Consider the following 54,983-nt stretch of genomic DNA (forward strand, 5'->3'; position numbering starts at 1 on the left):
TTCAACACTGCATTATGTCTGTAGTGTGCGTGGGTGACTACAGGCCTCTTTTTCTCCAGCTCCCACACCCCTCCTTCTTTCTTTTCCTCCCTTCCTCCCTCCTCTCTCCCCAGTTTTTTAATATCCCTCTCCTTGCCCTCTTCCTGCTGATCTGTGCCAACCACCATGAAACCACCGCCACATTAGAGCCTTTAACAGGCACTGCCTGGCATCTTACTTTGTCCAAACACATTATAGCCTAGCCTTCATGCACACACACACACACACACACGCACACCCACACACACACACACACACACACACGCACGCACACGCGCACACACACACACACACACACACACACCCCCCGACACGCTCACAGCTAAGAGTGTGTCCATGTCTTAAATCAAGGTTCTCAATTCATAACTACATAGTTATAATATAGTGGAGAATAAGAAGCGGGATGGTGGAGAGGGGTGAAGGGGGGGAGATCGTTTATCCTTCCAAAACTACCACATGTCATTATGGCTCCAAATAAACTCCTTTAAGCTTGATTTAAAAAGATTGGGGATGGAAAAGCGAGGGGAATTAATGGTTCAAATGTGCCGAAAGAAAACTGCCACTTAAGTTCAATTTTTTTTTTTTCCAAGAAATATAGTTTGGACTGAAGTTTATAGACTAGAATAATGTTGTAACATTTATACTGTGTTCAACGCTGGATCCTGCCTGAATGGCGTACGGGGCAAGTCCCTCTTTTTGTACTCTTTAAATCAGCATTTCCACTGATACACCGGTTTAGTAAAGCGAAAAAAGTTTGTTTTTGTCACCTGTGTCACCCCTCTGTTGCAGCCCTGGGCAAGAGCTTATTAAGAGGAACAACAAGAATCAGATCTTAGGAGCCTCTGCTGCATTTTAATCCAACTACAACCTTCTGTACAGATATTTCTGAAACAGAATTTAATAAAACAACAATTGGTTGAGTTATGAGTTGTAATTAGCAGTTTGAGCTCAATTTGCACGTTTTAAAGAGGGAAAAATGAACAGAAAGCTCCGCGAGGTTGGACATTTCTCACCAGCTCAAAATCCGCTAACATGGCCCTGAATATAAATTGAAAACAAAATGTAACTTGTTTCACAAGACTTGCGACAAAAACAAACTGCTTTACTGCCGCTATGCTACAGGAAGCCGTGCCCACTACTAACCCGATAACTAACTAACTTTAGCTAACTTGTTACCGTGTCTCCTGCTAGCTTGTGTTGCTAGCCGGAGCTAGCTAAACTGCTGAGCACTAGCTGGCAAATCCTGGTGGTTTTCATTAAAACAGGAAGAAAACGTTGAAATTCAGAGTTAAATAAATGAAGCACAAGCATTTGTAGTCAACAACAAGAGTTATTGCTTTCAAAATGTATTGTGTGGTCCATTAAATGCTACAGTATAGAGAGTCTGAGCTACTCCAGCTGCAGACTTAGTTCATCTCTACATTCATGACATTAGCTGCTTTTCATCCACACAAACCAGCAGATGTAGTTCAATTTCTCCCCCTAATTACGTTAAGCTGTATGTAATATATTTGTATATTCATAATTGTACTCACAAGCAATTCCAATTTTATGATTTCGGGCAACTTGTTCAGCCTTTTATCTTCCCAACCAACCAACAACATCTCTCTCACACACACACCCACACACACCAATACATAACAAACACATTACACAAGCCAAACCGGCCCATGTGAAGATTTTATGATTTTCTAATGAGGCAGGAAAGATGTTGCTCACAGCCCCCCTGAGCAAGACGCAGCTGGACGGCGCTGACCCCACCTGCTGATATCACGCCAAGGTGATGATTGTTTGTTTGGATGTTGTTGTGGAGATCTTGGATTATAAGGGGATTATTGTGTTGATAAGAGCTGCTGTTATCCTTTCATAGCTGAACTACGAAAACAAAAACAAAAGAATCAACCAATGGTATGATGCAATCTTATAACGCGCCATAAAATGCCAACACACATAAACAGGATGAACAGACATCCTGTTTATGAACAAATAGGACACACTAAATGTGTGCCACAGATTTGCAATGGAATAAAATTGTGCTATTAAGTAGTCCAGCCAGAAGTTTCAAAATTTGTAATAAAATCTTCATTACAAATTCTGGAAATTTCTTAAATATTTAGTGCCTTGCTATGTGTCAAAAGGTGGCCTGGTCAGGTAAAAATGTTGGAAGTCGGGTTTTGAAGACAAAACACAACAAAGACACTAAATGTTAAAGATGCATTTTCCATTAATCATCTACTGTACACCAACTTTGCTTCTAGGAAATCACCTTACTGATAGAAAACTACAACTTTGTGGCAAAATTGGATTCAACTAAAATGCGACCCAATTGTTCTAAAACGGTGTTTTTGTTAACCTATGCATTATTATAGAGACAACAAGGATTCGCTCCTTGAGTTTAGGAGTATCAACAACTAGAAAAAGGTCAGGTGAGGGACAGTGAGCGAAAAAGCAGACAAACTCTAAAGAAAAACATTTCATTCATAAAGCCTGGAAAAGTGCTTCTTAAGCTCACAAGAAAGTTTGACTGCTTGGAAGAAAAATGGGAAGCAATGAGGGATGACAAAGACTAAGTGCTGGCTGAACAAAGATATTAACACTGGGCTTCCTGCACACAAAAAAAAAGAAAAAGAACGATTAACCACATCATTGCTTGCCCATGTCTTTCCAGACTCTCTGGAAGCCCAGTTTCACAAAGTTCCTACAGCCAAAAGGAAAAGAAAAAGTCTCTTGGTTGCGACAAAGACGGACTACCAGTAGTCATTACTGTCACAGACCATCACTGCCCATTCTCCGACTCTCCGGCTATATAAACAACATTTACGTGTTTATTAAATCCACGCCTGCTCTTCTAGAGGCTGGTGGTGTCTGTGACGCTTTGTTTCCCTTTCATAATGGCCTCTGTGCAGGGAAGGTAATTATAACAGGCAGTCCTGTGGGCTGCAGGGGGATGAAAGCCTGGAAACTAAAATACAATATGAATGTTGGAGCCTTTAAATAAATTGTTACGGAGGAGAAGAAAAAAAAGAAAATCTTCTGCACTGTATTTGTGACGGTTGCTTTTATTGCTGTTCTGTCCCAGAAAGCCAGCGTTAGGCATTTATCTGCACAATTAATCAAGCTTACCAAAGATTACAGTCGTTGCCACAACTTTAGTTGCAACTAAAAAAAAAAGGTACAAACTTAAAATCTCCATTGCTCAAAGTTAATTTTCGAGGTAATGCGTTTTATTATTCAGCGCAGTTATATATATATATATATATATATATATATATATATATATATATTTTTTTTTTTTTTTTTATTTAAATTTTATTATTATTTTTTTTCTTCGTTTCCAGGCTTGCAAGTCGGGGTTGCGGTTTTTGTAACTTTACAGCCTCGAATGGTTCAGTTCGTTTCTGCTGAGTTTTTATTGTGCTTTCATCAGCGTTGGCCGGCAAACAAAAAAACATTTTTATTGGAGGCCTTGATTAAAATGTTGTTTTATAAAGCTCTTACCGAAACAAAATGGTAATAGTCTGGTGATTTCCCCCTGTGGGCCGCAAAGCGCAACGGCTGAACTGGAGCGCTGCTCGTGTGTCTCTACCGTTTGTACGATAGTTGGAGAGTTCACGCAACTGATAGTGAAAACCGCTAAACAAACTAGTGATTGTTGCTCGCAAAGTCCAGAAAAGTTGCCTTCCTGCGTCTGCTTGCATGGACATCCTCTCGTTCTCTATATTCCTTGAGCTTTTCCACATGTTGCTATGTTGCGACCACAAACTTTATTGCATGTAATTTGGGTTTGTATGCGATAGAACAACACAAAATAGAGCATAATTGGATGATATGTGTTTCTTTATAAACGTCAACATTTTTGCTCCAGTTACAAACCTTTGGAGTACTAAAGGAACTACTGCCTGTGTAGGTCAAGAACGTCTCTATAGAAACATTTTTCGCATATTCTGTATGCAAAACGCCTCGAACGCCGTCAGATAAGGCGGAAGCTGTGAACACTAATGTTCACATTTTTCATTGGATTTGTTTCTGGACTTTGACTGAGCCGTTTCAGCACACGAACATACAAACTAAACCCTCCAATTGAGGCTTTGTGCTGCTGAAAGGTTGACAACTTTTTTTTTTTTTTTATGTTTCTTTTTTTTTTAAAGTTGTTTTTAAACCAACCATCTTTCTTAATGGCTCACGAAGTTTAAATTTTTTTTAAATGAAAAAAAAAACAAACATATTATGAAACGTTATAATTATGAATAGAAATTCATATCCATGCAAAATGAAGGCAAACGCTTCGCTCTGTTAAAAAGTCCATGCAGTGCTGATAAAATAACCTAAAACGTTGTATTTCTACTGTCTCTGTGACGTAGAAATTGCATGTCTTCTTTGAGTGCACGATAACACACACATTGGATTTACAAATTGGTTTGGTTCCTACTTACTTATGCATTTCAGAGAACTGAAAGCCGCCATGCCTTTAGGATCAAGCTACATTTTGTGTCTCGACGTTCCTCGAGTGAAAACGGAACCAGGAAGGCAATCTTTCAGTTTCTCTTGAAACGCCCTCTAAGCTGAAGCTGTGAGAACGTCTTGTCACTGGAATCTTTCTGCTCTGTCTTAAGAAACCTTTAAATGGTGTCTGTGTTGTAAATAATTGTTGCTGTTTTTAACATTTAAATTGCACAGCATCTCCAGCATTTCATTTGTCAAGCTGTTTTTTCTAATGTTTGTGTGCTGCTATCTTTCTTGGCCGGCTCGCGCTTGTGACAAAGGTCTTGATCTCAGCTTGTCTTCTATCTATAGGTCAATAAAGTGTTAATAACAATTTGAAGAACAATAAACATGATTTGTGGACTTGGAGAAGGCATTTTGTGTCCTTCAGGAGTTTTGTGGCGGTACCAGGACCCTTGAAATGGTTGAAAAGGTCAAAGCTTGCCATTTGTCACCATTTCTGTCCATAGGTTTTATGGACAGAAATGTGGTGACCTCGGAAATACTGTAGGTCTCTGCCTTTTGTAGATGATGTGATTCTTGTGTTTTCATCATCCAGGTTTCACTGGAGCAGTGGGACGAGAATCTGCATCTGCAGAACTGAGACCGTCGTCTTCCGAAGTCCCAACCCAAGGGAAGGAGTTTGAGTATCTTGGGAACGACGGAAAAATGATAGACGGAAAGGATTTCACCAACTTCCTACTCCCTCTCTCAATTTTCCTGCACCTTAATATTTAGCAGCGGTTCACTCCTCACACCGCTTTTTTGTTCCCCCCCCCCCCCACCTTTGTCACCTCTAAGTGGCAGCTTCAAGCGCTAACTGGGAAAGCACAGGAATTTAATAAGCCTTTTTAATAGTCCTCTTTATTTGCTTTAATCCTCACCCATGCATCGTTTTCCCCCCCTTCAGCCGAACGCCCCGGCCGAACGCGTTCATGCATGACAGTCTGAACTTCATAGACATACAAAGGCCATCAACGAGCGAGCGTTATATGCGCGGATACATACGCGGGTGATGAATGTGTGGTCTCCTGATTGGTGTGTTTTTTTTTTTTTTTTACCTCCCCCGTCTCCCGTCTTTTACATATTACGTTTCCACACACATGCGGCGGCGTTCAGATGTTGCCCCCGCTTTCATCTCTCGCTGCTCGTTTTATTCCCATCTACAGCGAAGAATGTGTTAGTTTTATGGGAAGTCAGCGCAAATGCCAACAGACTTGTGATGTGCCTGCCAAACGATGACGACTCTATTGACGCTGTATAGCTGTCAGGCATCGGCTCAGAATTGATTAGACCAGGCATTTGTGAGGAGGTGAGGAGCTGCGGGGAGAGGGATGGGGAGCCGGGGTGTCTGGGCTGTCACAGCTTAATGAAAGTCCTGGTTATCCCTGCAAGGGTGGGGGCGAAAAGACGAATGTAAAGTGTGTAATTTAGGTGGAGGCATTTTTAATGAGGGGGGGATCTCGGCAGGTAACTTCCTCCAATCCCCAAACCCTAAGCCACCCCCTTAACCCCCGTTCCCCTCTGGTCCCCCCCAGGTTTCCTCGGTATATGGGGGAAGAATCCCCATCTGGTTGGACTAAACAGCAGATTAGCACATTAGCACTGGAAGAGGCAGGCAGGCTCTGCAGGAAAAGACTCGGGCTTACACATGGGGCTGGCGCACATGCCGAACGACTCATTAGAAGCAAACATAAAAGTTGCACTAAATTAAAGGCAAACTCCGTGCACCTTCATTAACAGATGGTAAAAGTTTGACTCATGATTGGAGTATTTATATGCTGTGCACAGCCATCCCTGGAGCTGCACACATCTGATACTTTGTCTTTTGTTTTTTTCGTGTGTGTGCTTTCTTTCCCAGCAAAATTATATCAACTTATTGCTTTTTCTTCTTCTTTTTTCAAAGAGGCCCTACAGTGTTTGGGTTCTCTTATCCTTTTATGCCCCGGTTAACACTTTCTTTGAAAACTGTAGAATGATATCTTTCTGACAGTCGTGGCATGCAATGCACAATTCTGGTTCGATTTTGCATTTGTAGAAATATTAATCTAAAGCTTCTTGCAAAAGTACTGAACTTTTTCACCGTTTGTCTCGTTACGACCACAAGCGTTAGTGTTTTTTTCTCTGAGACACTAATGCAAAAACATGCGGACATGATACATTGTTTTCCAAATTCTGTTCCTTTCGTAAAGGAAAATGTGCAAAAAGTGACATATTCTTACTCTGATAAGCCAAAATATCGTCCATTTGTCTTCTGAAGTATTGCCAACAGGGTTCACATCTGTGTAGCCTTACCTCCAGTTGTTCTGAAGTTTGTTAGAGAACATTAGTGGACAAACAGCTTCATGAACACCACAGCGGGCAGGTCATGGAGAAAGTTGTGGAGAGGTTTATAGCTGGGTTGGGTTATAAAAGCTATTCTGAGCCTCGAACAGTTCCCAAAGATCTGTTGGAATGGAAAAAAAAAAAAAACAAGATAGTGCCAAACTGTAAACCTACCAATAAACTTGAGAGGCTTGAGAGGAAAACTTTGATCAGAAAAACAGCAGAGAGCTCCACCGGTAACGCTGGAGGAGCAGCAGAGCTTCACAGCTTAAGTGGGAGAAAACATTGTCAACATTGGAACTATTATTTGTCCAGTCCACAAATTTGCTCTTTATGTAGCACAAAGAAAGCCACGAGACGCCCCCGCCTGCCACAAACCATGTTGGGGACACAGCAAGCATGTGGTCGAATGTGCTCTGGTAAAAACCAACCAAGATGTACATCACCCTGAACACACCATCTACATTTACTGAGGGAAAGCTGCTGAAACCCTTTCCTTCGATAGTGGAATGGTTTACCAGGAAGAAAATTCATGTGTTGGAATGGCCCAGTTCAAGGTCACTCCCCAATAAGACTGAGGATCTATTGGCAAGAGTTGAGAATGAATGTTCAAAGACACTTTTAATATCAAGACACTTGGAGAATTAGCTTGACCGAGGGCCAGATAATTTGACCTCAGGCTAATTTGAACATCAACACCCTTTCAAAGACACTTGCAAATTAGCTTGCAAGCAGACTTGCTTGAATACAACTGCATACCAGATATTTAAGATTTAATGCAAAATGCACTACTTCGTCTTGGTCTGCCATGTAAAATCTCAGCAAAAATACATTCAAGTTTGTGGTTTTCATTTGGCAAAAGAGGTCAAAGTCCAAGGGTCCAAGAGTTTCTCAAAACAGTGCATGTGATCCAGTTTGAATCGTGGTAGCACACATTCAAAAATGTTCATTAATGTTTTGTACCTCCAAAAGTAAGGTATAGTACAGTAAATGGGGTAAAAATGACACTTTTTCTCCTCCATCTACACAAAAACCCTACGACCTCTACAGCGCGGAGGCCGGCGGAAAAATTCAGCAAAACCCGGGAGCATTGTTGAACCTTTTCATTGTGTAAAATCTATGCATAGCATCTACGCTCTTGAGGTTAAGAAAATCCGAGGTTCAGCGAAAGCAGAACAAAACAAAATAATAAAAAGAAAGTAAGAAAGCAAACATACAGCACTGGAGCGCGACGACTTGGTAACTCCGGTCCGGTGGAGCCGGCCAGATGTGTTTGCTTTGGAAGTAGGTCGTTGGATGCGGCATCGTCCAACGTGGGTGTTATTTTAGGAGATACCGAAGGTGCTTTTCGCAATGTGCCCTTTAACTTTTCCACATTTTGTCACATTAAAGCCACAAACAGCAAAGTATTTTTTTTTTATTGGGGTTTTATGCGATTGGCCAATAGACTGCGACACATTATTCTGAAGGAATAGGGAAACGATACGTGGTTTCCAGATTGCTTTTTCCCCGAACGACAGAAAATCTGAAAAGTGAAAGGTTCTATTTCGATTTATGCCGCTCAAACTCCCAGCCAGTGTTGGTCTCATTTAAACCTCCGTCTCCTACATGGATTGTGTGACAAACTGCAAATTGGACGTTTTATAGTCTCCTCTGTCACAACAGTGTGTGCCTAGCTAATATTTGATGCTAGCACCTCCTGGCTGTTTTTCTGATGGATGTTTTAATAGATCGTTTTGCGTGTTTAGGTGAAAGGCCACGTTTTGGCAGGTTTGCAGTCGTGGCGCGATCTTCTTTTTCAGATGATGAACTTTACGAGACGTTCAAAGATAATAGTATTTTATGTCCTAACCCAGCTTTATCCCAGACTGTCTGAGAAAGCTCATGCTGTATGAATACTTTAGGGAGGCAAAATGAAATCTTTTCCTCAGTTATCTTCCACCTGACCTTTTAAGAATGGCTTTTTAGTCATCCTCGCTCCCTATCCATTTAAAAGACAGATTGGTTGAAGCTGGTCACAGGTTCCCAGGTTTTTTGTTTATTTTCTAACCTCCCCTTTTAATGATTCCAGAATCAAGCTGTGAGAAACCACAAAAGTTGCCAGTCATGGCAGGAAGGGGGTGCTGGGTGCGCACATGCCTATGCGCTGGCGGTAATAAAGTGTATCCCATTGTGAAGTGCCGAGTTAGAAGTTGCTAAAATTTCCACTTCTGAGAACACAGCTGGGGGAAACACGAGATTATGTGTGGAGAAACTCCTCCTGACGCCCCGGTTCCCTGTAGACCAGGACGACACACGGTCCGATTTGGGTTCGTCTCATGAATTGACACCAAAGTAGAGGATTATCTAGAATAAAAAGTGGACATGTCACCCATCTCTCCTTTACTACCTTTGATTAAATTTCATTTTCCTTTGGAATTTATAAAGTTTTTATTTTAATTCCTTTTAAATTGAATCTGAATTGAATTCATTCACTAACAAAGGCCCGTCTGTCTACACAAACGCAGTTTAACAACCTCGTTTTGCCGAGCCAGCAAGGTGTGTTGTTAACAGCATAACACATGCCTAATGGATACACACACACACACACACACACACACACACACACACACACACACACCCACTGGCGGCCAAGTTCATGCTACCTCCACACACCTAATTAACAAACACAGTTGTTATTGCCTGCACCTAAACACACACACTAACTCTAAATAGTTTGGCCAAACACTAATGAATGGGGAACAGACTTTAACAACTCTCTTTACCAAACAATAACCCACCTAATCATGTTCCCACATATTTTCTAACACGTATGACTCTTAAGACTGACTAAATATACAAACCAGATATTTACATCCATTGTACAAAAAGATGCTTAGCGTTTTTCTCTCTTTCTGTGTGACCTAAAACTTATCCAAGCCACTCTTTAAAATCGGAAATGAGGACATTTAGTTTTAATAAGGAATGAATGATCGACTCTCCCACTAGTTTTTCTGAGTTTCTTCTTGTTTCCTGCTCCCACCCTCCATGCCCCCCACACCTACAGGCATTTGTTAATAACCCACCTGTTCCTCATCCAGTAATCACCCCCCTCCTTCCTCGTACCAGGATGTATACCTCCATGTTCAGTCGCTCCTTTGTCGGATCCATCTGTTGGAGGTCTTTGCAGGGTGGCAATGCTGGACCCCCTTGGTGAAGTATGTGAAAATCCCCCCCGTTTCTAAATAAACTATGTATCAAAAAAACCCATTTACTAACTCAACTTGACTCAGTCTGGTTTCTTGGTTGCCTTGGCTCAGTTAGGTTGTATTTAACTGTCAAGTTGCTACAGCTTCAATTAAATCGACTTAACTCTCTTTAGCATTTTTAGTATTAAACTAAAAATGATTAGTTAAGAGAAATTTAAAAAAATGTTTCCCCCATTTATTTAAATTTTTTACATTATATTAAGTTGACTTACAACAAAAAGTTCATAAAACACTAAAGAAAACTGAATTGTCTCATCCAAAGCAAGACAAGTTTTAAGTAAAAAAGTTGTTTGTAATCGAGTTGAATTATACTTGTTACTTGAGTGTATTATTTTTAAATATTTGTCTTTAAAATACCAGAATTTGCTCTTAACTTTCTACCTTTTTGGTGTGATTGAACAGGCACTCGTTACCTGTGCAGTTTCTTTCTAACATTTGCTCTTTTTTTTTTTTTCTTTTTTTTTTTACACTTGAGTAAAAAAATTATGGATACATTTTTACTTTTACTTGAGTAAAAATATGTTGAAGTTGTGCTACTTCTACCTGAGAGCAATTCCTGGTTAATTCTCATTTATTTTGAAGGCTATAAAAGACTTCTGGACAAAAAAAAAAAAAAGAGCTTCATTTTTATAAGTGTAATTTGAGGGACATAAAATCAGAGGGGGCAGCTTGCCCCCCGCTTACCCCTCCGTAGATCCGCCCCTTCTCTGTATCCTTTAGATGAACACTATAACAGATGTGCAAAAACATTTATGTCACAACACTTTAACAAGCAGCTCAAAAGATTTTTGGTTCACATTTCAAACATAAACACTCCTCACTCATCAGGCAACCATGCGATGATGATTTGGGGGGAAAAGAACATTCTGACCAGCGGCTTTTAAGGAGACAGAGCGTAAAACGCGGAGAATGTAGCTCTGGGTGTTTGGGCATAAACGTTAACATGAAGTGGTCACGAAATCAAGGCGGGTGGAGCCCCCCGGGGCTTTAATTGTCCTAATTAAAACAGCAGAAATCACCACAACAATTGAGAACAGATTTTCACCAAGGTGTCTTAATGACACTCTCACCATACACAATAAACACAAACGGCAGTAATGGTCCATCTTTAAGGTTTAGCGCTCTTCCGTCGGTTTAAAGATTATTACTCATAACCGTTTCAATCGCCTTTGCCCTGGGTAAATGTGTGTTTATGCCTGCGTGGCGCAGCGTTTTGCTAGTGCGGTGCATGTTGCAGGCATCCAAACACACACCCCTGCTGTTCCAGTCTGTTTCCTCCCCATAAAAAGCAACAGTTAGCACTTCATTCTCAAGCAGTTCTGACAACATTACACAGGTTGGTTTAGGAGAAGAGGGTTTGTGGAACAAAGTCGTAGGAATTAAAAAAAATAAAATAAAATAAAAAAAGAGGAGGAAGAACGGAGGAGAGGAGGGGAAACGGAAGCCTGGTCACATAGCTGGGAATATTCACTGAATTGGTTTTAACGAGTTTAATAAATTTCACCACAAATGAGGTGAGGGAAGCGGAGCGGGGCGTGGGGGGAAAACGGAGAGAGGTAGATTAGTTTGGGAGAAGGAGGTGAAACTGAAGCTTGGCTTAGTGTTAGGAATATTTTACAAGCTGCATTAATGGCTGTTCTTAAAACACGGCTATTACCAAACAGCCGTGGCGTTGTATATCACAGGCGATTATGTTTGCTTGCACAGCTAAAACACTTTTGTCTCGCAAAGAAACGCAGTGCAGCTCTGACACCTTTTGAGTAAACAGCGGCCTGCAGCTCCCGCCGGAAACAAACTGCACTTCACCTGAAGAAGAATGCACAGTCCGGCTATTTCAAACCCGTTAAGACGGATTTGTGGGTCTGAAAATATTAAAATAATAAAACGTTGATTATTTGAGACACGGGAAGCCATTGGGAAGCTTTGACGAACTCAGAATCACGAAGACTTGCTTAATTTAGGACCATGACCTTACTACGTTAACTTCAATTCATGTATAACAGAAAACGTTTTGCTTATTTCTTGGACACCAGCAACACTGACACACACACACACACACGCACACCCACACACACACACACACACACCCACACACACACACACACACACACACACACACACACACACACACACACACACACGGGCACACACTCCTGCCCATAAGGGGCAGCGATGTGCCTGAAGTTAACTCGCCAGCCTCGAGTTTAGCATCCCATGTAGCTACGTACAAACATTAAGAGAGACTTGAGAATATAAAATATTTTTTCCAGAACTTCTGATGGTTTATATCACATTAAGTTGTTAGTCATACTATTTGTTACCATAGCACTCTAATGTTTGAGTAGATGAAACATATATATAGGCTTACATTGCTACTAGCAATTAGCATCAAAGACTCTGATGTGATTATTTGAATGGCCAAACAAAATTAATTTGAACTGAAAAACCTTCCTTAGGTGTTACAATTTGATTTAAGAAAGGTATTTATAAAAATAACCACAAAAACTCCAACTAATTAGGTTATCTCATTTAAAGTCTCACATCTAGTGTATTTACAGTGCTAACTTTAAGCTTAGCAACAATTAGCTAATTGTTAGCTTCTGGACCTAAGCAATAAACATTGGTGTTACTTATTGAAGATTTTATAATATTGATAGGTCATTACTGGATAATGACCTAATTATGATTCTATACAAAAAAAAAACGACAGAAATGATGGATATTAGCTGACTATGTTTGCTGTCTGGCTGCTTCCTGTTAGCATGGATTTCCCTTGCATATCTGTTTAAGAACCGCTAAAAATGACTCCGCTGCATAGCTTATAGGTGGGAGAAAATGAGGCAGGAGCCAAAAGAAAGACTGGCACTGATTGACCCAATTTTCTTTTTAAATAAATATTAATTTGTGTCAGTAACTCAAACTCATTCAAATTGGTATTAGAAGATTAATATGTAATACCTTTACATCAAATGGGTAGTATGCTTTTGTATTTTGTATCAGGTTCTTTAATATCACCGTTAAATCTGATGCTTTTTATTTTTTGATAAGCCATGACTTGCCTGAGATAATCATGTCATTTTGCTAACCAAGTCTCAGAAGTGATGCTATTCATCTCTAAAATGCCCGACTCCATGACACTCCATAATCTAAAAGAATAGTTTATAAACACATCCCTCATTTGCTTGAATCGAGACTCTGTGAAGCAAATCTTCGGTGCCCCAGTATGATCCTTTGGTGCTTTATTGCGGCTTTATTGCCTTTTTATAAGGTTAATAGGTAAAACACAAAATACAAAATAACATCTGCCTTGAAATAGCCCTTTGCAAACCGGAAGTTGGGATTCAGGTACCAAAACCAGACAAAGGATCATCATGTAACCAGGCCACTCTTGAAATTAAAAGCCATGAGCATTTATACATGAGGCAGAAAGGACGGATTAGCAAAGACACCACAGGGGATGAGCCCAAACCAAAGCCTGCCACTGCTCAACGTATCTTACCAATTTTCTACTACCTTGTTTCCACTGAGCTGTATGGCATGGGTCAGTGCTTTTGGGCAAGCTATTTTATGGCTGAAAATATTCAAGAGAGTGTGTTCAATGCCAGTTGGACTCTCAGTGGACAGGCGGCGCTAAATCAAAACGTCTAACACGGCGCCCTACGTGACTCACTAATACGTCTCCTGCTTGTCGCGAGCAGTAATGTTTTCCTGTCCCCTAATCAATGGATTGTGTTGTATGAAGCCAGCAGGTCCACTCTGACCGTACCATTATCCTTTGGCCCTACAACTGAAGAAGGCCTAGGAATGGTGTGGTACGATTCGGGTGTATGGGTCACTTTTATGATGGAAGCAGAAAATAATAGTGTAGTGTAGCGAACCGTGCGTACCGATCAGTCGATGCGAGGCATTGGACAATTGGACAAAGGTTTGGTGAGGCAAACAACCGTAGTGGTAACTGTATTTCAAAAGGTCTCTGAGGCTCCAATCTGTGCATTTACCATCTTTCCACTGAAAACACAAAGAGTGGGAACAAACAATGACTGCATTACATTATTTCCTCGTTCAGAAAACGTCCTCGAATTGGCAAAAACAATACGAAGCAAGATCAAAATGTATCTTTCAGTCATGATTCATGAGTCATGCATGTGTGTATATGTGAACGGAGGGGCCTGGAAATATTAGACAACATAAAGCTGAATATTTCTCTTTGTTATTCCAGGCGCCAGGCCTGGCTCCGAGAGGAAGTGGCAGACATTGTGGTCAGAGGGTGAATACAGTATGAAATAAATCTAGTGTGTGTTTCTGTGTGGCGATTAGAGGTGTGGCATCAATCTGTCTGGCTTTTTCCTCGTGTCTCCTTTGCGTCTTTCTGGTCCAATTAGATCGAGCCTCGGCGGCGGAGGCGCGCGAGAAGGCAAACAACACACGCAATTTGTGTGCGGACAGGTAAGCACGCGCTCTGAAAAACAGCTCCCTCACTTCCTGCCCGCCATCTTCCCTCCTCCGCCCGGCTGAATAACCTGGTTATTAGGCAGCAATGTGCCGCGGATTTTCTGAGGCTCTGTGTGCGACACATCTGGCCCGGGCCTTCAGGAAATGACTGGTTCACTTCACTCTTGTCATCACCTTCCAGCACGTTTCTTTCACATTTCAATTTGGGAGCGGCACAGCAGGCCACTACAGCACATAAACACACATCTGCGGATTGCAGACACACACACACGCAGCCACACAAGGATGCACATCTGGGCATGGACGCACACCAGGTCCAAATTAGGAGCGGCGGGGCCGTCGGAGAGCTCCGTTTTCAGCCTCTCGACTCAGAAAGGTGGGCTTATTCTTATTTCTGAGGCGTTTCACTGCAGGATTTCGATGGATGGAGACATGTTTTTTTTTTTTTGGCTTTGGGTTCGAGCCACAGCACAAGGTTAAAAGGCAGCGCAACTGAACTCTACAGGCAGCGCAAAATGAAACCTGTACTTTAAAAAGGTTTCACACCTTCTGACATTAAAATCATTATTATTGGGTCTTTATATCTGTAGTGGAAGTTAACCGATGCAACATTTTAGTAGGAATCTGAAAAGTGTGCCATGAGAATGTATTCAACCTCTTTTATTCTGATGCCCGTTAATAAAATCAGACGTTACCTGATCGGTGAACGGAGCCCACCGGTGTGGAATTTGACTCCAGCTGCTCTGGAGGAACTGCGGAGATCCAGAGTTGAAGTGGAAAAATCAGCTGAAAGGACAGCCACTTCGTTGTTCCCGCCACTGATTCTGAACACACCATGCCCACTGTTAAACATGGTGGTGGCAGCATCATGATGCGGGGTTACGCTTCTTCAGCTGCTCAAAATTCCTGGAAGGACGGAGAGAACTTTAGCTCAAACCATGTTCATGTTAGGATGGTCTAGTCAAAGTCCAGGCCTAAACCTAATTAAGAATCTGTAACAAGGCTTTTAATTTGATTTGATTCGATTAGGACGGTGCATATTAGTCAACATTGCCACAATTCATGGCGGCGTAAATATGCAGGAGTTAGCACGTTAGCTAAATTTCATCATTTGTTCTAAGGCGAGTAACAAAACGCCTCACCGCACAATTCAGTTCACTTTGAAAATCGACCTTCACATGTGCTTTTTCTGTTCAGTCTAATTGGACGTGAACAGTTTTGCAAAGAAGAATGGGCAACATGTTCTTTAGTAAGATGCAAGAAACTGATGGAGAACTTCCCCCCCAAAAACGTGACATCATGGCAGTGAAAAGTGCTTTTGAAATAGAAATGGCTTATTGGAGTTTAATTCAAATTTGCTTTTGAAATTGGATGAACTATTTAGATATTGCACTGAGTACAATTTAAAATGTGTTGGCTTGTTGAAACAGTGTTTCGATGCCCCCAAAGAAACACAAAGTGGGCAGAAAATACGAAAGCATACTTCTTTTGTTTCAAATTAATTATTTAATGATTAAATGTGATCAGTGTTGAGCAGAACAGCTTCTCTCTTACATTTTTAAAATATTCCCTCCTCCGGTCCCCTAACAAAAGGCGTGTTTTAAAAATCCAATTAGTGTCGCTGAATTGTTTGTGTGAGTTTATGTCGGAGGTTTTCACCAGACCCACATCCTCCTGCTGTTTCCAGACTGACGCGGCTCCGTTTCTGGCGGATCTCAGCGCTGACGCAGCCTGACGTTAGCGCAAGGTTTCCGCGGGCAGCAGCGATCCTGTTGCCACGGCGTCCAAACACTGGAGACGGACCCCGAGAGCGGCTCGCTGTTTGTCTGCCTAAAACAAATAAATAAAAATAAAATAACCAACCGAACCATTTCTAATCAGCAATACAGCAGCCGAGGCCACAAAACACAAAGATCTCAACCGCAGGAACATGCAGGCAAACGACTCTGACGACTGCTGCTCGGCCCGGCCCGGTTCTGACTGGTGATGACACGGTTAAGTCCTCGGCGGTGAGTGCGGCTGACTGATTGGGGACTTGCGAAGGAGGCCGCAGCCTCCGATAAGGTCTCCGGGGAGCGAGGGGTCGACCACATCCAGGCACAACGACAAAACTAGACCCGGACATGATTGACGGAGGGACAGTGAGATCATCAAAGACGGGCAGAGTTTAATCCAGGAAAAGGGAAATGTCTTTGTTGAGGCAGTAATTGAACACATACGAAGGAGCGAGCGCTTGTTTCCACTGTATCCCTGTGTCGTCTGTTCAGTCACGTCGAGCAGGAGGTTTTACTAAAGTTCCTTCACGTTATCAAGTCGCTTCTGAATCTGAACGACGACAACTCCAAGTACTCCATACGCCTCGTTTTGGCTGTGGGATGGTGACGAACCTGGCTGCTATTGTTTTCGTTTTACTGGTCTGGTCCTTAACATTTTGCAAGGACATTGTGGGAACAACGAGAACCTTTGGAAGGTCTGTGCAAAGCTTTCCCCCCCGGAAAGGTCAGACAAAGACGCAAACACAAAGGCCTTTTATTTTCACCTTCAACCTGCTGCCTTTTTGATTCGATTTTCTCAGAATTGAGCTTGCAGTGTTGTATTTTATCCACCAGAGGGCAGGCAGTGACAGCTGCCGTGGAGAAAACATCAGAGAGATTACAATGTTTTTACCACAACGTTTTATGTTTGGACTGAAATTCCGCTTTCCCTCTTCGTGAATCTCTCAGGAAATTTCTAAGTCAAGAGAACTGAGCATAAATCTGTTTCCTATCTGCAAATCTGGAACATTTCTGCCAGTGTTTGTTCCGAATCTAATATGGAGACACAGTACAACCGCAAGCTATGTTGGGTATTTTTTCTTGTTAAACTGCCGGCTTATTAAACCATAATAAACAACAACAAAAAAATCCTGCAATTAAAGCTGAAAGTCTTGCGTGGTATTGTCTCTACTTCTAGAAACTGACATTTGTGCCCGTTATTCTTTCGCTAAGTAGCTCAAGTTTGTCACAAATTCTCAATTGCCTTTCTATCTGGACTTTGACTGGACCAAAATACTTGATCTTATCTATTCTATTGTAACTCTGGTTGTTTGATTGTGTTTTGTTTCCCACTGGAAAGTCAAACTTCTGGGCTGCACAGTGGCACAGTTGGTGGAGCCTTGCAGCAAGTTGCCTTGCAGCAAGAACATCCTGGGTTCGATTCCCGGCCCGGGGTCTTTCTGCACAGAGTTTGCATGTTCTCCCTGTGCATGCGTGAGTTCTCTCCGGGTACTCCAGCTTCCTCCCACAGTCCAAAAAAACCACGATTGTCAAGGTTAATTGGTCTTTCTAAATTCTCCCTACGTTGTTTGTCCTGTCTGCCCTGCGACAGACTTGTGACCTGGTGACCCTGCCTGCCTCTCGCCCGGAACGTTAGCTGGAGATAGGCACCAGCAGCCCTCCTGACCCCTCTAAGGGACAAGGGTGTACAGAAAATGGATGGATGGAAGTTAAACTTCTTCCCCTGCTTGAAATATTTTGCTGCCATGGAGGCAGGTTTCAACATCTTCTTCTTCCAAATAATAGAGGTGAATCTCTGCAGCTCCTCCAGAGCTGTCCGGCAAGTTAGTTTTAAGTAGATGGCCAAGTCTTGTGATAATTTTGAAAACCTGTGCCTCTGCCTCTATTCATACTTAGCCTAACCGCTGTTGATGTGTTGATCAGCCACATAAAATGAAGAAAGCAGATCTACATTTAAGATTGAGGTTGAAACGGCACGAAAAGAAAAAAAGTGTGTCAATATTTCTAGATTGGTCTGGATATGTAAATCAGGTTTCTCTGGTTCTTTTTGAAGTACTGGGAAATACTTCATTTTGTAAATTCTCAGCTACGAAACTGATTTTTTTTTAAGATATTGAATTATTTGTACTGAACAAAAACAAAATCCAAACCTTTAATCTCTTATTGCAGTTTTACACAACCATGCATCTCTTCGTTTTTAGTGCCAGTCTTATCAGAACGCTCACTTGTTCCTTGCAAATATTCTCTCTTTTTTTTAATTTTTTTTTTTTTTTTATCACCGGTAGTAATCAGTGAAGGATTTCAAGTTATGATTAATAACTTCTTCAGCTCTCATTAGTTGTGTGCTAGAGCAAAGAAAGGAACACTTAAGAAGATACTGTTTTGTTTTACAACCTTTTTTTTTCTTTTTTGCAAATTTGTGTAAAAGCCATTCCACCATTGAGCCGTGCCATTAAAAGAACCTTTAATTTTCATATTTGATCCCTTTTTTTCTTCTTCTTCTTTTGAGCTAAATGACAGGAAAGTAGTGGAAACGAGAGCAAAGGGGCTGGTTGGAGGCCCGGGGTCGGCCAAGTCTGCCTTAGTGTGGTTTCGGGGAGTTATTTGGTGTTAAAATATGCCTTAATGGTTGCTGGGGATCCATTTATTACAGGCAGGAAGCAGAAGGGGGTTTCTCTTCTCATTTAATGCGACCGCCGAGAAGCTCGCCAAGTCCTACGAGGCTGGCCAGCATTCTTCTCTGCCTGCACACACGCCAAATATGTGCAAGCTCATAATTATATTTCTTGAATCATTCGAAAGAAGATTTTTTTTTTTTTTTTTTTTTTTTTTTTATTGCATGCGTACCGACGGAAAAACATCATCTCGACAACAAACGCGGACCGCAGAGCCGTAGGAAACAGCTTACAAATATATGTGCAGGCATGAAAGCTGCTCACACAAATAGACTGTGGTCTCTGGCAGTGAGAATGACCTTTTCTGAACCATGGAAACACACACACACACACACACACACAAAGAGAGAGAGAGACACTGAACAACCCCTGCAAAACATTTAAGCGAGGAAAATCTGGGGTTATATATATATACATATATATATAAATAAAAAAATCTCCTGAGGTCTCATTAATTCACATTTGTTTTGTAGTTGCAAAGCTCGGTTTCTCTCCTTCTCACTCGGCATGTCGATCACAGTACTGGACTTGTTTTTCACTTTCCTCCATCTGATCGTCCCTCGCCCTCTCACTCCTGGATGCAGCAGGCGACCTCTGCCTCATCCTCCACACTCTCTCTCTCTTTCTCTTCTTCTCTCTCTCTAACTCATTATTTCCGTCCTTTCTTCCTGCGTCTGTCCGGTGTGGACCCCAGGTAAAGCCTGACACCCTTCCGCGGCATTAGGATCTATCTGTTAACACCTTCGCCCACATGGACGGCAGCAAGGGTGTGCGCAGGCATTCGTGTGCTTGAGTATTAAAAAAAAAAAGGGCACCTTGAGATTTACTACAGGCCACACACTACACTGTAAAAAATAAATGAATACAAATAAATTATTTCTGAAGGGCACTTTTTATCCAGAGGGAAAAAAAGGCCAGATGCTCTCTAGCACCACCTACTGTCCATCTGTGGATATCCCCGGGCGTTAACACCTGTGACTCCCAACCTGCGTTCAAGAGCAATTACATTTTTCTGGAAATAAATGAACGGCTATAATTTTTTTAAATTTCCTTTCCCTTTCCAACCCATCTCGGTTGGTCTGTTTTTCATCTGAAACGTGTTTGGATTTGGCTGCTGCTAAAGTCTAACTGAAGAGCGCGACCGTCCCCTAAACAAGGCGACTTCAGGACTCGGCTCGTTTGCACGTTTTTTTGGGGGGGAGTGGGTTTATATGCTTCCATTTCCATCTCAACTGCTTCTAAAAATGACACATTCGCTTCAAAAAAACACTCAGACATTTCATTTGGCAATAAATACATGTTTTTTGGTGTCTGGAAAATGACCCGTTTCAAAAGCTTCCCGGTTGTTAAGTCCCAAATCCGCAGGCACTGCCACTCTCCTAGCAATCCAAGTGAAGCCCCGCCCATCACCTAGCAACCCAAGCAGAGCTCTAGCACATTTGGCCAGCTGATTTTACCGCAGTATGTTCTGTACAATGGCTGCTGGAAAAGGCAAGATGTTGTTGTTCAGAAACTACTTGTTGCTTTCTTGTTGGTTGTGCAGGAGGCTCTACTTCTGCCCTTCAAAGATGAACCGTTGTAAAATTGCCCATCTGTTTGCAGCCATTTCCACTTGCGAATTGGAGGGTTGGGGGTGGGGCGTGGCCAGCAGCAGCTCATTTGAATTTAAAGTGACAAGAGTCCCTGAAACAGCTCATTCTGAAACTCACCGGACCAAAATCTCATTATCCAAAGAATGATTTTGTGCAAATAAATGTAGTGAACAAGTTTTGCATAGTCCATTCCAAACTGCTCAACGAAGGATAATAGGTCACCTTTAAAGGTTGTGTAATAGGGGGTGTGTGTGTGTGTATGTGTGGGCGTGTGATTGTATTGGGTTAAATGCAGGATACAGGGCTCTGTCCTTCCTTTCATCAGCTGAGCGAGGGAAAAGCGTCCTTCAGCGTGGTGCAATCTGAGCCTGAGGTCCGCTCAGACATGGGAGCAAACAGACGACACACTTCGGTACTGAGAGGTTCGGGGTATTATTGGCTCTGGCAAGGGCAGCGTTATTTAGAGAATCAGTGGAGGAGCTGCACAGATCCATTACTCTGGTGGGTTGCGGGGACGACTATTAGCTGTGCACTCTACAAACCCTAACCCTGCCTGTATGAATGAGTGGCAGTAACAGAGCTGAAAGAAAGCCTTAAGAGGATCAGAGTTGTGGTTTGGGACGCCGCTGGGGGTCACAAACACAAACTACTTATTCTTATTCCTTAGAGAAACTCCTGTTAGGTTATGATTGTGAAGTACTCTGTTGTCGTTTTGTTTTTTTTCTGTTTTTTGTTTTGTTTGTATTTCCTCTAATTCATGTGAAGCGCTTTTAAATGCCTTGTTGCTGAAAATATGCTATATAAATAAAATGACCTTACCTTATCTTACAAAACAAGAGGGGTGAGGTCCTGACATCATCCTCAGAAATCAAGCTAATTAAACTGATAACAGAAATGCATGTTAGAAACCACAAATGACAATACTTAGAAATACTTGAGTTAAAATGAATGTGTTTGCTGTTGTTGCTGCCTGTGTTAAGCAGAAATGTTAACTATAGTAGGGGACACAGCATGCATGTGGTCAGAAAACCACCAGGAAATCGGTGGCCAGGTTAGGTTTATAAAATAAAGTTAAAAATGTGACCTGAACCTCCAGAGCCACATAAAGATAGTTGCAAAGTCGGCCTTCTATTATCTGAAGAATGTTTCCAGGATTAAGGAACTAATGTCTCAGCCAGATCTAGAGAAACTCATTCATGCTTTTATCTTTAGTCGCACTGTTAACTGCAATCGTATCTTCACAGGTCTGCCTGAAAACCCAATCAAAGCTGATCCAGAACGCTGCCGCCGGCGTTCTCACTAAAACCAGGAAGATGGAGCTCATCACGGCAGTTCTAAAGTCCTTCCACTGGCTCCCAGCAGCTCAAAGAATAGACTTTAAAATGCCGTTGTCAGTTTGTGAATCATAAACTAACAACAGTTTGGATACGGACCGTATGCGACGCCTCAGGGCGCCGTGCTAGAGAGGGCGCCAAAACGATGGCAGAATACTGATTCCTAGTTGGCTTTTTTTTTTTTTTTTTTACTTTTTGTGCATTAAAATCCATTGGAGGGTTTTTAGTTACAAGTGTCATCAAACCACACTTTTCAAAGTTTTATTTGTAAAAAGAAAAAAAGATTAACACTCATGCACCATTTTGCTTCCTCTTCTCACTTAGACAACATCTACGCAAAACCATAACAAAATACATTGAAGTTTTTAGTTGTAACATGACAAAGGTTTGAAACAGTTTAAGCTAAAAAATACATTTAAGTCCATCCTTGTGTAAAAAAAAAAAAAAAAAAAAAGTCTGGCTGAAGATTTGAAATGTGGCTCCAGGAAGTAAATGAAGCTGTTACAAATGGTTACGGTGTAACTGTGTGTGCGTGGGTGTGTGTGTGTGTGTACTGTGGCGGCGGTAAGGAGGAGGGTGATTAGGGTGTAGAATGTCCATCTCATCACCAGAGCTGACCTGAGAACACACCAGTTAATCATCCACTAACCGGTGGAGAGACACAGAACGGATCCGCCACCTGAAGAAAACCAGCGGTAGAGACAAAGCTGAATAATGTGAGGAGGGATCCACTGGACACTTCGGATTTGGGGACCTACACCTGAGCGTGGATCACACACAGATCTGCGTCTGAAACTCCTGAAGCTCCTCTTGTCCTTCAGGGCTTGTTTGTTTTCTTTGGCGATATGCGCCCTCTGCAAGAGCCGTTCTGCTTGTGGACCCAACCATGGCTGTGAGAGGGGGCCGCGCGGGGGCCCGGCCTCGCCTGGGATGCCAGCTGCAGCAGTGAAGCCCACTCTGGAGGAGACAGTCCCAGAAGGAGGGGGGGTCGGCGAGTCCCGGCGGGAAGCCTCGGGGCTGCCCCTGCCCTCCCTGACGCTCACCAGGGAGCTGCTGAGGAGCTTCCCCCACTCCAAGCAGGTGGGGTCCTACCTGGTCGGGAAGATGATCAACAAAGGCTCCTTCGCGAAGGTGATGGAGGGCCTGCACATCGGCACTGGCGAGAAGGTGGGTGCTTTCCTACTGGTGTGGAAGTCGCACACTCTGGCAGGGTGGCACCCTGTCTAATGAAAGATCTCACACACATTAAAATGATGATTACACGGTATCAACCAGAGTCTGGTGGCAGATAATTACACACAGAAGAGTCTGAAGGGAGGTGGTGGCCTGTTATTATAGCCTTGTAATGTTTGAAAAAGTGTGTCAGATCCATCAACACCTGGCTATTTTATGAGCAACTGCTCACTCAGCAGATTTAACAGATCTGTGCTTTACTTCTGCAGCATGTATATTGTTACACGTAAAAAAAATATTATATTAGTACAAAAACATGAACTAAAGAACTGATTTACCATCTACATTTATTAATAATAATAAGAATAATAATAATGTTGCGGTAAAAGAACATAAACAAAGATGGTAGCCGAGTTTCCTTTGTCGATATTCCACTGATGTCGCAAAAACACAATTTTGCAATTGCTGTGTTTCTGTTGCATAAGAAACGCAATTAAAATCACTCATGAATTAGTTTGTTCACACGATACGCCGTCTAAAGATACGCGGTACGCTGCACCGTCGTCCTTCTTGCACTTCCTGTCGTCTTCTTCATCTTTTCTTCCAGTGGCAACATCTGGTTGTTGATCACGGGATTGGCCGACAAAAAGAGTGTTTCCATTGCTGTTACACGGATATTGATACAGTGGAAAAACCAACTCAAAGTTAGGCAATAACTCTGTAGTGAAATCGGTGTGTATCTATGATGCATACATCTTGTTGTAATTTCAGTTTGCGCAATTTTAAGGCAGTTAATATGTTAATATAATCTAAATACACATTCGCCTTGTTTAGTTTAATGCCAACACTGAGTAAATGCAAAGACATATACTGTAGATTTTAAGGTTGGTGTATGTACTTGTTACTCCATAGTGTTATTGTTTTATCCCTGTATTTATTATTGTGCTTTATCATCAACCTGCCAATGGGATTAGAGATGGAAATGTGTTTACATGTAAATGTTCATTCATACAAATTGTCCCGCTTTTAAAAATAAATTTTAACTTGAAATTGAGCCATTTTGCATGTGCTAATTTTGCTCTTCTTGTCGTCTTGCAAAAGCAGAAACGCTCCTTGAATATAACCACAGACTTGAATGGGTTTTATGTGGATTACATGGGATAGCCAGACACAACATAATGCCTAAATGAAACACATTTCCAACCTTTTTCAGACTTTACTTACAGATAAAATTCCCCCCAAAAAATAGCACCAGGTATTTGTTGGACTGCAGTATGTCTCGACTAGTAGTGTCCATTTAAAGCCCAAATATTTCTGATTATTTCTATAAGTCTTGCAAAAAACACAAAGGACATAGGGTGATATAAACCCTTCCACTTAATCTCTGCACTGTAAAAAAAGTCAGTAAATTTACGGTACAAAACTGTAAAAAACCAACAGTTTTTGACCGTCGTATCCAAAAACATTGCATTACCGTAGAAATTACATGGAACTACCGTAAGTCGAAACTGCAAAGAAAGTCAGTAAATTTACGGTAAGAAATGGTAAAAGACCAACAGTTTTTGACCGTCGTACCCAAAAACATTGCATTACCGTAGAAATTACATGGAACTACCGTAAGTCGAAACTGCAAAGAAAGGCAGTAAATTTATGGTAAGAAATGGTAAAAGACCAACAGTTTTTGACCGTCGTATCCAAAAACATTGCATTACCGTAGAAATTACATGGAACTACCGTAAGTCAATACACATATATATCATGAATTGTTGACAGTCATGAGCAATAAAAAAAAGGATTGTAAAAATAATAGAAATGGTAAAATCCATAGAAAAATTGTATTCTTTACCAGTAATTAATAATCAATGGTACTAATTTCCCAAATTACAAAGTTTGTTGAAGTTAATCAGCAAAATGTTGCATAGAACTACATTACAATAATTGATTTCTACAAATACATCTTAAAATATATTACTCTCTTCTATTGACTTGTAGTGCAGGGGTTCTCAAAATGTTCTGCTTATAAATCTATATATTGTATTTAGTAAATAGTTATAGGGTGACTCAATCATAAGCATTTTAAAACAATGCAACACAGTTGCTTAGCAAAATAATTGCTTTCATTATTTAATCATTTATTGGGAAATATTAATATATTTATTCATAGTTATTCATTCAAGCTTTCTCTTTTTACTCATAAGGTTCTCCATACCCAGTGGCGCAACTGCACATTATTCAGGTGGATGCTGCGCCCCTATGCGTTGCATACACTGCATACCCACTTTTTGCGCCACTGTCCATATCTTTCAGGGGTCACATCACAATGATTTTCATCTTTCGACTCCCTACCTCGGGAATCCTGTTCTAGTCAACATTTCTAAGATAAATAGAAGCTCTAGTGACCGTTCATTGAACGTGGTCTGATAGGACCAGTAAATGGTAATGAGGGAGGGTGAAGACATGCATCTTGGGTGGTGAGACCTAAACTCGAACCTGTGACTACAGCGTCAAGAACCTTCTCTGTTGTGTGTTACTTCTGAGCCACCGCAAGGGTACTGCATGTTTAGGCTAACAGAGAATCGTTTCTGAGTGACGTCACCCGTACAAGATCGCTCCTCCCCACTCATCTTCATGTGTCCCCATGACATGTTTTATAAACAGAGTAAGGACCATACGCAGTGTTTTGTTCATTCGCCGATTAAATAAAAAGAAATAGAATAATAGCAGCTACAGTGTGTGAAGAGCATTACACTCACTGAGACTTGAGTCCTAGTGTCCATGAAAATGTGTCGTTCAAAACAATCAAATCGTGCGTAAATATTACACCACTAACAGAATTTACATGTACCGTCAATCCTTACATAAACACAGAGTTCTCCATTTTCTGTTGAGTATTTAAGCACAAGCGGGACAGCGGTTGCAATCGATTACCCAAGTTGCTTGATATGTTAACTGCGGTTTAGTTATGATGCAGTCTGACGGTGGGAGGTCTCTTGTCTAAAAAGGTCCGGAATATAATTTACATAAGGACGTAGTTGTCTTTAATACCAAGAACATAGGACAAAAACAGAAGAGATTTAATCTTGACCACGTGCCGACGATCGAACCCAGGTATTCTGAAGGAGAAGTGCAGACAAGCACCAGTGTGCTATTTTCCTTCAACTCGAGTGAAAGATTCAGATCCAACTACTTGGCACATCTCCTGTACATTAGCACCTGACAGGATCCTGTTGGCATTAAAGTGAAGTGCAGCACAAATGTCCTTGTATTAATGACTGGTGTGAGGGCTGAAATTATAGATAAAACGGAAAAAAACTGGTGAAAAACAATAAGATTTGAAAATATAATAGCCCGAGAATTCCAAAACATCTAATTGTAACCCTCTTCATACAATGAGAACGTATCGTTGCCTCGGGGCTGGGGGGGTTGAGCGAGTGAGCATCGCTCCTTCACCCCGCCCCCCAAGACAGCGCTCCTTCCTCTGACGGGGGTGGGGCGCCGATTTATGTTTTCGCGTCCACCTGAAAAATGTGTGGTTGCGCAACTGTGTTTACCCTTATTAACTTCCTTAGAATTTCCACCCCTCCCACTTTCTTAAACGGGGTCTTTTGTGAAGTGCGCATGTTCCAAACGCAAGTTAACAGTGCTGAAAAAAATAATTAAAATATATTTCATTTTATTTTTATTACGAAATGAAATACATATTATTAAAAGTTAAAATAGCACAGCATATTGAAATAACCTATTAAATAAATAAATATATAAGAGATAAATCACGTTTCTGCCACTTCCGGAGCAGAAAACCGCTGCTCTCTGTCGTACTCAAAGGGAATAAGACACCTCTCAGGTTCTGCCCCGTGCCGTTTCCAGGTAAGGACCTGCTCCGATTAAACCCTAATTTACTAATCTACAAAGGAAATGTTTACTTGCAATTTCTGTGGCAATTTGGCTAAAACATTAAGACTTTATTTACTTCATTGTAAGCTACATCGAAATGAGCCGCGATGTTTATTTAAATGCGCTGCTGCTGGTTGCAAAGACACGTTCTTGCGTTATGAAGCGTTGAAGGCTCATTTTTATCGGAAACACAACACCTCTGGTCCTAGTAGCGTCGGAACGGTTGTTACCGACTTTAAATGCTCGTTGGCATTGTGTGACCACCAGTGTCAAACTACTAAGGCTCTAATAGCTCACTTGAAGCATCATATTGTGGAAGGGCGTGTTGTGAATTGTCCTTTCAGAGGATGCAAAAAAGTTTTTCATGTGAAGTCCTCGTTTACTGCCCACATTTCCCGGAAACACAGAGATCTTGCAGATAATATCCATGACTCATACAAATGTTCTGGTTCTCAGTCATTATCTGTTCACAATGATCCAGATAACATCGAGTCGCAAGGAAATGAGATTATTTTACAGACAGCTCCAAATGAAAGTGATAATGATATTACTGAGGATTTCAGTGATCTTTTTTTTAGAAATGTCTCTCTATTTTACTTGAAATTGCAAGGGCAGTTTCTATTACCAGCTTCAACCATCCAGAATATTGTTGAGGAGATACAAAATATACACGAGTTGGGCCAGACATACTGTTTGAGCAAACTTTGGTCACTGCTAAAAAATGAGACACCATTATCAGATGAAGACATCACCAACATTTGTGAGTCTGTCAAGGGATCTGATCTATTCTCTATATGCCATACTGGGCCGATGAGGACAGCACACTCAAGAGTGCAAACCTTCAAAAAAAACTTCAACTATGTTGAGCCTAAGAAAATATTTTTAGGAAGAGATGAAAACAGAACAGATAGGTTTGCCTACTATGTTCCTCTGAGGAAGACTTTGAAATGTTTGTTGGAGTCTGATCTGTGGAAGAAATCAAGGCAGCACACGTCTGAGTCTCCTTCAGACATTTTAAGTGACATTAATGATGGTCAGATATACAAATTCAACAACTTTTTTGTGGAGAATCCATCATGTCTCAAGCTAATACTGTACCAAGATGCATTTGAAGTGGTTAATCCTTTAGGCTCAGCAAAGACGAGACATAAGATATTAGCCGTGTATGTGTCTGTTGCCAACTTGCCACTTCATGTACGGTCTGACACAGACCACATGTCACTGGTTTTATTGTGCAAGGAAAAAGATTTCAAGGAATTTGGGCATTCTAAAGTTCTTTCTGAGTTACTAGAAGACCTGAGGCTGTTGGAGGAAAATGGGATTGTAATGGTTGATGAAACGGTAGTTAAAGGAACTGTATTTTGCATTGCTGGAGATAATCTAGGCTCACATTGCATTGGTGGGTTCTCTGAAAATTTCAGTCGCACACAGCATTTCTGCAGATACTGCTTAATAACCCGATCAGAATTTCAGGGTGAGGACCCAAATGTGTGTGGACCACTCCGCACTATTGAGAGGTACAACTCTGCTCTTGATGAACTCCAGACAGCTGAGGAACCGGACGTAGAAGGTGTAAAGTTCAGGTCAATATTTAATTCTTTGAAATACTTTCATGTCTGTCTTCCAGGTTTACCTCCTTGTCTAGGTCATGACCTCTTTGAGGGAATTGTATCTTATGACCTGGCATTGTACCTGAAATATTTAATTAAGAAAAAGGGATGGTTCACTTACTCCACTTTGAACAGGCGCATTAAACAGTTCAAATATTGTGACTCTGATGCCTCCTCGAAGCCGTGTGAAGTCACTTATAACGCAGCAAAGCTCTCAGGACAGGCTACGCAGAACTGGAACCTTCTAAGGCTGTTGCCCCTCATTATTGGCGACAAAGTACAAGATACAGCAGATGATGTGTGGCAGTTGACTCTCCAGCTGAAAGATACTGTAGAGTTGATATGTGCTCAGAAAATTTCTTTGGCTCAGATTGCATATCTTGACGTTGTTATTCAAGAGTATTTGGAGACAAGAAAAGCGCTTTTCCCACAATGTAATCTAAAACCAAAGCACCATTATTTACGCCACTATCCAGCTCTGATTATAAAATTTGGACCCTTGATTAGACTATGGACAATGCGTTTTGAAAGTAAGCACAGTTATTTCAAGAGGTGTGCTAGACATTTGAAGAATTTCAAAAATCTCTGCCTCACCCTCTCTGAAAGACATCAGATGTTGCAGGCTTATGTTTCAGCAGGCCAAAGCGGTCAGACTATCTTACAGATTAAGTCTGGTTCTCCTTTTTACTCAACATTATACAGTAAATCAATTCAAGATGCAGTTAGGCAGTTTGACTTCACTGAGACCAACACAAATGTCTCATTTGAAATACTCTACAAGGGAACGTCTTACAAAAAAGGCCAATTTCTTGTAACAGGGAGCATGGAGGCAGTGGAGTTTGGTGAACTACAGCTTATATTGATAAATAATGAAACTGTCCATGTTCTGGTCTCGGTGTATATAGCAGAATTCCTTCCCGAGTATCACATGTACTCTGTTAGGAAAGATGATGAAAAGATGCAGTGTCTAAACATCTGTGACTTGATAGATTTCTATCCATTACCATCTTACATAAAGAATGGAAACAAAATGGTTCCACTGAAACACAGTGTGCTGTCACATTAAACCGGGGTTTTGAAAAGTTAAGTCCAGGACCCATTTGCAGCCTTTTGACTGTTTTTCTTTTCTTTTATCTTTTGCCAATGACGATAATCCCCTAATGAAACAGTTTTACTAATCCAGCATGACTGATGGAGTCTTTAGTTTTAATTAAGGCAAAATGAATGCAGAAAACATTAACTATTACCACAAAACATTGCCTACACATTTAAAAGTTTAAAGTATCAAAACTTTTTGCATTCTCTTGTGAGGACCACATGTATCCAGCAAGCCCTGCTGCACCCAGATTTACTTTGAATGAATTTATTCAATTTTGGAGACCTTTAAAATGTCCATAGTGGATCACTTTTTCTCAGTTGAGTAAGAAAAACTGATTAGTTTTTCTTTTTAGCCTCTTTTTTTCTATCACTTTTTTTCTTTGGCCCTTCACTTCTTTCAACTTCAATATTTTGCACCTTAGGACAGAAGGTTTGGACACCGCCATACTAATGATGTTTTGGAAGAAGTCTTAGGTTGTTATTTTTGTGTTAACTGGAGTTCTTTAACTGTTTTGTTCTCAGATATGGATGATGACTCCCGAAGCCTCACACGCAGGGTTATTTATGAGGGGTTGGCAGATCTCCCAGTCTCAACTCTACAGACTTTGGAGGACACACTAGAATCTTTGGGGGTGGAGACCAATGAAGATTTTCAGTATATTAATGAAAATGATCTGAGATCTGTACTAACACCAATTCAAGCAAGGAAGTTACTGAAAGCTTCGAAACAAACCAGTAGGTACATTATTACAGAGATATAGCAGCCTATCTTTACCTTTTGTTCATTACTATATACCTTTTATCATATAGCACAGACCAGTGGAATTTCCAGTGAGCCATCTCTGTCGTTGTCATCTCCTTCTACAACCAGCACATCGTCTGCCTCTTCATTTTCTATACATTCCACGCCAGTAGATTGGGTTGACACTTTTCAAATTCCTTGGAACAGGTTTCCAGAGAACTTGATTGAGTGTTTTGAGAATGAGGCAAGGCCGAAACCCCACCTTCGAAGAGAAATGATTCGGATTGTTGTTGCTTCAATGATGGAGGTGTGTGCTTCTCCTCGCAAGCAAGAAACCACAGAAGTGGCGAAAAAATTGATAGCAAAATATCCACTTTCACTCCAAGATATTATTGAAGGTGATATAGTGGGCCCAGGGTATTATTCACTCGTCAAGCAACTACAAAATCGTATAGAAAATTTGAGACGGGTTTCAAAACCAAAAATAAGGAAGCGTAAAAACATGTTAGATGAAGATGGCACAGTCCCACCAGAGCAAAATGCAGCTGTTCAGGACATTTACGGTTGTATAAAGTGGGACATGGAAGTCATGCCAATCCAGGAGACAGCAGAGACACAGAAAGAGAAAAAAGTCAAATTGAAAATGCTAAGTGAAGAAAATAACTTAAATTCGGACGAGATAAGAGATCTTATGCAGAGAACCTACTACACTCAAAGGAAAGAAATAAACCAGGGAAAAGACCTACAAATTATGGTGAAGGAGTGGCCCTTCCTGTTTCAGGAAATTGGTATGACGATCCACTTCCAGGAGCTTACTGGAGTAAATCTACTAGAGACTTTCCATAAAAATCTCGAAAAAAAGGGTAAAAGACTTCTGGACTACTTAAGGACTGTCTCGGCCCACAAAATTAAACGAGTTCTTCAAACTGTCCGAAACCTGGATATTCTGAGAGGACAGGTCCAGGGCTGCTCTAAAGAGTTGAAAGATCTTGTCCTCCTCCTTCTGTCTCATTTCAATGACAAAGAGGAAACCCTCTTCCACTATGTAGATGAGACATGCCTAGCAGGAGAAGTAAAAGTGGACAACTTGCCTGTCACACCATGCTTGATTGTATGTGGTAAGTAAATATGAATATTCACTGAGTAATTTTAAGAAAGAAATATTACACTGGTTAAAGTTTGTATAAGACTAATTGTTTTCTGGAATATTTTTTGTCAGGAACCTCCTGTTATACTTCCAAGAATTTTATGCTTGGCATTGACGGCAATGTTGTGAATGACCAAATACCAACCTTCACATCCGCTATATGTCTAATGTTAGCAAGTTACTTTTGCTTCAACATTCATTATCCGACTCATCTGGCCTCCACACTTGATTTCATTCAGAGGTAATATTCTTTTGTTTTCCTTCCCTCATTTAGATGAAGTCATATTTCATTACAGTGGTTGATTTTCATGTATTGAATAGGTGCTTCCTAAACATCAATCCAGACCGGGGGACAAAAGTTGAAACCAAGAAGAATAAGAAGAACGTGTCAGTGAACCCAAGGGTCCTTACCCTAATCTCTGAAATCGCAGATCATGAATGGAGAGGGACATATTAAAATGGACATAATAGTCCAGCAGAAATGTAAATTCTGATTTCTTACACACCACTTATAGAGCAGAATACAAATTTCACTGCAAGAATATGGTTTGCAATCTGGATGGATAGAATTTACATTTAGTTTTCATATTTCTTAGTTTTAGGATCTATTGAATTTATTTTAACAGGCTTGCTGTATGTTTTGCGGTAATTATAAATGCCTGAATATGTAGACAAGTTCAAGACAACAGCTACTTTTGTTTCCATCATTGTGAGAGGCTGTTCCTTTAGTTCAGTAAAATGAGAGAAGAGTGACTTGTATTATTTATTTTAAAATTGTAGATTCATTTAATTTAGATGCTCCATTAATATCTCAGCCAGGACTGCAACTAATGATTCTTTTGGCTATCAATAAATATGACAATCATTGAAACCCATACAAAATTGCACTGTAAGTCAGTAAATTTACGGTAAAAAAGTGTAAAATGCCAGCAGTTACTGACCAGAATATTCACAGCATTATACTGCCGTAGAAAATACATGGCATTATCATAACTGAATAAACATATATCCTAAATAATTGTGACAGTCACGAATGTAGAAAATACAGAAATATAGTGTAAAAATATAAGTAATTGTAAAGTTCTTAAAAAATTGTAATATTGCCAGCAGTTAATTACCCTAAACTTAACAGTAGCAATCAGCCAAAATTACAAATTTTGCTGATGTTTAGATCTACAATGTAAAAGCGTAAACAAGACTGCAAAATAATTTTTTACAAAGAACAGAATGCTGGTGTGATATTTTGGTTTCTTTTTTAATAATGCCTTTAATACACCAAACTGAAATCTCAGCAGTAGACCAGGCATCGATCTGGCGATCCACCGATTGCAAAGCAAACTCCTACAGCCAACGCCACCATCATTTATGAGAGCATTTGATCATTAACATTAAGAGAACTGTATGTTAGCCCCTCTTGCTTGAATGAAGCTGAAGTTGGTTTCCAATTGCTGCTTCCAATTTGGGAAATGGCTAAAGGGCAATTCCACCTAATTTTTCACTGCAATCAGCATCTTTAATTTACTCTAGCTAAAAAACTACAACACCTAGACTCTTCAAATCTGGACTAGATTATTCTCAACTCATATCAGAATATTTAAAACCAAGTGTGGGATTTGTAAAACCTTTATCTGATTTGTGAAACTTCAATAAAGAACAATTCTAGTGTTATCCAAAATCATACAAGTTGTAAAGTCACCCATCATTGAAGTTTCACAAATCCCACACTTGGTTTTGAATATTGTGCTATTAGTAGAGAATAGTCTAGAGCAGGGGTCCCCAAACTTTTTCCTGCGAGGGCCACATAGCTGTTCCTTTCTCTGCTCGGGGGCCGGTCTTAGTTTTTGGAGAAAGATACCTTAGAAACTTATTGTCGGCGGGGGGGGGGGGGGGGGGGCTGTTCTGTCTTTGAAACTGTCGACGGGGGGGGGGGGGGGGGGGGGGGGGGGGGGGGGTTGCTGACTACGACACATTCGCGGTCGCTTTTAGATAGATTTTTACCCAGAATGGAAATGGAAAAAACCGTGAGTGAAACGGTGACTGGGACTGACTAGTATATATTTGAGGGAAAGTTAGTTTAACATCTGCTCAAGAGCCCCCTGGTGGTTGAAGAGAAATCCACAAACCAGAAAATACAATATATGAAAAAATACACTGAATGCTCTCTGGTATGAGGAGGCGGGCCAGATCCGGCATTGCCAGACCAAATGACGCAGGCCGTAGTTTGGGGACCCCTGGTCTAGAGAGTTTTTCATTTTGTAATTGTGATAAATAGTAGGGTTTACAGTAAATGGAGACTGTTATTTGTCATGTAAACAAATAATTATCTAGTTTGCATTGCTGCTTGATCCTTCAGCATCAGCAGCAAGATTCTTTTAACTCTGTTCCTGTAGTGGTGTCCTGAACTCAACACAGTAAAGTCACTGTGCTAACTAAGGTTGCTAACTAGGGTGCTGAGAGCCCAGTAGGCCTGGTCCTTGTCAAGATGCTGCTACTGTCTTTGAAATCAAATTTCTGCTATTTTTGCACGTTCAGGAGGAGAAGGGCAACACATCACAGGTGAGTCCCTTTCACGGTTTCAACTGAAGTTAGCTAACTTTAACCAACTGACAAAGAAATGTGTAGTTTCTGAGCCATGCTGTTTATGTACATGCACTGCAGCTAGATATTTTTACTATATGGAACATTTAATCTTCACAGATGCAACACTTCCATTAATGTTTCTGTAGGAACGGCTGCATAGATTATATTTCTGGTCTACTTCAGACTACATGTGCTTAAAGTTATTGTTAATGGCAGAAGCAACTTTTTCCAAGTTTGGTTCAATAATTAATTTGAATTACTTTGAGTGTGAAATGGTCATGCATGCAAGTTAAATCTCTGAAGAACATGTTAGCTTTTGTTTCAATACTTTGGTAATACTTAGAAGTATAAAGCTTGGCATCAGAGATATTATTTAATATTTTCCTTTGACCTCTTGACTCTCACACCCAAAATACTTGCACTAAAGTCACTGGGTCCATGACAGTTGAAGGATTTGAAGATAAGAGAATTTAAATATTAATATTTTACAGCTTTTCTCAGTTTGGGTGCATCTCTCAGAACAGAATTGAAATTCTTAAAACTACCTGTTCAATCTTCAAATTACTGTGTCACTTCTGCACATCAAAAAAATTAGTTTTGCAAGTTTTGCTTTTGTACATCATGTAGCTGGTTATGTACACTTCTATGCTTTTATAATTGTAATTTGCTTTTATCGTCTTGATCAAAATATGTTAACCCTCCTGTTGTCCTCGGGTCAAAATGACCCGCCACTGTGTTAAACCCCCCCCCCCCCCAAACAATCCCCTAAATGTAATTTTTTTAACTTGAGATTTTAAGACTTTTCCTAGATTGGCCCAGACAATAGAAAAAGTTCAGTGTTGCTTTTATTCTCATTTCCATGTAAGCTGTACAAAAAAAGGTACAAAGATGGTCTTCAGGTCAAAATGACCCGTGAGGCAAATGGAGTTGAAATCAAGGTCACAGAGTTATTTACAAACCATAAAATGTTACAAAGTTTTAGTTGTGTCTCAGATCAATCAGTAGCAGAAGTGAGCAGAGAGTGGAAGGCCAATTTTCCGAGCCACAATGCCAGTCAAACTCTTTCACACCTACTCAAGACTGATGCGATTTGATGACCGTGAATCAAGACCAGCAAGACGTATGACAGACAAACTTGCAGCCATAAGAGAGGTATGGGACAAGTGGGTGGAGCGGTTGCCCTACCTCTACAATCCAGAGCCTGATGTAACAGTGGATGAGCAACTGGTTCCATTTAGAGGTAATCTGTTTTCATATTTGTAATAAAAGTGATTTTCACTATTGATTTCTTTGAATGTTTTCTGTGACACTGATACTAATCACTGATGCTAATGTCTTTTGTCCAAAGGTTGTTGTCCTTTCCGGCAGTATATGCCCAGCAAGCCAGCAAAATATGGGATCAAGTCATGGGTGGCTTCTGAATCAAGCTATGCTTGGAAAATGCAAGTCTATACTGGGAAGTCAACCAGTGGATGCCCAGAGAAGAACCAGGGGTTGCGAGTTGTGCTTGATGTGACAGAGGGACTGAGGGGTCACAATGTGACATGTGACAATTTCTTCAACTCTTATGAACTCGGACAGCAGCTCCTGAAGAGGAAGATCACCATGGTTGGTACAGTTCAAAAGAACAAGCCTGAGCTCCCACCTGCACTGCTTGGGTCAAAGGAGAGAGAGGTCTTCTCCTCAAAGTTTGCCTTCACACCCACCACCACTCTAGTTTCCTACCTCCCAAAGAAAAACAAGAATGTAGTTCTTCTGAGCACACTGCACAAAGACGGCGACATTAGTGACCGTGAGGACAGGAAGCCAATCATCATCCTGGAATAAAACCGAAACAAAGGAGGTGTGGACAACCTAGATAAGGTGATTGGAGCATATAGCTGCAGAAGAATGACTGCCCGCTGGCCCCTGGTCATCTTCCACAACATCATTGATGTGTCCTCCTACAATGCCTTTGTGATTTGGATAGAGATCAACCCAACCTGGATGTCTCATAAGCACAACAAGAAGAGGGTGTTCCTGGAGCAGCTAGGAAAGGCACTTGTAACTCCACTCATTGAAAGAAGGAAGCATGTCCCCCACACAGAAGCCTCAGCAGCAGTTGTGAAAGCTATTCAGAGTGCAGCAGCTCCTGATCAACCTGAGGATCCATCTACCACAGCCACTTCCTCAGCTAAGCCAAGTAAGAGGAAGAGATGTCAGTTCTGCCCTCAGACTGTAAAACACATACTGTGTGCTGCAGGTGTAAGAAATATATCTGCAAAGGCTGTGCACTTGCATACTGCCCTACATGTGCCAATTAGTTGAATGGGTTATGTTATTTTTCATATTTTTGTATTGTACATCCTCTTGTTCACTGGAGAAAAGTAAAAGAAAATTAGTCACTGTGATGAATAAAAATGCATTCGAAACTCATTTTGCACATTTTTTTTCTTAAGCTATAGAAATTCAAGTGGAGAGGGAAAAGTCAAGTATTCACACATTTTGTGGTGAGTGACAATATACAAGATAGAATTTGGTGTTTAAAATTCAATTAAGCTGCTTATATTGGGGGTTTATTGAAGACGGGTCATTTTGACCCGGAGGATAAAGGGTGTATACAGAAAATGAGGACAACAGGACAACAACGTGTCTGTGTTGAATTCTCAACTTCCAAAATAGCATCAGTTCATTGTGTAAGTCTTAACATGCATAAGTCTTAAAGTTGTCATAATGTGAATCATATATTAATTAATTTATATTCTATTATTTTCTAAATCTGTCCTGAATTGGTAAATTGCTCCCAAGTGAGTCCTGAGTTTCTCTAACAGGTCAGTGTATGAACCATTAGCTCAACCAACGATCAACCAGTTTTCTGAAACAGATTGGAGGTGCATCTTGTGAACCATCAGTTGGCAACATTATGCTCTATATAGTCAGAACACAACACAATGTTACATGTCTGAGAACTGATGAACAAGTATCTGGGCAGAGTGAACAGCCAGAGAGAAGAAGAGGAGTGAGGCTGAGGAGGAAATAGTTGGGAGGAAAGCAGAAGAAGAGTCAGAAGAGGCTGAGGACATCTGCCAGTTTCCATCAGTCCAACATCAGGACATGGCTGAGACCCACAACATGATGCTGATGGAGGTCCTCCCACCCTACTGTTCATTCCTTAACCCCACTGAGGAAAAAAGATTCCTCAGTGGAGTTAAGGAACAAAGTGACTATGGAAATTAAAATGTAATGTAATTTCTACAGCACTGTACAGTTTTCCTTGAGGAGATTGTCCTGTGGCTCCTTTTCTACTTTTTTTGTTCTCTGCATTTCTGTCTTTTTCTTTCTGAATCACCATGGCATGGTCCATGAATAAATTATAGCAAAAGCGTAAATCAGTGTTTCTCAATCCTGGTCTTCAGCGTCACCCTGTCCTGCAGGTTTAGGTATTTCCCTTCTGCCACACACCTGAATTGTATCTCTGGATGATTAACAAGCTTCTGCAGTACTTGATTGTCATCCAATCATTTGAATCAGCTGTTCTGGAGTAGAGGCACATCTAAAACATGCAGAGCAGGGGGGCGTTGAGGACCAGGGTTGAGAAACACTGGCGTAAATGATCCTTTTGTAGTCTCTTCTCATGACTAATCGATTTGACTGTCTTATCTGTACATAGAGAGACTATAACTTATTATTTTGAGTCACTGATATGTTAACAGACAGGATTTTAAGAGCTGAACTAAGGATTTTGAAAGCAAACAAATGCTATTTTTCCTGTTTCTACAAATTGTTTTGAGAAATGCGCTTACTGTTTTGTAAATGCCAACAATGACTCGAGAAATGCACCAAAAGTGACTGAGAAAAACTAACCTAGCATAAATTGTCTCAGCTGTATCAATTTGTTTGCCTGTATGAAAAGTGTTCACATTTACAGCTTTGTTTCTGCTAGCTTGCAGGAAATGTAACTTACATAAATGGTTGAAGACAGCCTATTGGCCTTCATGAGACTCAGATAAATGGTGAGTATCTATTTCATAAATTGCCTAAAACAGTTATATTTGTTTTTATTTGTTTTTTGTTTGTGTATTTTGTCTGGTTGCAGACCAGAGGATCACACCTGTTGACAACAAACAAAGGTTTAACTACTGAATTTTCAGTCAGAAATGATCACACCACCTGGTTGAAGTACCTGTGTCCATATGCAAGTCAACAAAGGTGAGACAAACATTTAAGCGAATAAGATGTTCATGTAGTGCATCTTTCTAACTTTTTCTTTTTGTTTTCCAGCAGAGAGGAAACACCCGATTGACAACATGCGAGTCTCAATTTCAACCTGTGACTGGGAAGACTACAACCATCCTGAGCAACGTCTGATCTCAGCGACTTGTGACTCTCAACCCAGAACAAGAATCCTTTTATCACCATTTTGTCTTCTACAATATGTTATCTCTTATGTGGACACATACTGTTTGTTTTGTTTTTGTTTTCCAGATCTCAGTAATACCGTGAGGAAACTGGACATAAAATAGAATCAGTTCATTTTTTAACTTGACTTTTTAAATAGAAATTGTTTCTTTAAGTGGATTACTCGTAATCTGTATTTTTGTTTAATTAGAAATTATTTTCTTTATAACTTTCTGTATAGAAATGCTTGACAAGTTACACTTCCTTGGTTGTTGTACTATAATTTGTATGGTAAAATTCTGGTAGGAACAGAGACCAGTAATTTACCATAAGTTTTTTTTGGGGGGGAGGGTTTACAATAAAATGTCAATATATCATACAGTCTGGATGTGTTTTTCACTCATGTAGATATTATGCCTCAGTCAGCATGACCGTATTTACTACGGCAAAACCACATTTTATTTTTTTTAAAATATTTTAGGAAGTACGGTATTTTACCGTATATTAAAAATACGGTAAAATCCTGCATGTACAAAATACGGTGAAAAACTGGCAGCTGTGGTTGCCAGAATTTTACCGTATATTAAAATTACGGTAAAATCCTGCATTTACAAAATACGGTGACAAACTGGCAGCTGTGGTTGCCAGAAATTTACCGTATATTAAAAATACGGTAAAATCCTGCATTTACAAAATACGGTGACAAACTGGCAGCTGTGGTTGCCAGAATTTTACCGTATTTTAAAAATACGGTAAAATCCTGCATTTAGCAAATACGGTAAAAAACTGGCAGCTGTGGTTGCCAGAATTTTACCGTATTTCAAAAATACGGTAAAATCCTGCATTTAGCAAATACGGTAAAAAACTGGCAGCTGTGGTTGCCAGAATTTTACCGTATTTTAGAAATACGGTAAAAAACTGGCAGCTTTGGTTGCCAGAATTTTACCGTATTTTAGAAATACGGTAAAAAACTGGCAGTTTTGGTTGCCAGACTTTTACCGTATAAAGACGGTAAACTTCTGGCAACTCAGCTGCCAGTTTTTTACCGTAAAATGAGGCCGTTTTTTTTTACAGTGTGGATGTACATTTCGGGTTGTTGTCCTGCACTTCTCAAGCCTTGTGTCTATTGTAGATGTTAGGCATTTTCCCTCTGAATTACTACACATTTCTCTCTAAAAAAAAACTGCAAAAACTGTGACCTGCTTCCTTCTTGTTTCTGAGGGTACTCCTCCCCACAGCATGATGCTACCACTGCTATGATTTGCCATGGGGCTGGAGTGTTTACAGTAATGTGCCTTACTAATTCTCTCCTTCACACAGGGTTCTGAACATTGGTTAAAAAAAATATATATATTTTTTAAATCAGTCTCTGTCCCATCTAACCAAAAAAAAACAAACTTGGCATTTTTCTGAACAAAATTTCTCACCACTTTCTTTTGACTATGGCTTTCTTGGTATTTCTATCAACTTTAGAAAAACTACATACTTTTCATCCTTCCACTTCACAATTATGGACCACATTGTGTTTGTCTTTTAGTAAAACACCCAAAACATAAAGTGAGGTTTGTGGTTGAATCATGACAAAATGTGACGAAAACGTTTAGAACGGACTGAATGCAACTTGCAGAAAAGAAAACGCCTTAGACACAAAATGTGCCTGTGTATGTATGTATACGTACAGTTTCATGGCCAATGGTCAGTGCCAGTACTTAACTACCTAACCCAAACTACGACCTGGTTGCCATAGTAATGTCCTGGCTCCCCCTTGGGGGTTTGTTTGTCTTAATTCCTGTTGGTGTAAGAAATGTTTGTGAACGCTGAAAAAAAAAAAAACATCACTAAGATTCTTTCTAGTTTCATGTTGAGTTGTAGTTACAAACACAATTCTATAATCATATAAAATAAAAATATAAAACATGCATGAAACACATTGTCATTAAAATGATTCCAACTGGAATGTTTGTGTTCAGGTTACGTGTTCCTAAACAAATATTCTGGCCTTGTTGAAGCAGTTTGAACAGATTAAAAAATGTATTGCACATTTAGAAGGATATTTGTAAATGTCAGCCTTTTTATGCCAAAATAAAAAAGTGTCTCATTCTTAAAGACCAGCGCTATTTGTGACATGATGTCACTGTGAAATATTAACGTTCATCTGATAACAGTCGTCACATAGTAGAAGAACCATAAAGAAATATCCAGTAGATATTGCATTTAACTATTGGTCTACAGTAAAAGGTGAAATAATTTAACATCAAGTGCCAACTTTGCATTAAAATGTCATTATTCACCAAATGATACTTCATGACATCAGTCATAGACATTCATAAAGACTCCTTCATGTTCATGACAGGTATTACGTCATGTGTATGATGGTGTACTGTGAGTCTTATGCACACCTCTTCAAATGAAGTGTTATCAATTTTTTTTAAATCAAGTTCCCTACAATTTATTTGCTTTTTCTTTTAAATTTCAGAGGCCTTTGGATATCAAAATGTAATCTTTGTTGCATCTTAGAAACATTTGTTTCTGGTTATATTGCCAAGACATTAACAAAAACAGCTCCTTTAAATCTGAACAGTAACAACAAGTCGCATGTTCTGCTTCGCAACATAAGCTGTGCCTTCGCTCACTTTTTTTGGCTCACTTTTCACCCAATAACTCATACAAACTTTGAAACATAAGGGACTATGGATGCAATTGTGTTGAAAGTCTTGTCTAATTGTTAGCCATCATGTGTGCAGGTGGCCGTTAAGGTGATAGACAAGAAGAAAGCACGCCAAGACTCCTACGTGCTGAAAAACATGAAACGAGAACCTCGAATCCATCAAATGGTCCGACACCCTCACATTGTGGTTCTTCTGGAGGTAAAGGAACAAACGACACCCACTGTTAATAAGTGTGTGAACGTTAACGTACCGTGTAAATCCTGCGTGTCAGACCCTGGAGACGGAGAACAGTTACTACATGGCCATGGAGCTGTGTGCGGGAGGAGACCTGATGGACAGGATCTGCGACCGGAGGAGGCTGGGAGAGAGGGAGGTGCGGCGCTACACCCGGCAGATCCTCTCCGCGGTGGAGCACCTGCACAAACATGGCATTGTGCACAGGTCACCACACACACACACACACACACACACACACCCCACACACACACACACACACACACACACACACACACACACACACACTACGAGAAACACGACGTGTCTGACTTCCAGTCTGCTTTTAAAGAGGCAGTATTACGTCAAATGTACTTTTTTACATCATGTTACAAAGTGATTCCCTCACCAAAAATATGCCATAGGCTTCAATCCTTTTGTGCATGTTTGAGAAATCCTTTAATCTCCCATGGCAACAACCATTCAGCTGTGCAGAACCCCTGGACAGACCTAGCTCCGCCTTCGAGGATGAAGCTCCTCCTCAGAGTTGCAGTTTTCGAGTTTCCGGGCGTCAGAGTCAGTGACTGACTCTATGCATCTGCTGACTGCGCATCTGCTTCTCAGTGAAATTCTTTTAAAAAGTTAGTTAAAGGGTTAATAGAAGAGAGATGTTGTGATACTTAATATTTAAAGTAATTTAAAGTATTAAATTAAAAGTAATTTAATACTTTTACATGACTTTTAATTTAAAAGTAATTTTAAATTTAAAAGATAATTTTTTTTAAATTACGTTGCCTTCAGTTTTCATCAACTGCAGTCAACATAGAAGAAGAAGAATTACTTTATTCATCCCAGCAGGGAAATTATTTCCCTGCTGGGATGAATAAATTATATTAATTATATATTATTAATTATAGGTACCTGATTGTGCTATGAAATTGCACGATGTGTCTGGAAAATACATAATACTGCCCCTTTAAGACAACTTATTCAGGTTAAAAACATTAGAGCCTTATACGATAAAAAAATCATAAAAATGTGTTTTAAAAAAATCCATATAAACTAACATCACAAGTATTTTTCACATTATTTTCTTTCAAATTAAAAATATGTCTTAATGACTTCCACAACCCGTTGGAAAACTTAATTTGAATGTCATTGAAAAGCCCATTTATTTTAGGACATTTATGACAAAGTGAAACCCATTATGCAGATTTCTGTTGCATATAGTGCAAATTAATACAGTATATCGATGCACATCATACAGATGGTCAAACAGGCAGAGGTAGTCTTTGTTATTTCCAGTTTTGGACAAAGTTTTGGTTTAATGGAGCCATAAAGTGCTGACGGTGAATGTTGAGCCTTTGTAACAGAAAGAAAATGGTTTTGGAGTGACCTAGTCAAAGTCTGGATAGAAATCTGATTGAGATCTAATTGAGAGGTCATGAGAAATGGTAAAATGTTTCGGTCCTTTTCATTTGGAATAGAGGTAAATCAAGGGGAAGGAAAACAAATTCTTACCTTCCCTTAATTTTACTGGTTTTAACTTTGAGTCCCGTAATAAACTACGGGACCAATCTGCTAACTTATGTACACAACTTAACTACAATGTCACTGTGAAAATGTGATATTTTACTTAAGGTTATCATAAAGACAAGATCACAGTGGAACAAACCTGATAAGTCATATTTGTCAGAAAACACACACACACACACACACCTTGTAGTAGTTTGCAGGGCATTAACAGCCTTCAGAGTAAGACATGGAGTCGGTGTCAGGTTACCATTTCTCTCACACTTTCACATCCACGCACACACGAGCACCCCTGCACACACACTCACATTTTGCTTCAGTTTGGGGCCTTGGCTCTTCTCAAGGTGGGAATGTGATTACCAGGCGGTGACTTCATCATCCTGATCCGGCGCCACGATTCACACATCATCACAACATCGTGGACTTCCTCTCTAATGAAGTCCCCGAACGACATCGCTTTCAACTCCTGAACAGCACCTCTCCCTGTCAAACCCACCCACGCATCCACACACAAACACACACACACACTCTCTCTCTCTCTCTCGACACCACAGTGCTGTAGAGATGATCATACTGGAAATGGAGGGAAATTTTGCACTTAAACACACCTCCTGCCACCCACATTCAATAAGTTCACCGCATACATTTTTCTGCTTTATTGTGCGATCTCGCTCCTTCTTGCTGGTTTTCTTTCTTTCTTGCCCCCTTATTCTCTTTGAACCTCCCACGGGCTGCTCAAGCAAGGATTTCTGGATTTTTGAGTGTCTGCTGGTTAGATGAAGGCAGATGAAAGAAACATGGCAGATTCCCAGGCTACAGTTTATGGGATCTCTCTCACTCCTAACCGCAGATTTTCATTTAGCCAGTAGTTTTATAGCTCGAAGCCTCGCCTGATGGCAATGGGGCTGGGGTACAATGAGGGGAGTAATACAACTTTTTATCAACTAAATGCAGAGACTGTTCTCTGCTGATGGTTGAAAATAAATCCAGAGCAACAGCTGGTTAGCCCGACTTGAAAATCGCTCAGTTTGGAGGGTTTTTTAGAAAGTGATTTAACGGTTTGAGCAAACTCATTTCCTAAATTACCAAATGGGAAAATAGACCTGAGTTCCACCCAAAACCCAAATTTAGCAGCTTAGCTTTCTTGCTGCTGCTAACGGTCCTATTCAGTCAGATCTTTATAAATACACAGATAAAGTTGAGTAAGGCCAAACCAGTGTTGTCAGACCTCTAAACCTGGTTCCTTTAGCAGAAAATACTCACAGAAAACTCCAGAATTAAAATAAACCAATCAGATTTTAATGGCTAATTTCCAATCCTCTAAAGTCTAACGTGTCGACACGGATCCTGGCCAATTCCAGTTTAGAAATGTAGCATAAGAAACAGGAACAGTCTATTAGTAATGTTTCAAACAAAGGCAAAAACATAAAGACTGTTGCTAGCATCATGTCTTAGCAATTCGAGCAGCTAGCACAACTAGTTCCACCACACCAGGACTCACCATGTGTGCTCCCAAGAAAAGTGGACGCCTGGGAGAAGACAGAGGAGCTTGAATTTTGTTTTTTTTTAGCAGATTGTCTGATGTTACACTGTCCAGACACAGTGACAGTTTTAGGAATGGATTTTTATAAGCTTTAAGTGGATAATTGTCTCATTGTAAACCAATTTCTCCTTGCATCTTAGTGGAATTCTCAACAAAATCATGGACAAACCATTTCAAAGATACAATAATATATAAATGTATTGTTTTGATTCCTTAAAAAAAAGGTGCATTTTATTTATTTTCTAGAGATTTAAAGATTGAAAACTTCCTCCTGGACGAGCATAACAACATAAAAATTGTAGGTATGTTGAAACATGTTCGCGACCCACATCCAGAAATTGGACTGTCTTTGTTTCCTGCATCTCAAAGTGCCGTAGTAAGAAGGCATTGCTGCATGAATAATGATTCCCACAGACTTTGGCCTGAGCAACACTCTGAAGCCGGACTCTTTATCCCTGGAGCTCCTCAACACGCAGTGCGGAAGTCCTGCCTATGCCGCGCCTGAGCTGCTGGCTCACAAGAAGTACGGCTCCAAAGTGGACGTCTGGTCCATGTACGTGACAAACTCTCCCTTCGTTTGTCCTGACCGCATCAAAACCAGCTCACTTTTCCTCCCACGTCTTAGAAACGCTAACGTTATGTCATGTTTCTGTCTGGTGTTGCTGTCGCACAGAGGCGTGAGCATGTTTGCCATGCTAACGGGAACCCTGCCCTTCACCGTCGAACCTTTCAACATCAAGCAGTTGCACCATAAGATGGTCAATAAGGACATTAGCGACATCCCTGGTGACATCAGCAAAGGTCAGAACATTACTACGTTATGAAGTAATAATGCTGTTTTTGATATTAATTAAAATCATGTCTTGGCCCAATTAAGCTGCTCTTTTTATGCTCTTCATTCAACATTGTGTAAATTCTATGACCAACGGGTTTTTTGGGGTCTTTCACTCATTGTATAACATTTAAGCTCATGATATTCCTCTTTGTGTGGTGGAGGGCAGCATGGCTCAGATCTTCGATTGTGAGGAGATCAAATCAGTGCCATTATGGAGGCACAAGCCCAGACATGTAATTTACTTTTTAAACCTCATTTTGGTCATTTCTTTCTTGGCTGAGTGAGATCTCTAAGTACTATTATTTGATAATAGCAATACATTTTTGCTCCCTTTCTCTTGAACTATTGAAAAGTAGTAAATTCAAGTTCCCTCTTTCTAACTGAGCAAGTTATTTTTGTTAGATTGCAGGTGTTACCCTTCTACCACTTCTCATTCAGAACAAAACAGTAAATAAAATTTTTAAAAAAGTACTTTTGTGGCATTTAATCAAACAAAGGTTCTGATTTGACTTCGCTCGTGCCGCAGACGCCGTGTCATTCATGATGCTTCTCCTGGAGCCAGACCCAGAGAAGAGACCCAGCGTCAGAGATGCGATGGAAGAGAGATGGGTCAGCGAGGGATACGCCAAGAAACCGCTACACACACTCTCACATAAAAACAGGTAGTCGTACCACGCGGAATCAGATACCCTTAGAGTTGACTTAGACCTAATTGCGATACATTGCAAGTGTTTAACTTCTTTTCTAAATGTGACCGAGAAAAGGGAAAACACGAGCGCTCTCTTTTAGCTCTGGAAATGTTTTTGCAGCAGTGTTTGGATGTGGGTAGAGGAACCAATAAGAAGAACTGAATGCATTCCAACAAAGATAACTTTAAAAAAAAAAAAATTTATGGTCTGCATTGTGACAGCTCTGAATATTATAGCATGACTAAAACCCTTTTGTCACTTTACGCATTGTGGAAATGCAATCATGTATGGCTCCGGCTGGGAATAATCCGTTCTCTCTGGCCCGCTTGAGTAACAGAAGCCTTCTAGTTCTGGTCTGCGCTCGACCAACATCACATGTCCTTCCTCACCAGTCCCAGGGGACCCATCGCTGCTCTCTGTCCTTTGTTTTTCAGGACGGTTTTCAACCCTTCTTCGCTCTTTATTTCCCAGGTTGTGTCCGGAAGACCTTAACTCATCTGTGCTGGCTCACATGACGGAGACACTGGGTTATTCCCGCTCTGAAGTCATCAACACGGTCACCAGCAACAGACCCTCCGCCGTCATGGCCTCCTATCACCTACTGCTCAACAAGTTCAACCGGAGCCACAAGGGGGCCAAGGCTAGCAAGGTTAATGCTTCGCAACACACGGACACGAAAACACACCGGTGTGTGGACATGTGTCATGAAAGTTTAGCTGAGTTGAGCTGCCGAAGACCTTTCATCATGACAGATTTTAGGGAATAGTTGCATTGTTATGGTGTTTTTATTTTTAAATAAATAGTATAAAAAACTACCTATTAGACTAATTTTAACCAAATCGTGATCATTATATCTGAGTAAAATGTTTTACTGATACATATTACATATTGATTAAACCATGAATCTAAATCTAACCTAAATTGAGGCCTACTCAAAGCAATAATGATCCGGCTAATATTTCAACATGCGCTAAAGTTAAACATCATTAAAACTAGCATAATTAAACTAATATTTCCAACAAAAGTTCCAGTTGATACGGATGAATGGGAAAATATGTTTACTCACAGGACATTTAAAGAACTGCGTACAATTAAAACAAGCAAAAATATCCCGGCGGACATTCGAAACGTAGGTCATAAAGGGTTCATCTTTCAAATGTTTTGTTTCCACTGAGCTTAACAGGCATGGATTGGTGTGGTGCGGTTTGGTTCTCCATTCTGTCAGTTTTCATTGTAAAAACGGTCCATACTACCAACCTGTAGCACGGCATTCCTGGCTAGCTTGTCGTCGTCTTAGCTGTCGCTCTAGTATGACGCAATGTCTTGCGGGCCGTGAAATGGCGCGCTGAACCACACACGTGCCGTACTGCTCAGCGGAAACGGGGTAAAAGAGCTGGATTGGGTCTTTGGCCCTTCGCACCCTCCTCTTAGTTTGGCTTGACTGGGACAGAACAACTGTTCAAAAAGCCTGGAAGTTGCTCCGGGGCAGCAGGGTGTCGTACTGTACGTTCTGTCACAGGCTGTGGGGCGGTTCCAGCTGAATGGATGGGTGCACAGTGAGAACAAATTACTCATGGTAAGGGAGAGACATTCTAGATTCGTTTTACTGGGTTAGACCCCAGGTTTGCCTCCATGGTTCATGGAGGAAGAGAGTCTAAATGAATCATTTAATGATTAAACAAACCAAACTAACCAGACCTTGTTGCCATGGATTCCCTGCTCCTGCCACCCCGACCTGCTGCCGGCTGATTGCAACCACCTGTTCTGCTGACTGTATAAACTCCTGCTCTGCGCTCGCTCAGTGTGAGATCGTCTGTTGTCATCCCAGCCTTTGAGTGGTTAATATCTTTGTTCCTTGTTGTGCGTGACTCTTTCTGATGACACCCTGGGCAACTGCCTACATGGCCCATACTGAAAACTACCACTGGGAAAACACTATTTCTACTGGTGAATACTTTGATTTCACTCCCTTAGGTAATCTGAACAATTATTCATCCAGTGTTGGATAAACGGTTTGGGTCAACAATTAGACCTGTTGCATAGAATGATATATCCTATCTAAATTGAAGATATGCTGACATTTCCGATGCCTTTTGTTTGACTTTGCAGAAGCTCGAGAACAACGACTGGACTCCTCCGAGCAAAACGACATGGAGAAACCGAAGCAACACTGAAACGAAGACTCAGCAACAGGTGAAGCTGATTTCAGAGCTGCCCCTGTGGGGTGTTGGGGTAAAGTTGTTTTTCAGGAGACATTTAAGAAGACGACATCGGCTTCCCTCTAAATAACTTGATACCGTGGTTGAAAGGTGAAAGAATAAAGAAGTAGGATAGAAACTGAAAAAACTTCAGAACAACAAAAGAATGAGCAACAAAATTTGCACTCAACAAGCTCCACTTAACACTTTTTTTTGTTTAAAGTCACATAAGTGAAGAATAGTAAGTTTAAAAAACATGTTGGTCACATGCATTAAAAAAAACACTCAAAGTCACACTGAGTTTAAAAGCCTGATATCCTAAAAACCGCTTTTCAGTCTGTTAGTCCTTGTTTTTTGTAATGACTACCAGAAGGCAGGAGTGAGAACAAGTAGTGCTGTGGGTGAGTTTTGGTCCCGGATGACGTTTTTAGCTCTGCTTGTGACCCGGGTGACGTAGATGTCCTGCAGTGAGGGGAGAGAGGTTCCACAGACGATCTGTGCTGTTTTTTAATGACATGCTGGAGAGCTTTCCTGTCCTGAACAGTGCTGTTCCCAAATCCACTGATAGAGTTTGCCAGGATGCTCTCTACTGCAGACTTGTAAAGGTTTGTGAGGTTGTGCACTAATGACCAAGTGTGGTAGAAATGTTGTTCAAATAGGCTAACTAAGCCTGCCTCTTAGCATCTTTATTTAGGCTAAATTATGACCGTCTGATGGTCACAGTTCCATGTCACGTCTACTTGTTTGTTTCCCTTCTAACGTTGGACAAACGAATCCTAAACTACATTGGCTTCTGAACACAGAGTTTGACAATCAACTCCTTCCCATTGGCAGAACTCACCAAAGACGGAGAAAAGCTTAAAGCAGTTCAACAAGTCGCCGAAGGTCCAGCAGACGAGCAGAAGTCAGAACAGGAGGAAGACCACAGATTTGCACAGGAAGGGCCACCGTGAGGATGACGAGAACTGTCCGCCCTCTCGCGCTCTGCCCCACCTTCCCCGCTCTGCTTCGCCCCCTTCGCCCTCTGACCCTCCCTCCCCCGAACCTCTGTCCACAGAAGACGAGACGACTGATGAGGAGGTGACCATTTCTATCAACACCAGGGATGCGTTGTTTCCTGAAGGTAAAGAGTTCTGCTACATACAGTGTGAAAGTATCCAAACCCGTTTAACTTTTTCACATTTCGTAATATTACTAACATAAATTTTAGGGTATTTTTGTTAGGATTTGGTCATTATTGTGAGGTGGCAGGAACATTCTGCATGGTTTTCATCAGCGTTACATATTAGAACTTGAAAAGTGTGTCGATCATTTGTGTTCAACCCTCTTTACTCTCACACTCCGGGAGCAATTGCTTCCAGAAGTCACCAAGCAACGTTGGACTAGACGTGCACAATACAGCGTCGCTGCTGATAGCCTGAGCTCATCATCCTCATGGTGTTAAACATGGTGGTGGCAGCATCAGGCTGTAGACATTCATTCTGTTTTCTGCAAGTAACACTGAAAGAACCCATGTTGGGAACGCAATCTAAATGCTAGACGTTTGGAAAAGACAAGTTATTCACTATTCATTATCTAAGAATGATTTTGTGCAAAAAAAATGTAATGAACAAGTTTTGCATAACCGATAGACCTTTCCTAACTTGTTCTAGAAAGCACACTATGTCACCTTTTAGAATACCAACAAAAGATGCTAAATGGTTGTGACATGACATGAGGATATTTTAGGACTGTGAATCCTTCTGCAAGATACTATACTCAATGGCTTTCTGCGTGTGCATGTCTGTTCCAGTGTCGGTGTTTGGAGACAAAGAACTCGTCCACGCTTCCCCTCCGAAGAGCTCAACATCGCAGCTCTGTGACTCCGCTCCCTGCCATGTCCCCTTACTGGCAGAGCCAACCGGAGACGGCGTCGCGTCCCGACCGATCCGACACTCCCACCCGCTCAGGACAACGCAGTCGGACGGCGCGGCGGACCCAGGGTCGGACCGCTTCCGGGACAAGTACCACCAGGGCAACTCTCACCGCCTTAGCGCCAACGAGCGGCTGGAGAAGCTGCAGGCGTTTTACTCCGCCGAGAAAAACGCTGTCTCTGCCGGGATCCTCCTGGAGACCGGACCCGTACTCTCCGTGGACAGAGGGCAGCCGGGTTCCATCCAGGCCGCACAGGCGTCCCCCTCCGCTCGCCTGCCTCGCCTGCGCAACGTCGGGCCTAAAGACGGCCGAGGGAGGAAGGTGACGTGGGCGGGCCTTAGTCGGCCTGGACCGCCTAGGCTTCTGCTGAACGGGTCGAAACCACCGGTTTTCCCTTCGCAGAGACAACACACTTTGATCATAAGGAGCCTCGGGCAGGAGCCGGGGAGGAGGAAAGAGCTCGCCTCAGCAGGGGAAGGCGAGCCGGCGGGAGAAGGGGTTGGGGGCGACAAGAGGAACTCTGTTCAGCTGCGTTCTGAACAGCGGCGGGTGGCGGACCTGAACCTGCCGCTGCTTCCTGTGGCGCTGCAGGGGAAAGATGTCAGGAAGAACCAGCTACACAGCATGGACTACTGAGACTCAGTCCGGTTGGAGCGGCAGAGTCACAAAAAGTTCAAGGAAAGCTGGTGGAAGTCAAAATAGTAGTCAATAGGAGTACAGCCAGAGACAACTGCAATGAACTACCATAAATGGCAGCTATAGAAGTGTACAGCCTTAAAGCTAAGTTCTTGTTATACTGTTCTTTTCATGCCACACTCGGAGGAGCCCATCCTAGATAAACACCATTCCGTTTGTTTGTCTTCAGCTGCAGTGCCAAAAATACTTCTGCCGGATTCAGTCTTTAAAAGACCGGGTTCGATTTAAGTCATGGGAAACGTCTCGAACGTTTCCATTCCCTCTTCCCATCAGACTGCGGTTCAGAGTTTGTTCTGACCTTTTGGTTTTCTTGCGCAGAATCGGAAGCTAAGGAAGTAGACGACAAAAGAAAAATAAAGAATGTAAAGTCACCTAAAACATTTTCTGTCAGAATGGCATCATCCATCCACTTTCTGAAGCTGTTCTAACCATTTCAGGGAAAGGTGTCAAGCTCCAGGGGTCAAAGGGCGAGTTTCCAGGTCACCAGAGACAATTCGCACAAGACACCTCAGTATCTCCATTTCCTCTTGTAGGGGCAGTGTTATTTGTTTCCCAGTCACACAGAATAATTTTATAGCACACGTAAGTAACTGCTACCTTCAGTTGTCATAAAAATCTTCCATATATGAAATATGACTTTAAAAAAGTTTAACTTTGCTATTTAATGGCTTGAAATTGGGCCTGTGTCTCTTTAAGAAAGTCCTGCTCTTTCCAACACTCCACCTTCAGGAAGTCATCACAAAAAAAACACAACTTAATTGATTTCAAGCCACTAAATTTGTCATAATTAGGCGAATATAACATTTGATTTGCAAAAATGGTAATCAAATAAGTAAGTAAACTTGTTAGCCTAGAGAAAGCTTGGAGGTTTTTTTGTTTTTATAAATCGTTCATGTTAGCAGTTTGGTGCACAGTTTGAGCATTTCTCAGTTTTCATATTTTTTTAAATTAAACCTTTATTTAACCAGATAAAAACCCACTGAGATTAATACCTCTTTCACTAGGAGGACCTGGTCGAGAAACGCAGCATCATGACTGACAGAAATAACAAAAATAGACATTAGAATTATATAAACAACAATCTGAGAACGAAAGGCAGTAGTTGTGACAATTCTAATTTCAAAGAAACAATGTAAATTTTAAACTTAAAAATACTGTTGACATGACATCCACTCCCATTTTTTTTTTTCTATTTAATTTTACAAAACGCTTTCAGTGACACAACTTCTGACGGTTTCAGTTCAGCTTCGCTCATGAAATCCCTAAACTGGTCAGATGTGTGTTATGTGACGTAACATAAAAGCCAGCATGTTGCTCCCCTTAAACCTCATTTCGGTCCCACACTCCCCCCCCCCCCCCCCCCCTCAAGTGGAGCTCTATGGATCATCAATATTTAGATACAAAGATGAGGAAGAATCTGGTAGCGGCTTTGTGGCAGTCATCACATCGGCTGAATAATTCACCTTCTGTTACATGACACCATGTTTTCAGTTGTGTGTGTGTGTGTGTGTGTGTGTGTGTGTGTGTGTGTGTGTGTGTGTGTGTGTGTGTGTGTGTGTGTGTGTGTGTGTGTGTGTGTGTGTGTGTGTGTGTGTGTGTGTGTTTTGGTGAGGCGCTTGCCCGATGAGGACAGATCGAACCACACTCAGGTGGATATATCTCCCACTCCAGTTACCACTCCGGCTACTTAACACTGATATGAACCGCTAAGCTCTGACACTGTATCAGACATGAACACAAGCCGATATAGCACAAAGCTGCTACACCATCAAGGACCAGGCTATCAGCAAGCATGTCATGATAAGTAGCCCTCTATAGAGTACGAGTAAATTTAAAGAGAATTCAGCCTCTATCTGCTGCTAGCATCTTGCATTTTCTAAATGTTTGTAATCTGGCGATGTCGGCTGGCGTTAAAGACCCTTCCTCTGTGCCTCCGTCCTTCTGCAATCGAGAATTTAGATTAGCCCGAATCTGAACTGAACATGCGTGGAAGAAAAAAAGGTTTGGAAAATCAATTAATAATGCAGGTTGCACATAAAGATCTGTCCACGACTGCTAGAACATTGAGTGCACGCTACATTGATTATTGTTCTCCCCGAACGTGATGTGCTTTCAAAGTGTGTCAATGGGTTGACCTGCTGCCCTGGTGCTAGCTAGGCCTAAGATGGTGCTTCAATTAGTTTAATATTTCTATGAGCACGTAGAAAAGTAATAATCGTCTTGATCATGCTGTCCTAGTCCATTTCAGTCTTTCTGAGAGGACGGAAGAGAAATGGTGTCAAATTGAGATGAAATTTTACTATGCAAAATTTCAAGATGTACCTTAGGTACCCAGAGAGGAGTAATCAGGTATAGGAAGCAGATAGATTGGTACATTTAGAAAATTGTCAAACTAAAAAAAAAGTCATGGGTTCCCAACAAATGTTGTCATTTTTTTGGTTATATTCTACATATAATCCTCATCTGCCCCATTTATCTTCGAGTAACCCCAGTTTTGGAGCTGTAGGTGGAGATACTTCAACAGAATTAATGTTGTTCCACTTTGTCGAGCACAGAGAAAGGCTGTCCCTCCATAGTTACTAAATTGTGTTTGCTCTGTCACGCTAAACATGCCTGGACTCGTCTACTGGTAACTGATTGGTTTGATGTTAGTTTAGCTTGGATTTAAGCTAGTTACTTATTAGAACAAGGCCCAGAAAAACTTAGAGGTTTGGTAAAAGATCTAAGGAGATGATGATAATCCTGTTGTGTAATCAAATATGCCCTACAAAGTTGCTGTTAGAGTAGTGAGGTTTATTCAGATATAAAGTTATGCTATTTTTGTGGTAAATGTACCATAAATGGGTACTCCAGTTACCCGTTTATGGTAACTTAAAGTCACCATCTTAACTGGTGACTTTAATTGCCTTCAATGTGAGTCTTTGTTACTCTTTTAGGACCTTTCTTGACATAACAACTATCCCTCTGAAGATACATATGCCTTATAGATCAACAACTTTGGGGTTAGGACCAAGATTGGAATTGAGTTTATCTTCAGGTTAGTGGCGTATTGGTTCAGGTTAGGGTTATGGGTATGGGCTATGCACAAACACGGTCCATCAAATGAAAGAAAGTCAATTCTACGTCCCAATAAGCTTGTGTATGTGTGTGCGGGGTCATACATTGTTGGTCTGTGAGTGTTGGCCTCTGTCATCATCAGCTTAATCCCTGTGTTGAAGGCCATTGAGAGACGTCCTCGCACCTGGAACAGATGCAGGGTTAAAGGGTGATTCAGCATGGCACATGCCCTCATCATCACCCTTCACATCTAACTAATGAGATTAGCCCATTGCCTCAGTGATATAAAAGTATTCACGCCCACTAAACATTTTTACGTGTCCCATTCCGAGAATGAGCGTCAATGTGTGTGACAAACCAACACATGATTAGGACGTGGGGTTTTATTTGTTTGTTTGTTTTGTTTTTACAAATAAAGATCTGAAAAGCTATTTAGCGAGATCTGAAATCCCCCCAAAATAAAATCCAATGCAACCAATTACTTGTTATGGATTATCTGTGGAAGCTAGCTTTCAGGTCCGGCTTCCGATTCTTAGATTGATGTAGTTCTAGACATCTAAACCCTGCTAGTGAGGCTCTGGCTGTGGGGTTGCTTATCGGCATTTTGCAGCTTTTAACAGGTTTTCTTCCACATATCATGATATTCCCACCATGTTTCGCTGTGGGGATGTTTTCCCTCCACTACACAATTCTGTGCTACTTTGTGTTGTTTCAACATTTCCAATAAATCAGTCAGTGTAATGTGACAAAATGTGAAAAGGTAGACCATGGGTCCAAACACCTTTTCCAGGCAATGTAAGCGCAGGAATATAGGAAGATTTCTTTAAGCGCACAGTTTGGTGGTCATCCGGAGATTACAGGAGCAGCAGCAGAATGAAACTGAAGCTGTTACTCTATTAGCACTCCAATAGTCTTGGGTGTCTCTGGGAATAATCGCCGTGCCCATCGCATCGTTTGCATGGGCATGTGTCTGTGTGGCCAAGCGTGTGTTGGCGAGTGTCTGGTTTCTAATGATGGTCATCCATAATTGAGTTCGGCCTCACAGCGGGGGGTGGGATGGCATTTAATTGGGCCTCGGCGGGACGGTGTGTTT

At 41.1% G+C, this 54,983-nt stretch overlaps 3 protein-coding genes and 1 long non-coding RNA gene across 5 annotated transcripts; all 4 read left to right on the forward strand.

The window, feature by feature from the left end:
* Nucleotides 1-26,891: 26,891 nt before the first annotated feature.
* On the forward strand, nucleotides 26,892-32,804 carry LOC111611379. The gene is made up of 5 exons (XM_023347846.1): nucleotides 26,892-26,962; nucleotides 30,220-30,432; nucleotides 30,508-31,557; nucleotides 31,659-31,827; nucleotides 31,908-32,804. Exons 2-5 carry the CDS (start codon nucleotides 30,222-30,224, stop codon nucleotides 32,041-32,043), a joined length of 1,566 nt encoding a protein of 521 aa, XP_023203614.1. The 5' UTR covers nucleotides 26,892-26,962; nucleotides 30,220-30,221; the 3' UTR covers nucleotides 32,044-32,804.
* Nucleotides 32,805-35,067: 2,263 nt separating this feature from the next.
* On the forward strand, nucleotides 35,068-36,553 carry LOC111611380 (piggyBac transposable element-derived protein 3-like). Its single transcript, XM_023347847.1, has 2 exons — nucleotides 35,068-35,406; nucleotides 35,515-36,553. Exons 1-2 carry the CDS (start codon nucleotides 35,214-35,216, stop codon nucleotides 35,991-35,993), a joined length of 672 nt encoding a protein of 223 aa, XP_023203615.1. The 5' UTR covers nucleotides 35,068-35,213; the 3' UTR covers nucleotides 35,994-36,553.
* Nucleotides 36,554-38,008: 1,455 nt separating this feature from the next.
* On the forward strand, nucleotides 38,009-38,609 carry LOC111611381. 2 transcript variants are annotated; one of them, XR_002754025.1, is made up of 3 exons: nucleotides 38,009-38,158; nucleotides 38,242-38,354; nucleotides 38,427-38,609. It is a non-coding gene; the product is annotated as an uncharacterized LOC111611381 (long non-coding RNA). The 2 variants fall into 2 exon arrangements; XR_002754026.1 differs by having other exon boundaries at nucleotides 38,430-38,609.
* Nucleotides 38,610-40,761: 2,152 nt separating this feature from the next.
* On the forward strand, nucleotides 40,762-51,447 carry LOC106699938 (hormonally up-regulated neu tumor-associated kinase homolog B-like). Its single transcript, XM_023347845.1, has 10 exons — nucleotides 40,762-41,410; nucleotides 41,484-41,653; nucleotides 44,748-44,803; nucleotides 44,916-45,054; nucleotides 45,175-45,302; nucleotides 45,863-45,998; nucleotides 46,497-46,674; nucleotides 48,135-48,218; nucleotides 49,058-49,346; nucleotides 50,016-51,447. The coding sequence occupies exons 1-10, from the start codon at nucleotides 41,348-41,350 to the stop codon at nucleotides 50,771-50,773; spliced, it is 2,001 nt and encodes a 666-aa protein (XP_023203613.1). The 5' UTR covers nucleotides 40,762-41,347; the 3' UTR covers nucleotides 50,774-51,447.
* Nucleotides 51,448-54,983: the final 3,536 nt, after the last annotated feature.

This window comes from Xiphophorus maculatus, chromosome 15 (genome assembly GCF_002775205.1).
Source record: "Xiphophorus maculatus strain JP 163 A chromosome 15, X_maculatus-5.0-male, whole genome shotgun sequence".
NCBI lineage: Eukaryota > Metazoa > Chordata > Actinopteri > Cyprinodontiformes > Poeciliidae > Xiphophorus > Xiphophorus maculatus.

Excerpts from the sequence above, each read along its gene's own strand:
- LOC111611379 (XM_023347846.1), top strand. The coding sequence starts at position 30,222 with ATGGATGATGACTCCCGAAGCCTCACACGCAGGGTTATTTATGAGGGG. Across the intron at positions 30,433-30,507 it reads GAAAGCTTCGAAACAAACCA|CACAGACCAGTGGAATTTCC; the intron begins GTAGGTACATTA and ends TTTATCATATAG. Across the intron at positions 31,828-31,907 it reads ACACTTGATTTCATTCAGAG|GTGCTTCCTAAACATCAATC; the intron begins GTAATATTCTTT and ends TGTATTGAATAG.
- LOC111611380 (XM_023347847.1), top strand. The coding sequence starts at position 35,214 with ATGCCAGTCAAACTCTTTCACACCTACTCAAGACTGATGCGATTTGAT. Across the intron at positions 35,407-35,514 it reads GCAACTGGTTCCATTTAGAG|GTTGTTGTCCTTTCCGGCAG; the intron begins GTAATCTGTTTT and ends TTTTGTCCAAAG.
- LOC106699938 (XM_023347845.1), top strand. The coding sequence starts at position 41,348 with ATGAAACGAGAACCTCGAATCCATCAAATGGTCCGACACCCTCACATT. Across the intron at positions 44,804-44,915 it reads TAACAACATAAAAATTGTAG|ACTTTGGCCTGAGCAACACT; the intron begins GTATGTTGAAAC and ends TGATTCCCACAG. Across the intron at positions 48,219-49,057 it reads AAACGAAGACTCAGCAACAG|AACTCACCAAAGACGGAGAA; the intron begins GTGAAGCTGATT and ends TCCCATTGGCAG.